The following is a 70,730-nucleotide window of genomic DNA, read 5'->3' on the forward strand; positions in this document are numbered from 1 at the left end:
ACAAGGCGCTAACGAGGCAATGCATGCTCAAGAAGAGCAACCGATAAAATTCCCCAAATACATATGAGGACAATCCCAGAATGTCTAAAATGCCAGTGAAGAGAATGACACGGCAATACAGGCCACTGCCATGCAGGGGAGCGGAAAAGGGCTCTTGGGCTGGCCATTATCGATAGAGTAAGCTAATTAACTTATAGTCACATTAGCATTGGAAGAAAATATGTAGGTCCCCACTGGAGACAGACTCGGGCCTGTATTGCGAGCCATCCCCCAAAGTAGAAGTACCACTCATAACAGCTTCCACTGATGGTTATAGCTCAAACAGCAACCTGGGGAAGAAAAAGAGAAGTAAAAAGCAAAAGGGAGAGAAAAAAGAGAAACAGGGTGGCGGGGGGAGGGGGGGGACGGGGGGAAGAAGAGGAAAAAAAAAAGGGGGCAGGCCACGGAAGAGAAGAGGGGCAAAAGAGGAAAAAACAGGGGAAGAGGGGCAAAAGAGGAAAAAACAGGGGAAGAGGGGCAAAAGAGGAAAAAACAGGGGAAGAGGGGCAAAAGAGGAAAAAAGGGGGGCAGAGCGAATAAGAGGAAAAAAGGGGGGCAGAGCGAATAAGAGGAAAAAAGGGGGGCAGAGCGAATAAGAGGAAAAAAAACAAGGGGGCTGGGCAGGAACAGAAGGAAAAAGAGGGGGCGGCGGGGGCAGAGAGGAGGGAAGACAATAGAAAGGGGGGCAGAGAGGAGGGAAGACAATAAAAAGGGGGGCAGGAGAGGGGAAGAGGAAAACAGTGGACGGGACGGGAAAGAGAAGAACAAAAAGGGAGGCTGGGGAGGAAGACAAGAAAAAAGGGGAATAGGGGGGAGGAGGAAAAAACAGAGGGGCAGAGAGGAGGGAAGACAAAAAGCGGGGCAGAAGGGGGGAAGAGGAAAAAAGTGGACTGTGTGGGAAGAAAAGAAGAAAAAAAGGGGGCGGTGGGGGGGAAGACAAGAAAAAAAGAGAGGGCGGCCGGGGGGAAGACAAGAAAAAAGAAGGGGGGCTGGACGGCGAAAAGAAAAAAAAAGGAGCAGGGGGGAAAGAAGGAAAAAAGGGGGCTGGGGGGAAAGAGAAGAAAAAAGGGGGGCAGAAGGGCAAAAGAGGAAAAAAGGGGGCAGACAGGCTGAACAGGAAAATAAAAGCAGGGCAGAGGGGGTATGAGAAGAAAAAAGGGGGTGGCAGTGGGAAGACAAGAAAAAAGGGGGTGGCAGTGGGAAGACAAGAAAAAAGGGGGGTGGCAGTGGGAAGACAAGAAAAAAGGGGGGTGGCAGTGGGAAGACAAGAAAAAAGGGGGTGGCTATAGGGAAGGGAAGAGAAAAAAAGGGGGCAGAGGGGCGGAGAGGATAAAAAAAGTGGGCAGCAGTGGGAAGACGAAAAAGGGGGGCTGGGGAGGAAGAGGAGGAAAAAAAAGACGGGTGGCTGTGGGGAAAGGAAGAGAAAAAAGTGGGTTGGGGAGGAAGAGGAGGAAAAAAAGACGGGCGGCTGTGGGAAGAGCAGAGAAAAAAAGACGGGCGGCTGTGGGAAGAGCAGAGAAAAAAAAATGGGCGGCTGTGGGAAGAGCAGAGAAAAAAGGGGCATCTGGGAAGGAAGAAGAAACACAAGGGGGACAGAAGGGCAGAAGAGGAAAAAATAGGGGTAGAGGGGGTAAGAGAAAAAAGGCAGCGGCTGAGAAGGAAGAAGAAAAAAAAAGGGGGACAGATGAGCAGAAGAAGAAAATAAAGTGGGGTAGAGGAGGTAAGAGAAAAAGAGAGGGGCAGTAATGAGAAGAGAAGAAAAAAGGGGGCTGAGAAGGAAGGGGAAAAAAAAGGGGGGGCCGTTCAGAAGAGAGGAAAAAAATAGGGGCGGCCGTTCGTAAGAGAAGAAGAAAAGGGGGCGGCGGGGTAAGAAAAGAAAAAAAAGGGGGCTGGACGGGAAGAAAAGAAAAAGGGCAGCAGGGGGGCAAAAAGAAGGAAAAAAGGGGGGTGGCAGGGGAAGAGAAAAAAGGGGGGGACAGAGGGCGGAGAGGAAAAAAGGGGGGGAAAGGGGCAGAAGAAGAAAAAAGGGGGGGAAGGGGCAGAAGAGGAAAAAAGGGGGCGGATGTGGGGAAAGGAAGAAAAAGGGGGGCAGAAAGGAAGAAAAAAGGGTCAGGGGGCCGGAAGAGGAAAAAAAGGGGGCAGCCTTAGGGAGAGAAGAAAAGGGGTGAAAAGGGGCGGAAGAGAAGGAAAAAAATAACAGGCGGCTGTGGGAAGAGAAGAAAAACGGGGGGGGGAGGGGCGGAAGAGGAAAAACGGGGGGGGGAGGGGCGGAAGAGGAAAAACGGGGGGGGAGGGGCGGAAGAGGAAAAACGGGTGCAGCAGTGGGAAGAGAAGAAAAAAGTGGGCTGGACAGGAAGAGGAAAAAAAACAATGGGCAGCTATTGGAAGAGTAGAAAAACCAGGGGGGGCTGTGGGAAGGGGAGAGAAAAACCGGGGGGGCTATGGGAAGGAGGAAGAAACAAAAGGGGGACAAAAGGGCGGAAGAGAAAATAAAGGGGGGTGGCCGTTTGGAAGACAAGTAAAAAGGGGCTGGGAAGAAAAAGGAAAAAAATAGGGGCGGCCATGAGGACGAGAAGAAGAAAAGGGGGCAGCCATGAGGACCAGAAGAAAAGTGGGTGGCTGGGGAAGAAAAGAAAGAAGAGAGTAAGGGAGTAAAAAGAAGCAGAGAAGGGGAGCAGCGGGGGAAGAGAATAAAAAAGGGGAGGGGGCAGAGAGGAAAAAAAGGGGGACAGAGGGTGGAGAGGACAAAAAAGAGTAGAAAAAAGGGGGCGGCTGTGGGGAGAGTAGAAAAAAGGGGGCGGCTGTGGGGAGAGTAGAAAAAAGGGGGCGGCTGTGGGAAGGAGGAAGAAACAAAAGGGGGACAGAAGGGCAGAAGAGGAAAAAAGGGGGGTAGAGGGCGTAAGAGAAAAAAAGGGCAGCAGCAGTGGGAAGAGAAGAAAGAGGGGGCTGTGAAGGAAGAGGAAAAAAACAGGGGCGGCTGTGAGGAACAGAAGAAAAAAGGGGGCGGCTGTGAGGAAGAGAAGAAGAAAAGGGGGCTGGATGGGAAGAAAAGTAAAAGGGGAGCAGGGGGCAAAAAGAAGGAAAAAAGGGGCAGCGGTGAGAAGAAAAAAGGTGGGGAAAAGGCACGGAAGAGGAAAAAAACAGCGGGGGAAAAGGGGTCAGCTGTGGGGAAGGAAAGAAGAAAAGGGGTCGGCTGTGGGGAAGGAAAGAAAAAAGAGGGGGCTGGACGGGAAGAAAAGAAAAAAACAGGAGCTGGACGGGAAGAAAGAAAAAAGGGGAGCAGGGAGGCAAAAACAAGGAAAAGAGGGGGGCAGTGGGGGAAGAGAAAAAAAAGGGGGACGGTGGGAAGAGGAAAAAAGGGGGACAGAGGGCGGAGAGGATAAAAAAGGGGGAAAAAGGGGCAGAAGAGGAAAAAAGGGGGCGGCTGTGGGGCGAGAATAAAAAAAGGGGGCGGCTGTGGGGCAGAAGAGGAACAAACAGGGCAGCTGTGGGGCGGCCTTGAGGAGAAAAGAAAAAGGCAGGGGGGAAAAGGGGCAGAAGAGTAGAAAAAAAGGGGGCAGCTGTGGGAAGAGTAGAAAAAAGGGGGCAGCTGTGGGAAGGAGGAAGAAACAACAGGGGGACAGAAGAGCAGAAGAGGAAAAAAAGGGGGGTAGAGGGGGTAAGAATAAAAAGGGGGCTGGGAAGGAAGAGGAAAAAAATAGGGGTGGCCGTTCCAAAGAGAAGAAGAAAAGGGGGCAGCGGGGTAAGAAAAGAAAAAAAAAGGGGGCTGGACGGGAAGAAAAGAAGAAACGGAGCAGGGGGGCAAAAAGAAGGAAAAAAGGGGGGTGGCAGGGGAAGAGAAAAAAGGAGGGGGGGAGAGGGGTGGAGAGGAAAAAAGGGGGGACAGAGGGCGGAGAGGACAAAAAAGGGGAGAAAAGGGGCAGAAGAGGAAAAAAGGGGGCAGGGTGGCAGAAGAGGGAAGAAAAAAGGGGGCAGGGTGGCAGAAGAGGGAAGAAAAAAGGGGGCAGGGTGGCAGAAGAGGGAAGAAAAAAGGGGGCAGGGTGGCAGAAGAGGGAAGAAAAAAGGGGGCAGCCATGGGGAGAGAAGAAAAAAGGGGGGGAAAAAGGGGCAGAAGAGGGGAAAAAGGGGTGGAAGGGATGGAATAAAGGAAGAAGGGGGGGCAGAGTGGCGGAAGTACAAAAAAGGGGGGGGCAGAGGGGCGGAATGACAAGAAAAAAAAAAGGGGGCAGGGCAGCAGGGAGCGAAAAAAGGGGTCAGCCTTGGGGAGAGAAGAACAAAGGGAGGGAAAAGGGGCGGAAGAGGAAAAACAGGGAGGGAAAAGGGGCGGAAGAGGAAAAACAGGGAGGGAAAAGGGGCGGAAGAGGAAAAAAAAGGGGCAGCTGTGGGAAGAGTAGAAAAAATGACAGGCAGCTGTGGGAAGAGTAGAAAAAAGAGGGGGACAGAAGGGCAGAAGAGGAAAATAAAGTGGGGTAAAGGGGGTAAGAGATAAAAAAGGAGGCTGGGAAGGAAGAGGAAAAAAATAGGGCCAGCTGTTTGAAAGAAAAGAAAAAAGGGGGCAGCTGTGAGGAATAGAAGAAGAAAAGGGGGCGGCAGGGGAAGGAAAGAAAAAAAGAGGGGGCTGGATGGGAAGAAAAGAAGGAAAAAGGGGGGGAAAGGGGCGGAAGAGGAATAAAAGGGGGCAGCACTGGGAAGAGAAGAAAAAAGGGGGCTGGGGAGGAAGAGGAGGAAAAAAACCATGGGTGGCTGTGGGGAAGGGAAGAAAAAAGGGGGCGGCTGTGGGGAAGGGAAGAAAAAAGGGGGCAGCTGTGGGGAAGGGAAGAAAAAAGGGGGCAGCTGTGGGGAAGGGAAGAAAAAAGGGGGGCACAGGGGTGGAAAGGGAAAAAAGAGGCAGAGGAGCAGAAGAGGTAAAAAAGGGGGTGGCCTTAGGGAGAGAAGAAAACAGGGGAAGAAAAGGGGCGGAAGAGGAAAAAAGGGGGGGAAGGGGTGGAAGAGGGGAAAAGGGGGGCAGCTGTGGGGAGAGAAGAAAAAAAAGGGGGGCAGAGGAGCGGAAGAGTAAAAACAAGGGGGGGAAGGGGCGGAAGAGGAAAAAAACGGGGGGGAAATGGGGCGGAAGAGGAAAAACAAGGGGGGGAAGGGGCGGAAGAGGAAAAAAACGGGGGGGAAATGGGGCGGAAGAGGAAAAAAACAGGGGGGAAATGGGGCGGAAGAGCAAAAAAAACAGGGGGGAAATGGGGCGGAAGAGGAAAAAAAACAGGGGGGAAATGGGGCAGAAGAGGAAAAAAAACAGGGGGGAAATGGGGCGGAAGAGGAAAAAAACAGGGGGGAAATGGGGCGGAAGAGCAAAAAAAACAGGGGGGAAATGGGGCGGAAGAGGAAAAAAACAGGGGGGAAATGGGGCAGAAGAGGAAAAAAAACAGGGGGGAAATGGGGCGGAAGAGGAAAAAAAACAGGGGGGAAATGGGGCGGAAGAGGAAAAAAGTGTTGGCTGGGGGGAAGGGAAGAAAAAAGGGGGTGGCTGTAGGGAGAGAAGGAAAAAAAGGGGGGCAGGGGGCAGAAAGAAAGAAAAAAGGGTCAGGGAGGCGGAAAGGAAGAAAAAGGGTCAGGGGGGCAGAAAGGAAGAAAAAGGGGGCGGCCTTGGGGAGAGAAGAAGAAGTGGGGGAAGGGACGGAAGAGAGAAAAAAGGGGGGAAGAGGGCGGAAGAGGGAAAAAAGGGGGCAGCAGTGGGAACAGAAGAAAAATGGGGGCTGGAGAGGAAGAGGAGGAAAAAAACGACAAGCAGCTCTGGGAAGAGTAGAAAAAAGGGGGCAGCTGTGGGGAGACAAGAAAAAAAGGGGGGAAGGGGGGCGAGAAGAAAAAAAAAGGGGGGCAGGGGGGCGGAAGAGGAAAAACGGGGGGCAGGGGGGCGGAAGAGGAAAAACGGGGGCAGCTGTGGGGTGAGAAGAAAAAAAGGGGGGCAGCTGTGGCATGAGAAGAAAAAAAACGGGGCAGCTGTGGGGAAATAAAGAAAAAGGGGGGCAGGGAAGCGGAAAGGGAAAAAAGGGGCAGTGGTGCAGAAGAGGAAAAAAAAGGGGGCAGAGGGGTGGAAGAGGTAAAAAAGGGGGCGGACTTGGGGAGAGAAGAAAAAAAAGGGGGGCAGAGGAGCGGAAGAGGAAAAAAGGGGCGGCTGTGGGGAGAGAAGAAAAAAAAAGAGGGGCAGAGGGGCTAAAGTAGAAAAAAGTGGGGGGAAGGGGCAGAAGACGGAAAAAAGGGATGGGAAAAGCGGCAGAATGGGAAAAAATGGGGGCAGCAGTGGGAAGAGTAGGAAAAAAAAGGGGGCAGAGGAGCGAAAGAGAAAAAAGGGGGGGAAGGGGCGGAATAGGAAAAAAGGGGGCGGCTGTGGGGAAGGGAAGAAAAAAAAAAGGGTTCAGCTGTAGGGAAAGGAAGAAAAAAGGGACGGCCTTGGGGAAAGAACATAAAATGAGAGGAAAAGGGGCAGAAGAGGAAAAAAGGGGGGCAGAGGGAGGGAAGAAAAATAAACCGGGGGGAAAAGGGGCGGAAGACAAAAAAAAGGCGGGGGGGGAAAAGGGGCGGAAGACGAAAAAAAGGCAGGGGGGAAAAAGGGGCGGAAGACGAAAAAAGGGGGGCAGAGGGGGGGAAGAAAAATAAACTGGGGGAAAAAGGGGCAGAAGAGGAAAAAAGGGGAAAAAGGGGCAGAAGAGGAAAAAAAGGGGGCAGCTTTTGGAAGGGAAGAAGAAAAAGGGGGCAGCTATGGGGAAAGGAAGACAAAGGGGGCAGGGGTGCGGAAAGGAAGAATAGGGGCAGGGGGGCGGAAGAGGTAAAAAAGGGGGCGGCCTCGGGGAGGGAAGTACAAAGTGGGGGCAAAGGGGCAAAAGAGGAAAAAAGGGTGGGGCAAAGGGGCGGAACAGGAGAAAAAGTGGCAGGTGTGGGAAAAGGAAGACAAAGAGGGCCACGGGGGCGGAAAGGGAAAAAACGGGGCAGGGGAGCAGAAGACATAAAAAGAGGGGGAAAAGGGGGTTGGGGAGGAAGAGAAGAAAAAAGGGGGTTGGGGAGGAAGAGAAGAAAAAAGGGGGTTGGGGAGGAAGAGAAGAAAAAAGACGGGCGGCTCTCAGAATAGTAGAAAAAAGACAGATGGCTGTAGGGAAGGGAAGAGAAAAAAAGGGGGTGCCTGTGGGTAAGGGAACAGAAAAAGAGTGGGTTGGGGAGGAAGAGGAGGAAAAAAGGATGGGTGGCTGTGGGAAGGGAAGAGAAAAAAAGGGGGCAGCTGGGAAGGAAGAAGAAACAAAAAGGGGACAGAAGGGCAGAAGAGGAAAAAAAACTGGGGTAAAGGTGGTAAGAGGAAAAAAGGGGGGTGGCTGTGGGAAAAGAAGAAAAAAGGGGGCTGGGAACGAAGAGGAAAAAAGGGGCGGCCGTTCAGAAGAGAAGAAGAAAAGGGGGTGGCTGTGAGGAAGAGAAGAAGAAAAGGGGGCAGTGGGGGAAGAAAAGAAGAAAAAGGGGGCTAGACAGGTAGAAAAGAAAAAATGGGAGCAGGGGGGGCGGTGGGGCAAGAGAAAAAAAAGGGGGCGGTGAGAAGAGAAGAAAAAAAGGGGGGAAAAGGATCAGAAGAAAAAAAGGGGGGAAAAGGATCAGAAGAAAAAAAGGGGGGAAAAGGATCAGAAGAAAAAAAGGGGGGAAAAGGATCAGAAGAAAAAAAGGGGGGAAAAGGGGGGGAAAGGGGTGGAAAAGGAAAAAAGGGGATAGCAGCGGGAAGAGAAGAAAAGAAAAGGCTGAGGATGAAGAGGAAGAAAAAAATGATGGGTGGCTGTGAGAAGAGTAGAAAAAGGGGGGGCTATGAGAAGAGTAGAAGAAACAAATGGGGGACAGAGGGGTGGAAGAGGAAAAAAGGGGGGAAGGGGCAGAAGAAGAAAAAGGGGGCAGCTGTGGGGAGAGAGGAAAAAAAGGGGGCGGCTGTGGGAAAAGAAATAAAGTGAGGGGCATGGGGGCAGAAAGGGAAAAAACGGGGCAGGGGGCGGAAGAGGAAAAAAGGGGGCAGGGGGGCGGAAGAGGAAAAAAAAGGGGGCAGCTGTGGGAAGACAAAAAAGGGGGGAAAAACGGGCGGAAGACGAAAGAAAAGGGGGGGAAGGGGCGGAAAACGAAAGAAAAGGGGGGGAAGGGGCGGAAAACGAAAGAAAAGGGAGGGGAAGAGGGGCGGAATGGAAAAAGAAGGGGGCAGCAGTGGGAAGAGTAGAAAAAAGGGACCGGCTTTGGGAAGAGTAGAAAAAAAACCGGGGTGGCTGTGGGAAGAGTAGAAAAAAAACAGGGGCAGAAGAGCGAAAGAGGAAAAAAGGGGTTGGCTGTGGGGAAGGGAAGAAAAAAAGGGGTCGGCTGTAGGGAAAGTAAGAAAAAAAGGGGGAAGAGGTGCGGAAGAGGTAAAAAAGGGGGCGGCCTTGAGGATAGAAGATAAAACAGGGGGAAAAGGGGCGGAAGAGGAAAAAAGGGGGGCAGCTGTGGGGAGAGAAGCAAAAAAAGGGGGGCAGCGGGGGGGAAGAAAAATAAACCGGGGGGAAAAAGGACCGGAAGAGGCAAAAAAAGGGGAGGGAAAAAGGGCCGGAAGAGGCAGAAAAAGGGGGGGAAAAAGGGCCGGAAGAGGCAGAAAAAGGGGGGGAAAAAGGGCCGGAAGAGGCAGAAAAAGGGGGGGAAAAGGGCCGGAAGAGGCAAAAAAAGGGGGGGAAGGGGTGGAAGAGGAAAAAAGGGGGGCAGCTGTTGGGAAGGGAAGAAGAAAAAGGAGGCAGCTATGGGGAAAGGAAGACAAAGGAGGCAGGGGTGCAGAAAGGAAAAATAGAGGCAGGGGGGGCGGAAGAGGTAAAAAAGGGGGCGGCCTTGGGGAGAGAAGTACAAAGTGGGGGCAAAGGGGCAAAACAGGAAAAAAGGGGCGGGTGTGGGAAAAGGAAGACAAAGAGGGCCACGGGGGTGGAGAGGGAAAGAACGGGCGGCGGCTGTGGGGCGGAAGAGGGGAAAAAAGGGGAGAAAAGGGGCGGAAGAGAAGAGAAAAGGGGGTTGGGGAGGAAGAGGAGGAAAAAAGACGGGCAGCTGTGGGAATAGTAGAAAAAAGACAGACGTCTGTGGGGAAGGGAAGAGAAAAAAAGGGGGTGGCTGTGGGTAAGGGAACAGAAAAAGAGTGGGTAGGGGAGGAAGAGGAGGAAAAAAGGACAGGTGGCTGTGGGAAGGGAAGAGAAAAAAAGGGGGCAGCTGGGAAGGAAGAAGAAACAAAAAGGGGACAGAAGGGCAGAAGAGGAAAAAAACTGGGGTAAAGGTGGTAAGAGAAAAAAAGGGGGGTGGCTGTGGGAAAAGAAGAAAAAGGGGGCTGGGAACGAAGAGGAAAAAAGGGGCGGCCATTCGGAAGACAAGAAAAAAGGGGGAAAGGGGCCGAAGAGGCCGAAAAACCAGGGGGGGAAAGGGGCCGAAGAGGCCGGAAAACCAGGGGGGGAAAGGGGCCGAAGAGGCCGGAAAACCAGGGGGGGAAAGGGGCCGAAGAGGCCGGAAAACCAGGGGGGGAAAGGGGCCGAAGAGGCCGGAAAAAAACAGGGGGGGAAAGGGGCCGAAGAGGCCGAAAAACCAGGGGGGGAAAGGGGCCGAAGAGGCCGGAAAACCAGGGGGGGAAAGGGGCCGAAGAGGCCGGAAAACCAGGGGGGGAAAGGGGGCCGAAGAGGCCGGAAAAAAACAGGGGGGGAAAGGGGAAAAAGGGCAGAAGAGGAAAAAAGGGAGGATAAAGGGGTGGAAGAGGAAAAAAGGGGGCGGCTGTTGGGAAGGGAAGAAGAAAAAGGAGACAGGGGTGCAGAAAGGAAGACAAAGGAGGCAGGGGTGCAGAAAGGAAGACAAAGGAGGCAGGGGTGCAGAAAGGAAAAATAGGGGCAGGGGGGCGGAAGAGGTAAAAAAGGGGGCAGCCTTGGGGAGAGAAGTACAAAGTGGGGGCAAAGGGGCAAAGGAGGAAAAAAAAGGGCGGGTGTGGGAAAAGGAAGACAAACAGGGCCACGGGGGTGGAGGGGGAAAAAACGGGGCAGGGGAGCAGAAGAGGGGGAAAAAAAAAGGTGGGCGGCTGTGGGGCAAAAGACAGAAAAAAAGGGCGGCAGAGGGGCAGAAGAGTAGAAAAAAGATGGGCAGCTGTGGGGAAGGGAACAGAAAGAGAGTGGGTTGGGGAGGAAGAGGAGGAAAAAAGGACGGGTGGCTGTGGGAAGGAAGAAGAAACAAAAAGGGGGCAGAAGGGCAGAAGAGGAAAAAAACTGGGGTAAAGGGAGTAAGAGAAAAAGAAAAAGGGGGCTGGACGAGCAGAAAAGAAAAAATGGGAGCAGGGGGGCGAAAAGAAGGGGAAAAAGGGGCGGAAGAGGAGAAAAAAAAATGACGGGCGGCTGTGGGGCGGAAGAGGAGAAAAAAAAATGACGGGCGGCTGTGGGGCGGAAGAAGAGAGAAAGAGGGGGCGGCTGTGGGGCGAGAAGGAAAAAGAGGGGGCGGCTGTGGGGCGGAAGAGGAAAAAGAGGGGACGGCTGTGGGGCGGAAGAGGAAAAAGAGGGGACGGCTGTGGGGCGGAAGAGGAAAAAGAGGGGACGGCTGTGGGGCGGAAGAGGAAAAAGAGGGGACGGCTGTGGGGCGGAAGAGGAAAAAGAGGGGACGGCTGTGGGGCTTAAGAGGCAAAAAAGGGGGCGGCTGTAGGGCTTAAGAGGCAAAAAAGGGGGCGGCTGTGGGAAAAGAAAGAAAATGAGGGGCAGGGGGGGCGGAAAGGGAAAAAACGGGGCAGGGGGGCAGAACAGGGAAAAAAGGGGGCAGGGGGGCGGAAGAGAAAAAAAATGGGGCGGCTGTGGGAAGACAAGAAAAAAGGGGGGAAAAATGGGTGGAAGAGGAAAGAAAGGGGGGGAAGGGGCGGAAAAGGGAAAAGAGGGAGGGGGAAAAGGGGCAGAATGGGGAAAAAAGGTGGCAGCAGTGGGAAGAGTAGAAAAAAGGACCTGCCTTGGGAAGAGTAGAAAAAAAAACAGGGCGGCTATGGGAAGAGTAGAAAAAAAACGGGGGCAGAAGAGCGAAAGAGGAAAAAAGGGGGGGAAGGGGCCGAAGAGGAAAAAAGGGGGTGGCTGTGGGGAAGGGAAGAAAAAAAGGGGTCGGCTGTAGGGAAAGGAAGAAAAAGGGGGGAAGAGGTGTGGAAGAGGTAAAAAATGGGGCAGCCTTGGGGATAGAAGATAAAACGGGGGGAAAGAGGCGGAAGAGGAAAAAAAGGGGGCGGCTGTGGGGAGAGAAGAAAAAAGGGGGGGCAGAGGAGCTGAACTGGAAAAAAAGGGGGCGGCTATGGGGAGGGAAAAAAACGGGGGGGGAAAAGGGGCCGAAGAGGAAAAAAACGACGGGGGGGGGGAAAAGGGGCCGAAGAGGAAAAAAACGACGGGGGGGGGGGGAAAAAGGGGCCGAAGAGGAAAAAAACGACGGGGGGGGGGGGGGGGAAAAGGGGCCGAAGAGGAAAAAAACGACGGGGGGGGGAGGGGAAAAGGGGCCGAAGAGGAAAAAAACGATGGGCGGGGGGGGGGAGGGGAAAAGGGGCCGAAGAGGAAAAAAACGATGGGCGGGGGGGGGGAGGGGAAAAGGGGCCGAAGAGGAAAAAAACGATGGGCGGGGGGGGGGAGGGGAAAAGGGGCCGAAGAGGAAAAAAACGATGGGCGGGGGGGGGGGAGGGGGAAAAGGGGCCGAAGAGGAAAAAAACGATGGGCGGGGGGGGGGGGAGGGGAAAAGGGGCCGAAGAGGAAAAAAACGATGGGCGGGGGGGGGGGAGGGGAAAAGGGGCCGAAGAGGAAAAAAACGATGGGCGGGGGGGGGGAGGGGAAAAGGGGCCGAAGAGGAAAAAAACGATGGGCGGGGGGGGGGGAGGGGAAAAGGGGCCGAAGAGGAAAAAAACGATGGGCGGGGGGGGGGAGGGGAAAAGGGGCCGAAGAGGAAAAAAACGATGGGCGGGGGGGGGGAGGGGAAAAGGGGCCGAAGAGGAAAAAAACGATGGGCGGGGGGGGGGAGGGGAAAAGGGGCCGAAGAGGAAAAAAACGATGGGCGGGGGGGGGGAGGGGAAAAGGGGCCGAAGAGGAAAAAAACGATGGGCGGGGGGGGGGGAGGGGAAAAGGGGCCGAAGAGGAAAAAAACGATGGGCGGGGGGGGGGAGGGGAAAAGGGGCCGAAGAGGAAAAAAAACGATGGGCGGGGGGGGGGAGGGGAAAAGGGGCCGAAGAGGAAAAAACGATGGGCGGGGGGGGGGAGGGGAAAAGGGGCCGAAGAGGGAAAAAAAACGATGGGCGGGGGGGGGGAGGGGAAAAGGGGCCGAAGAGGAAAAAAACGATGGGCGGGGGGGGGAGGGGAAAAGGGGCCGAAGAGGAAAAAACGATGGGCGGCTGTGGGAAGGGGAGAAGGGAAAACGATGGGCGGCTGTGGGAAGGGGAGAAGGGAAAACGATGGGCGGCTGTGGGAAGGGGAGGAAGGGAAAACGATGGGCGGCTGTGGGAAGGGAGAAGGAAAACGATGGGCGGCTGTGGGAAGGGGAGAAGGGAAAACGATGGGCGGCTGTGGGAAGGGGAGAAGGGAAAACGATGGGCGGCTGTGGAAGGGGAGAAGGGAAAACGATGGGCGGCTGTGGGAAGGGGAGAAGGGAAAACGATGGGCGGCTGTGGGAAGGGGAGAAGGGAAAACGATGGGCGGCTGTGGGAAGGGGAGAAGAAACAAAACGGGCACAGAAAGGCAGAAGAGGAAAAAAGGGGGACAGAGGGGTGGAAGAGGAACATAAAGTGGGGTAGAGGGGGGGAAGGGAAAAGAAAAAGGGGGCGGTGGGGGAAGAGAAAAGAAAAAGGGGGCGGCTGTGGGAAGAGAAAAGAAAAAGGGGGCGGCTGTGGGAAGAGAAAAGAAAAAGGGGGCGGCTGTGGGGGAAGAGAAAAGAAAAAGGGGGCGGCTGTGGGGCGAGAAGGAAAAAGAGGGGGCGGCTGTGGGGCGAGAAGGAAAAAGAGGGGGCGGCTGTGGGGCGAGAAGGAAAAAGAGGGGCAGGGGGGCAGAAGAGGAAAAAAAGGGGCAGGGGGCAGAAGAGGAAAAAAAGGGAACGGCTGTGGGGCGAGAAGGAAAAAGAGGGGCAGGGGGGCGGAAGAGGAAAAAAAAGGGGACGGCTGTGGGGCGAGAAGGAAAAAAAAGGGGACGGCTGTGGGGCGAGAGGAAAAAAAAGGGGACGGCTGTGGGGCGAGAGGAAAAAAAAGGGGACGGCTGTGGGGCGAGAGGAAAAAAAAGGGGACGGCTGTGGGGCGAGAGGAAAAAAAAGGGGACGGCTGTGGGGCGAGGAGGAAAAAAAAGGGGACGGCTGTGGGGAGAGAGGAAAAAAAAGGGGACGGCTGTGGGAAAAGAAAGAAAATGAGGGGCAGAGGGGCGGAAGAGGAAAAAAAAGGGGGCAGCTGTGGGGCGGGAAGAGGAAAAAAGGGGACGGCTGTGGGGCGGAAGAGGAAAAAAGGGGACGGCAGTGGGAAAAGAAAGAAAATGAGGGGCAGGGGGGCGGAAGAGGAAAAAAAAGGGGGCAGGGGGGCGGAAGAGGAAAAAAAAGGGGGCAGCTGTGGGAAGACAAGAAAAAAGGGGGGAAAAATGGGTGGAAGAGGAAAGAAAGGGGGGGAAGGGGCGGAAAAGGGAAAAGAGGGAGGGGAAAAGGGGCAGAATGGGGAAAAAAAGGTGGCAGCAGTGGGAAGAGTAGAAAAAAGGGACCGGCCTTGGGAAGAGTAGAAAAAAAAACAGGGCGGCTATGGGAAGAGTAGAAAAAAAAACGGGGGCAGAAGAGCGAAAGAGGAAAAAAGGGGGGAAAGGGGTGGAAGAGGAAAAAAAAGGGGGCAGCTGTGGGGTACGGAAGAAAAAGGGGCAGAGGGGCGGAAGAGAAGAAAAAACGGGGGGGAAAAAGGGGCGGAAGAGAAGAAAAAAGGGGGTGACCGTGGGGAGAGAGGAAAAAAAAAGGGGGGCAGCTGTAGGAAAAGGAAGAAAAAGAGGGGCAGGGGGGCGGAAGAGGGAAAAAAAGAGGGGGGGCAGGGGGGCGGAAGACGAAAAAAGAAGGGGGCGGCTGTGGGGGAAGAAAAAAGGGGGGGGGGTGGACAAGATCAAAAAAGGGGGGCGAGGGGGGGCGGACGAGGTCAAAAAAGGGGGTGGAAGGGGGGCGGACGAGGTCAAAAAAGGGGGTGGAAGGGGGGGCGGACGAGGTCAAAAAAGGGGGTGGAAGGGGGGGCGGACGAGGTCAAAAAAGGGGGGGAAGCGGGGTCGGACGAGGAAAAAAGGGGGGGAAGCGGGGTCGGACGAGGAAAAAAGGGGGGGAAGCGGGGGCGGACGAGGAAAAAAGGGGGCAGCTGTGGGGAGAGAAGCAAAAAAAGGGGGGCAGAGGGTTGGAAGAAAAATAAACTGGGGGGAAAAAGGGGCAGAAGAGGAAAAAAGGGGTGGCTGTTGGGGAAAGGAAAAATAGGGGCGGGGCGCCAAAGGGGCAAAAGAGGAAAAAAGGGGGGGGCGCCAAAGGGGCAAAAGAGGAAAAAAGGGGGGGCGCCAAAGGGGCAAAAGAGGAAAAAAGGGGGGGCGGCAAAGGGGCGGGTGTGGGAAAAGGAAGACAAAGAGGGCCATGGGGGTGGAAAGGGAAAAAACGGGGCAGGGGAGCAGAAGAGGAAAAAAAAAAGGGGGAAAAAACGGGGCAGGGGAGCAGAAGAGGGAAAAAAAAAGGGGGAAAAAACGGGGCAGGGGAGCAGAAGAGGAAAAAAAAAAAGGGGGAAAAAACGGGGCAGGGGAGCAGAAGAGGGAAAAAAAAAGGCAGAAAACGGGGCAGGGGAGCAGAAGAGGGAAAAAAAAAGGCAGAAAAGGCGGCAGGGGAGCAGAAGAGGAAAAAAAGGGGAGAAAAGGGGCAGAAGACGGAACAAAGGGGAGAAAAGGGGCGGAAGACGGAACAAAGGGGAGAAAAGGGGCGGAAGACGGAACAAAGGGGAGAAAAGGGGCGGAAGACGAGGAAAAAGACAAGCGGCTGTGGGGAAGGGAACAGAAAGAGAGTGGGTTGGGGAGGAAGAGGAGGAAAAAAAGACGGGCAGCTGTGGGGAAGGGAAGAGGGGAAAAAAGGGGGCAGGTGGGAAGGAAGAATATACAAAAGGGGGACAGAAGGGCGGAAAAGGAAAAGAGGCGGGGAAAGGGGGGGAAGAGGAAAAAGGGGGAAGAGGAAAAAGGGGAGGACTATGGGGAAGGGAAGAAAAAGGGGGGCAGAAAGGAAAAAAAGGGGTGGCCTTGGAGAGAGAAGGAAAAAAGGGGGCTGGGGAGGAAGAGGAGGAAAAAAACGACAGGGGGCTGTGGGAAGAGTAGAAGAAACAAAAGGGGGACAGAGGGATGGAAGAGGAAAAAAATTGGGGCGGCAGGGGAAGGAAGAGGAAAAAAATTGGGGCGGAAGAAGAAAAAAAGGGGGGCAAAGGGGCGGAAGAAGAAAAAAAGGGGGGCAAAGGGGCGGAAGAAGAAAAAAAGGGGGGCAAAGGGGCGGCTGTGGGGAGAGAAGGAGAAAAGGGGGGGCAGAAGGGCGGAAGAGGAGAAAAAGGGGACAGCAGTGGGAAGAGAAGAAAAAAGGGGGCTGGGGAGAAAAAGGAGGAAAAAACAACGGGCAGCTGTGGTAATAGTAGAAAGGGGGGGCTGTGCGAAGGAAGAAGAAACAAAAGGGGGACAGAGGGGTGGAGGAGGAACATGAAGTGGGGTAGAGGGGGTAAGAGCAGAAAAAGGGGGCTTGGAAGGAAGAGGAAAAAAATAGGGGCAGCCCTTTAGAAGAGAATGAAAAAAGGGGGTGGTTGTGGGGAAGGGAAGAGGAGGACAAAAAGACGGGCGGCTGTGGCGAAGGGAAGAGAAAAAAAGGGGGCAGCTGGGAAGGAAGAAGAAACAAAGCGGGGACAGAAGGGTGGAAGAGGAAAAAAAAGGGGGGCGGCTGTGGGAAAAGAAGAAAAAGGGGGGCTGGGAAGGAAGAGGAAAAAAGGGGCAGCCGTTCGGAAGAGAAGAAAAAAGGGGGTGGTGGGGAAGAAAAAAAAAAATGGGAGCAGGGGGGCGAAAAGAAGGAAGAAAGGGGGGTGGTGGGGCAAGAGGAAAAAATGGGGGGGAGAGGGGCGGAAAGGAAAAAAGGGGCGGCCTTGGGGAGAGAAGAAAAAAGGCGGGGAAAAGGGAAGGGAAGAAAAGCAGGGGGGAAAGGGGCGGAAGAGACAAAAAAAGACGGGCGGCTGTGGGGAAGGAAAGAGAAAAAAAAGGGGGCAGTTGGGAAGGAAGAATATACAAAAAGGGGCAGGGAGGCGGGAAAGGGAAAAAAGGGGCAGGGAGGCGGGAAAGGGAAAAAAGGGGGCCTGCCTTTGGGAGAGAAGGAAAAAAAGGCGGGCAGAGGGGCGGAAGACGAAAAAAAGGCGGGCAGAGGGGCGGAAGAGGAGGAAAAAAGACAGGCAGCTGTGGGGAAGGGAAGACAAAAAAAGGGGGTGGCCGTGGGGAGAGAAGAAAAAAAGGGGTGCAGGGGGGCGGAAAGGAAGAAAAAGGGGGCGGTCTTGGGGAGAAAATAAAAGGGGGGGAAAGGGGTGGAAGAGGGAAAAAGGGGGGGGAAAAACGGGCAGAAGAGGGAATAAAGGGGGGCAGCAGTGGGAAGAGAAGGAAGAGGCGGCTGGGGCGGAAGAGGAGGAAAAAAATGACGAGCAGCTGTAGGACGAGTAGAAAAAAGGGGAGGAAGAGGAGGACAAAAAGACAGGCAGCTGTGGGGAAGGGAAGAGAAAAAAGGGGGCAGCTGGGAAGGAAGAAGAAACAAAGGGGGGCAGAAGGGCGGAAGAGGAAAAAAAATGGGGTAAAGGGAGTAAGAGAAAAAAAGGGGGGCGGCTGTGGGAAAAGAAAAGGGGGCTGGGAAGGAAGAGGAAAAAAGGGGCGGCCGTTCGGAAGAGAAGAAAAAAGGGGGTGGCGGGGGAAGAAAAGCAGAAAAAGGGGGATGGTAGGGTAGAAAAGAAAAAACATGGGAGCAGGGGGGCGAAAAGAAGGAAAAAAGGGGGGCGGTGGGGCAAGAGAAAAAGAAGGGGGGCAGGGGAAGAAAAAAAGGGGGCAGGAGGGCGGAAAGGGAAAAAAAGGGGCGGCCTTGGGGAGAGAAGAAAAAAGGCGGGGAAAGGGGAAGGGAAGAAAAGAGGGGTCAGCTGCGGGGAAAGGAAGAAAAGGGGGGGGAAGGGGTGGAAGAGGAGGAAAAAAAGACAGGCGGCTGTGGGGAAGGGTAGACAAAAAAAGGGGGCGGCTGGGAAGGAAGAATATACAAAAGGGGGACAGAAGGGTGGAAGAGCAAAAAACCGGGGCGGCTGGGAAGGAAGAATATACAAAAGGGGGACAGAAGGGTGGAAGAGCAAAAAACCGGGGCGGCTGGGAAGGAAGAATATACAAAAGGGGGACAGAAGGGTGGAAGAGCAAAAAACCGGGGCGGCTGGGAAGGAAGAGCAAAAAACCGGGGCGGCTGGGAAGGAAGAGCAAAAAACCGGGGCGGCTGGGAAGGAAGAGCAAAAAACCGGGGCGGCTGGGAAGGAAGAGCAAAAAACCGGGGCGGCTGGGAAGGAAGAGCAAAAAACCGGGGCGGCTGGGAAGGAAGAGCAAAAAACCGGGGCGGCTGGGAAGGAAGAGCAAAAAACCGGGGCGGCTGGGGAGCGAAAAGAAGGAAAAGCGGGGCTGGGAAGGAAGAGCAAAAAACGGGGTGGCGGGGGAGCGAAAAGAAGGAAAAAAAGGGGGGCAAAGGGGCAGAAGAGGAAAAAAAGGGGGGCAAAGGGGCAGAAGAGGTAAAAAAGGGGGTGGCTGTGGGGAGAGAAAAAAGGGGTCGGCTGTAGGGCAAGGAAGAAAGAGGGGGGAAGGGGGGGAAAGGGAAAAAAGGGGCAGGGAGGCGGAAGAGGTAAAAAAGGGCAGCGGCCTTTGGGAGAGAAGAAAAAAAGGGGGGGGAAGGGGCAGAAGAGGGAAAAAAGGGGGAAGCTGTGGGGAAGAGAAGAAAAAAAAGGCGGGCAGAGGGGCGGAAGAGGAGAAAAAAAAAAGACAGGCAGCTGTGAGGAAGAGAAGACAAAAAAGGGGGTGGCCGTGGGGAGAGAAGAAAAAAAGGGGTGCAGGGGGTGGAAAAGAAGAAAAAGGGGGCGGCCTTGGGGAGAAAAGAAAAAGGAGGGGGGGGGAAAACGGGCGGAAGAGGGAATAAAGGGGGCGGCTGTGGGGAGGAGGGGGAGACAAAAGAGACAGGCGGCTGTAGGGAAGGGAAGAGGAAAAAAGGGGGCAGCTGGGAAGGAAGATGAAACAAAGGGGGGACAGAAGGGCAGAAGAGGAACAAAATGGGGGTAAAGGGGGTAAGAGGAAAAAAGGGGGGCGGCAGTAGGAAAAGAAGAAAAAGGGGGCTGGGAAGGAAGAGGACAAAAAGGGGCGGCCGTTCGGAAGAGAAGAAAAAAGGGGGTGTTGGGGGAAGAAAAGCAGAAAAAGGGGGCTGGATGGGTAGAAAAGAAAAAACATGGGAGCAGGGGGGCGAAAAGAAGGAAAAAAGGGGGGCAGTGGGGCAAGAGAAAAAAGAAGGGGGCAGAGGAGGAAAAAATGGGGGGGAGAGGGGCGGAAGTGGAAAAAAAGGGTGTGGCTGTGGGGAGACCAGAAAAAAAGGGGCGGGCAGGGGGGCGGAAAGGGGAAAAAAAGGGCAGCCTTGGGGAGAGAAGAAAAAAGGGGAGGAGAAAAGGGGCGGAAGAGGAGGAAAAAAAACGACGAGCAGTTGTGGGACGAGTAAAAAAAAAGGGGGGGCGGCGGGGGGAAGAAAAGAAGAAAAAAGGGGGGGCGGCGGGGCAAGAGAAAAAAGGGGGGCAGAGAGGCGGAAGAGGAAAAAAGCAGGCGGCAGAGAGGAGAAAAAAAAGGGGGGCAGGGTGGCGGAAAGGGAAAAAAGGGGCAGGGGGCGGAAGAGGAAAAAAGGGGGCGGCCTTGGGGAGAGAAGAAAAAAGGCGGGGAAAGGGGCAGAAGAGAGGGGGCGGCTGTGGGGAAAGGAAGAAAAAGGGGGGTAAAGGGGCAGAAGAGGAAAATACATTGGGGTAAAGGGGTAAGAAAAAAAAAGGGGGGCAGCAGTGGGAAGAGAAGAAAAAAGGGGGCAGCTGTGAGGAAGAGAAAAAGAAAAGGGGGCTGGACGGGAAGAAAAAAAAAAGGGGAGCAGGGTGGCATAAAGAAGGAAAAAAGGGGGGCGGCTTTGGGGAAGGGAAGAGAAAAAAGGGAGGCAGAAGGGCGGAAGAGAAAAAGAGGGAGGCAGCAATGAGAAGAGGAAAAAAAAAAAGGGGGCGGCTGTGGGGAGAGAAGAGGAAAAAAAAAAAGGGGGCGGCTGTGGGGAGAGAAGAGAAAAAAAAAAAGGGGGCGGCTGTGGGGAGAGAAGAGGAAAAAAAAAAGGGGGCGGCTGTGGGGAGAGAAGAGGAAAAAAAAAAAGGGGGCGGCTGTGGGGAGAGAAGAGGAAAAAAAAAAAGGGGGCGGCTGTGGGGAGAGAAGAGGAAAAAAAAAAGGGGGCGGCTGTGGGGAGAGAAGAGGAAAAAAAAAAAGGGGGCGGCTGTGGGGAGAGAAGAGGAAAAAAAAGGGGGCGGCTGTGGGGCGAGAAGGAAAAAAAAGGGGGCGGCTGTGGGGCGAGAAGGAAAAAGAGGGGGCGGCTGTGGGGCGAGAAGGAAAAAGAGGGGGCGGCTGTGGGGCGAGAAGGAAAAAGAGGGGGCGGCTGTGGGGCGAGAAGGAAAAAGAGGGGGCGGCTGTGGGGCGAGAAGGAAAAAGAGGGGGCGGCTGTGGGGCGGAAGAGGAAAAAAAGGGAACGGCTGTGGGGCGAGAAGGAAAAAGAGGGGCAGCGGGGCAGAAGAGGAAAAAAGGGAACGGCTATGGGGTGAGAAGGAAAAAGAGGGGGCGGCTGTGGGGAGAGAAGGAAAAAGAGGGGCTGGGGGGCGGAAGAGGAAAAAAAAGGGGACGGCTGTGGGGAGAGAGAAAAAAAAAGGGGACGGCTGTGGGGAGAGAGAAAAAAAAGGGGACGGCTGTGGGGAGAGAGAAAAAAAAGGGGACGGCTGTGGGGAGAGAGAAAAAAAAGGGGACGGCTGTGGGGAGAGAGAAAAAAAAGGGGACGGCTGTGGGGAGAGAGAAAAAAAAGGGGACAGCTGTGGGGAGAGAGGAAAAAAAAGGGGACGGCTGTGGGAAAAGAAAGAAAATGAGGGGCAGGGGGGCGGAAGAGGAAAAAAAAGGGGGCAGCTGTGGGGCGGAAGAGGAAAAAAGGGGACGGCTGTGGGGCAGAAGAGGAAAAAAGGGGACGGCGGTGGGAAAAGAAAGAAAATGAGGGGCAGGGGGGCGGAAGAGGAAAAAAAAGGGGGCAGGGGGGCGGAAGAGGAAAAAAAAGGGGGCAGGGGGGCGGAAGAGGAAAAAAAAGGGGGCAGCTGTGGGAAGACAAGAAAAAAGGGGGGAAAAATGGGTGGAAGAGGAAAGAAAGGGGGGGGAAGGGGCGGAAAAGGGAAAAGAGGGAGGGGAAAAGGGGCAGAATGGGGAAAAAAAGGTGGCAGCAGTGGGAAGAGTAGAAAAAAGGGACCGGCCTTGGGAAGAGTAGAAAAAAAAACAGGGCGGCTATGGGAAGAGTAGAAAAAAAACGGGGGCAGAAGAGCGAAAGAGGAAAAAAGGGGGGGAAGGGGCAGAAGAGGAAAAAAAGGGGGTGGCTGTGGGGAAGGGAAGAAAAAAAGGGGTCGGCTGTAGGGAAAGGAAGAAAAAGGGGGGAAGAGGTGCGGAAGAGGTAAAAAATGGGGCGGCCTTGGGGATAGAAGATAAAACGGGGGGAAAGAGGCGGAAGAGAAAAAAACTATGGGCGGCTGTGGGAAGGGGAGAAGGGAAAACGATGGGCGGCTGTGGGAAGGGGAGAAGAAACAAAACGGGCACAGAAAGGCAGAAGAGGAAAAAAGGGGGACAGAGGGGTGGAAGAGGAACATAAAGTGGGGTAGAGGGGGGAAGAGAAAAGAAAAAGAGGGGGCGGCTGTGGGGAGAGAAGAAAAAGAGGGGGCGGCTGTGGGGAGAGAAGAAAAAGAGGGGGCGGCTGTGGGGAGAGAAGAAAAAGAGGGGCATGGGGTCGGAAAGGGAAAAAACGGGGCAGGGAGGCTGAAGAGGGAAAAAGGGGGCAGCTGTGGGAAGACAAGAAAAAAGGGGGGAAAAGGGGTGGAAGAGGAAAGAAAGGGGGGGGAAGGGGCGGAAAAGGGAAAAGAGGGGGAAAAGGGGCAGAATGGGGAAAAAAAGGGGGCAGCAGTGGGAAGAGTAGAAAAAAGGGACTGGCCTTGGGAAGAGTAGAAAAAAACAGGGCGGCTATAGGAGGAGTAGAAAAAAACAGGGCGGCTATGGGAGGAGTAGAAAAAAACAGGGGCAGAAGAGTGAAAGAGGAAAAAAAGGGGGGGAAGGGGCCAAAGAGGAAAAAAGGGGGCGGCTGTGGGGAAGGGAAGAAAAAAAGGGGTCGGCTGTAGGGAAAGGAAGAAAAAGGGGGGAAGAGGTGCGGAAGAGGTAAAAAAGGGGGCGGCCTTGGGGATAGAAGATAAAACGGGGGGAAAGGGGTGGAAGAGGAAAAAAAGGGGGCAGCTGTGGGGTACGGAAGAAAAAGGGGCAGAGGGGCGGAAGAGAAGAAAAAACGGGGGGGAAAAAGGGGCGGAAGAGAAGAAAAAAGGGGGTGACCGTGGGGAGAGAGGAAAAAAAAAAGGGGGCAGCTGTAGGAAAAGGAAGAAAAGGGGGGGCAGGGGGGCGGAAGAGGGGGAAAAAAAGAGGGGGGGCAGGGGGGCGGAAGACAAAAAAAGAAGGGGGCGGCTGTTGGGGAAAGGAAAAATAGGGGCGGGGCGCCAAAGGGGCAAAAGAGGAAAAAAGGGGGGGCGGCAAAGGGGCAAAAGAGGAAAAAAGGGGGGGCGGCAAAGGGGCAAAAGAGGAAAAAAGGGGGGGCGGCAAAGGGGCAAAAGAGGAAAAAAGGGGGGGCGGCAAAGGGGCGGGTGTGGGAAAAGGAAGACAAAGAGGGCCATGGGGGTGGAAAGGGAAAAAACGGGGCAGGGGAGCAGAAGAGGAAAAAAAAAAGGGGGAAAAAACGGGGCAGGGGAGCAGAAGAGGGGAAAAAAAAAAGGGGGAAAAAACGGGGCAGGGGAGCAGAAGAGGGGAAAAAAAAAAGGGGGAAAAAACGGGGCAGGGGAGCAGAAGAGGGGAAAAAAAAAAGGGGGAAAAAACGGGGCAGGGGAGCAGAAGAGGGAAAAAAAAAAGGGGGAGAAAAGGCGGCAGGGGAGCAGAAGAGGGAAAAAAAAAAGGGGGAGAAAAGGCGGCAGGGGAGCAGAAGAGGGAAAAAAAAAGGGGGAGAAAAGGCGGCAGGGGAGCGGAAGAGGGAAAAAAAAAAGGGGGAGAAAAGGCGGCAGGGGAGCGGAAGAGGGAAAAAAAAAAGGGGGAGAAAAGGGGCGGAAGACGGAACAAAGGGGAGAAAAGGGGCGGAAGACGGAACAAAGGGGAGAAAAGGGGCGGAAGACGGAACAAAGGGGAGAAAAGGGGCGGAAGACGGAACAAAGGGGAGAAAAGGGGCGGAAGACGGAACAAAGGGGAGAAAAGGGGCGGAAGACGAGGAAAAAGACAAGCGGCTGTGGGGAAGGGAACAGAAAAAGAGTGGGTTGGGGAGGAAGAGGAGGAAAAAAAGACGAGCGGCTGTGGGGAAGGGAAGAGGGGAAAAAAGGGGGCAGGTGGGAAGGAAGAATATACAAAAGGGCGACAGAAGGGCGGAAAAGGAAAAGAGGCGGGGAAAGGGGGGAAGAGGAAAAAGGGGGAAGAGGAAAAAGGGGAGGGCTATGGGGAAGGGAAGAAAAAGGGGGGCAGAAAGGAAAAAAGGGGTGGCCTTGGAGAGAGAAGGAAAAAAGGGGGCTGGGGAGGAAGAGGAGGAAAAAAACGACAGGGGGCTGTGGGAAGAGTAGAAGAAACAAAAGGGGGACAGAGGGATGGAAGAGGAAAAAAATTGGGGCGGCAGGGGAAGGAAGAGGAAAAAAATTGGGGCGGAAGAAGAAAAAAAGGGGGGCAAAGGGGCGGCTGTGGGGAGAGAAGGAGAAAAGGGGGGGCAGAAGGGCGGAAGAGGAGAAAAGGGGACAGCAGTGGGAAGAGAAGAAAAAAGGGGGCTGGGGAGAAAAAGGAGGAAAAAACAACGGGCAGCTGTGGTAATAGTAGAAAGGGGGGGCTGTGCGAAGGAAGAAGAAACAAAAGGGGGACAGAGGGGTGGAGGAGGAACATGAAGTGGGGTAGAGGGGGTAAGAGCAGAAAAAGGGGGCTTGGAAGGAAGAGGAAAAAAATAGGGGCAGCCCTTTGGAAGAGAATGAAAAAAGGGGGCGGCTGTGGCGAAGGGAAGAGAAAAAAGGGGGCAGCTGGGAAGGAAGAAGAAACAAAGGGGGGACAGAAGGGTGGAAGAGGAAAAAAATGGGGTAAAGGGGGTAAGAGGAAAAAAATGGGGTAAAGGGGGTAAGAGGAAAAAAATGGGGTAAAGGGGGTAAGAGGAAAAAAATGGGGTAAAGGGGGTAAGAGGAAAAAAATGGGGTAAAGGGGGTAAGAGGAAAAAAATGGGGTAAAGGGGGTAAGAGAAGAAAAAAGGGGCAGCCGTTGGGAAGAGAAGAAAAAAGGGGCAGCCGTTGGGAAGAGAAGAAAAAAGGGGCAGCCGTTGGGAAGAGAAGAAAAAAGGGGCAGCCGTTGGGAAGAGAAGAAAAAAGGGGCAGCCGTTGGGAAGAGAAGAAAAAAGGGGCAGCCGTTGGGAAGAGAAGAAAAAAGGGGCAGCCGTTGGGAAGAGAAGAAAAAAGGGGCAGCCGTTGGGAAGAGAAGAAAAAAGGGGCAGCCGTTGGGAAGAGAAGAAAAAAGGGGCAGCCGTTGGGAAGAGAAGAAAAAAGGGGGTGGTGGGGAAGAAAAAAAAAAATGGGAGCACGGGGGCGAAAAGAAGGAAGAAAGGGGGGGTGGTGGGGCAAGAGGAAAAAATGGGGGGGAGAGGGGCGGAAAGGAAAAAAGGGGCGGCCTTGGGGAGAGAAGAAAAAAGGCGGGGAAAGGGGAGGAAGAGACAAAAAAAGACGGGCGGCTGTGGCGAAGGGAAGAGGGGAAAAAAGGGGCAGGGAGGCGGGAAAGGGAAAAAAGGGGCAGGGAGGCGGGAAAGGGAAAAAAGGGGCAGGGAGGCGGGAAAGGGAAAAAAGGGGGCCTGCCTTTGGGAGAGAAGGAAAAAAAGGCGGGCAGAGGGGCGGAAGACGAAAAAAAGGCGGGCAGAGGGGCGGAAGAGGAGGAAAAAAGACAGGCAGCTGTGGGGAAGGGAAGACAAAAAAAGGGGGTGGCCGTGGGGAGAGAAGAAAAAAAGGGGTGCAGGGGGGCGGAAAGGAAGAAAAAGGGGGCGGTCTTGGGGAGAAAATAAAAGGGGGGGAAAGGGGCGGAAGAGGGAAAAAGGGGGGGGAAAAACGGGCAGAAGAGGGAATAAAGGGGGCAGCAGTGGGAAGAGAAGGAAGAGGCGGCTGGGGCGGAAGAGGAGGAAAAAAATGACGAGCAGCTGTAGGACGAGTAGAAAAAAGGGGAGGAAGAGGAGGACAAAAAGACAGGCAGCTGTGGGGAAGGGAAGAGAAAAAAGGGGGCAGCTGGGAAGGAAGAAGAAACAAAGGGGGGACAGAAGGGCGGAAGAGGAAAAAAAATGGGGTAAAGGGAGTAAGAGAAAAAAAGGGGGGCGGCTGTGGGAAAAGAAAAGGGGGCTGGGAAGGAAGAGGAAAAAAGGGGCGGCCGTTCAGAAGAGAAGAAAAAAGGGGGTGGCGGGGGAAGAAAAGCAGAAAAAGGGGGGCGGTAGGGTAGAAAAGAAAAAACATGGGAGCAGGGGGGCGAAAAGAAGGAAAAAAGGGGGGCGGTAGGGTAGAAAAGAAAAAACATGGGAGCAGGGGGGCGAAAAGAAGGAAAAAAGGGGGGCGGTAGGGTAGAAAAGAAAAAACATGGGAGCAGGGGGGCGAAAAGAAGGAAAAAAGGGGGGCGGTAGGGTAGAAAAGAAAAAACATGGGAGCAGGGGGGCGAAAAGAAGGAAAAAAGGGGGGCGGTAGGGTAGAAAAGAAAAAACATGGGAGCAGGGGGGCGAAAAGAAGGAAAAAAGGGGGGCGGTAGGGTAGAAAAGAAAAAACATGGGAGCAGGGGGGCGAAAAGAAGGAAAAAAGGGGGGCGGTAGGGTAGAAAAGAAAAAACATGGGAGCAGGGGGGCGAAAAGAAGGAAAAAAGGGGGGCGGTAGGGTAGAAAAGAAAAAACATGGGAGCAGGGGGGCGAAAAGAAGGAAAAAAGGGGGGCGGTAGGGTAGAAAAGAAAAAACATGGGAGCAGGGGGGCGAAAAGAAGGAAAAAAGGGGGGCGGTGGGGTAGAAAAGAAAAAACATGGGAGCAGGGGGGCGAAAAGAAGGAAAAAAGGGGGGCGGTGGGGTAGAAAAGAAAAAACATGGGAGCAGGGGGGCGAAAAGAAGGAAAAAAGGGGGGCGGTGGGGCAAGAGAAAAAGAAGGGGGGCAGAGGAAGAAAAAAAGGGGGCAGGGGGGCGGAAAGGGAAAAAAAGGGGCGGCCTTGGGGAGAGAAGAAAAAAGGCGGGGAAAGGGGAAGGGAAGAAAAGAGGGGTCAGCTGCAGGGAAAGGAAGAAAAGAGGGGTCAGCTGCAGGGAAAGGAAGAAAAGGCGGGGGAAGGGGAAGGGAAGAAAAGAGGGGTCAGCTGCAGGGAAAGGAAGAAAAGGGGGGGGAAGGGGTGGAAGAGGAGGAAAAAAAGACAGGCGGCTGTGGGGAAGGGTAGACAAAAAAACGGGGGGCGGCGGGGCAGAAGAGGGGAAAAAACGGGGGGCGGCGGGGCAGAAGAGGGGAAAAAACGGGGGGCGGCGGGGCAGAAGAGGGGAAAAAACGGGGGGCGGCGGGGCAGAAGAGGGGAAAAAACGGGGGGCGGCGGGGCAGAAGAGGGGAAAAAACGGGGGGCGGCGGGGCAGAAGAGGGGAAAAAACGGGGGGCGGCGGGGCAGAAGAGGGGAAAAAACGGGGGGCGGCGGGGCAGAAGAGGGGAAAAAACGGGGGGCGGCGGGGCAGAAGAGGGGAAAAAACGGGGGGCGGCGGGGCAGAAGAGGGGAAAAAACGGGGGGCGGCGGGGCAGAAGAGGGGAAAAGGGGGTGGCTGTGGGGAGAGAAAAAAGGGGTCAGCTGTAGGGCAAGGAAGAAAGAGGGGGGAAGGGGGGGAAAGGGAAAAAAGGGGCAGGGAGGCGGAAGAGGTAAAAAAGGGCAGCGGCCTTTGGGAGAGAAGAAAAAAAGGGGGGGGAAGGGGCAGAAGGGGCGGAAGAGGGAAAAAAGGGGGAAGCTGTGGGGAAGAGAAGAAAAGAAAGGCGGGCAGAGGGGCGGAAGAGGAGAAAAAAAAAGAGACAGGCAGCTGTGAGGAAGAGAAGACAAAAAAGGGGGTGGCCGTGGGGAGAGAAGAAAAAAGGGGTGCAGGGGGCGGAAAAGAAGAAAAAGGGGGCGGCCTTGGGGAGAAAAGAAAAAGGAGGGGGGGGAAAACGGGCGGAAGAGGGAATAAAGGGGGCGGCTGTGGGGAGGAGGGGGAGACAAAAGAGACAGGCGGCTGTAGGGAAGGGAAGAGGAAAAAAGGGGGCAGCTGGGAAGGAAGACGAAACAAAGGGGGGACAGAAGGGCAGAAGAGGAAAAAAAATGGGGTAAAGGGGGTAAGAGAAAAAAAGGGGGGCGGCAGTAGGAAAAGAAGAAAAAGGGGGCTGGGAAGGAAGAGGACAAAAAGGGGCGGCCGTTCGGAAGAGAAGAAAAAAGGGGGTGTTGGGGGAAGAAAAGCAGAAAAAGGGGGCTGGATGGGTAGAAAAGAAAAAACATGGGAGCAGGGGGGCGAAAAGAAGGAAAAAAGGGGGGCAGTGGGGCAAGAGAAAAAAGAAGGGGGCAGAGGAGGAAAAAATGGGGGGGAGAGGGGCGGAAGTGGAAAAAAAGGGTGTGGCTGTGGGGAGACCAGAAAAAAGGGGCGGGCAGGGGGGCGGAAAGGGGAAAAAAAGGGCAGCCTTGGGGAGAGAAGAAAAAAGGGGAGGAGAAAAGGGGCGGAAGAGGAGGAAAAAAACGACGAGCAGTTGTGGGACGAGTAAAAAAAAAAGGGGGGGCGGCGGGGGAAGAAAAGAAGAAAAAAGGGGGGGCGGCGGGGGAAGAAAAGAAGAAAAAAGGGGGGGCGGCGGGGGAAGAAAAGAAGAAAAAAGGGGGGGCGGCGGGGGAAGAAAAGAAGAAAAAAGGGGGGGCGGCGGGGGAAGAAAAGAAGAAAAAAGGGGGGGCGGCGGGGGAAGAAAAGAAGAAAAAAGGGGGGGCGGCGGGGGAAGAAAAGAAGAAAAAAGGGGGGGCGGCGGGGGAAGAAAAGAAGAAAAAAGGGGGGGCGGCGGGGGAAGAAAAGAAGAAAAAAGGGGGGGCGGCGGGGGAAGAAAAGAAGAAAAAAGGGGGGGCGGCGGGGGAAGAAAAGAAGAAAAAAGGGGGGGCGGCGGGGGAAGAAAAGAAGAAAAAAGGGGGGCAGAGAGGCGGAAGAGGAAAAAAGCAGGCGGCAGAGAGGAGAAAAAAAAGGGGGGCAGGGTGGCGGAAAGGGAAAAAAGGGGCAGGGGGCGGAAGAGGAAAAAAGGGGGCGGCCTTGGGGAGAGAAGAAAAAAGGCGGGGAAAGGGGCAGAAGAGAGGGGGCGGCTGTGGGGAAAGGAAGAAAAAGGGGGGTAAAGGGGCAGAAGAGGAAAATACATTGGGGTAAAGGGGTAAGAAAAAAAAAGGGGGCAGCTGTGAGGAAGAGAAGAAGAAAAGGGGAGCAGGGTGGCATAAAGAAGGAAAAAAGGGGGGCGGCTTTGGGGAAGGGAAGAGAAAAAGAGGGAGGCAGAAGGGCGGAAGAGAAAAAGAGGGAGGCAGCAATGAGAAGAGGGAAAAAAACAGGGGGCGGCTGTGGGGAGAGAAGAGGAAAAAAACAGGGGGCGGCTGTGGGGAGAGAAGAGGAAAAAAACAGGGGGCGGCTGTGGGGAGAGAAGAGGAAAAAAAACGGGGCAGCTGTGGGGAGAGAAGAGGAAAAAAAACAGGGGGCGGCTGTGGGGAGAGAAGAGGAAAAAAAACAGGGGGCGGCTGTGGGGAGAGAAGAGGAAAAAAAACAGGGGGCGGCTGTGGGGAGAGAAGAGGAAAAAAAACAGGGGGCAGCTGTGGGGAGAGAAGAGGAAAAAAACAGGGGGCAGCTGTGGGGAGAGAAGAGGAAAAAAACAGGGGGCAGCTGTGGGGAGAGAAGAGGAAAAAAACAGGGGGCAGCTGTGGGGAGAGAAGAGGAAAAAAACAGGGGGCAGCTGTGGGGAGAGAAGAGGAAAAAAACAGGGGGCGGCTGTGGAGGAAGAGGAGAAAAACAGGGGGCAGCTGTGGAGGAAGAGGAGAAAAACAGGGGGCAGCTGTGGAGGAAGAGGAGAAAAACAGGGGGCAGCTGTGGAGGAAGAGGAGAAAAACAGGGGGACAGAGGGACAGAAAAGGAAAATAAAAAGGGGGCAGAGAGGGTAAGAGAAGAAAAAAGGGGGCTGGGGAGGAAGAGGAGGAAAAAAAAGACGGGTGGCAGCGGGAAGACAAAAAAGGGGACGGCTATGGGGAAGGGAAGAAAAAAGAGGGGGGCAGAGAGGCAGAAGAGGAAAATAAGGGGGCAGCGGGAGGGAGGGAGGAGAGGAAAAAAAGGGGGCAGCGGGAGGGAGGGAGGAGAGGAAAAAAAAGGGGGTGGCTGGGAAGGAAGAAGAAAAAAAAGGGGGCTGTTGAGAGAAAAAAAAAGGGAGGGATCACACCACCACAGCGCTCCAATTTAGAAAAAAAAATTAAGAAACTCACAATTCAATACAATACAATCCCAGACACTCTAAAGTAAATCAGGACAACGACAGCGCAATACAGTGCAAGAAATAACATTATACAGAGAGGTGCACGGCACTACACACTCAAATAAAGAACAGCCAATGGAAAAATTGAAAATACATTGCCATTAAATGTTAGAAAACATCAGATGTCATTCAAGACAATGACAGAGTGACACAACGGAAGGCGTAACACAATACTGGGCAGTACAAGGCAATATACAGCTAAACAAAGAACAACTGATGAAAAAATTCACAACAGAGTGCAGTCTTATGACAATCTCCAAAGCGACCGTTACGACAATGACAGGGCGATACAATGCCACACGTTACGGTATACAGGGCAGTACAACCCAATACGCAGACAAGTAAGCGACAGCCAATTACAAGACCCACAATACAGTACACTACAATGCCAGACAGTCTCAGATGTCGGTCAAGACAGTGACAGGGCAATACAGTGCAAGACATAACATTATGCGGGTCAGTACAAGGCAATACACAGTCAAATAAAGAACAGGAAATTACAATACCCAAGACACACTACAGTACAATGGCAAATCCCACGTGTCAGTCAAGAAAATGTCAACGCAAAAATGGAACACCACGCAGGGCAGTCCAAGGCAATACACAGTCAAATAAAGAACAGCCAGTCAGAAAACCCAAACTACGCTGCCGTACAATCTCAAAAAGTCTCAGATGGCAGTCAAGACAATTACAGGGCAATACAGCGCAAGATGTGACACAATACAGTCCAGCGCAAGGCAATACGTAGCCAAATAAAGAACAGAGAGTTAAAAAATTCACAATGCAGTGCACTACTATGACACAATGGATCAGATGGCAATCAAGATGATGACGGGGCAATACAAGGCAAGACGCGACACCATACGGGCACAGACAAGGCAATATGCGGTTGTTGCGGGCAGAGCGATTAACTTCACTCCTGAGAGAGAAGTCGAGAAACATTTAGAAACACACACAGTGATTCTCCAAAGGTAGCAGTGCACGTGACAGCGTTTTACCAGATTCCATGGCCACGTACCCCGGATTATTTACTGCCTAGGGGCCAGGGTCATACAAGCTGACAGGGAGGCCCTCCCATTGAGTCACGAGGCTCGGAAAGGACCCCCTTGCTTTCTAAGCTCCTTCTCAGAGAGGAGCCTAGGTGCGGCTGGATCCAACTCCTAGCCCCAGACTTGGGAAACGGTTTACCTCTAAAGGATTGTATCTGCACCATCGACCCTTTATACCACTGAGCTAAGACTACAAGGTTTAGCGTGCTATTAGTCACTTACCGAGACTCTGTTGCAGCAAGGCACCTCTCAACCTCGAGGACTAGAACCTTAAGTGAGCTTCCCCGCTCAAGGGGAGATGCTGGCGAACAGGCTGCTGTTGTGTGGGAAAGCGCAAAAGGCTCTTTGGCCGTCCACGATTTATAGAGGCAGCTAATTGATTTTTAGCCATAACAGCCCAGGAAAAAATATCTAGGTCCCCACTCCAGACTGCATCTTGACTCTGTTGCCAGCCATCCCCCAAAGTATGTGTCGCTCGTAAGAACTCCCACTGATGGTTATGGCTTGAGCCGCAGCCCAGGGGAAAAGAAGGCCGGGGGGGGAGCAGGGGCGGGAAACAGGAGATGACAACACCACAGCAGTCAAATAAAGGACAGCCCATCACAGGACTGCACTGCATTTTGTATTTTTAACACAGTATCTTAAACGACAGTCAAGGCAATGAGAGAGCAATGCAGCACAGGACATAACAGTATATGGAGCGGTACAAGGTAATTCACAGTCAAATAAACAGCCCATTACAGGACTACACTGTATGGTGATTTTTTTAACGCAATCTCTAAAATGACAATCAAGACAGTGACAGCGCAATGCAATGCAAGACATTACAGTCTACAGGCCAATACAATCCATAGTGCAGTCAAACAACAGCCAGTTACGGTACCCAGAATACGGTGCATTAAAAAGCCAGACAGTCTCAGATGTCGATCGAGACGACAGAGCAAGACAAAGCACTACATTACATTATACACACCAGTACACGGCAATTCAAAGTCAAATTAATAACAGGCAGTTAAAAAATTTCACAATATGGTGCGCTACGACACAATGGATCGAATGGCAATCAAAACAGTGACAAGGCAATACAACGCAAAACATGACACAATAGAGGGACGGACGAGGAAATACGCAGTTCTGGCTGGCAGAGCGACTAACTTCACTCCTAAGAGAGAAGTAGTGTAACATATAGTAACATAATCACAGTGATTCAACAAAGGTAGCAGTGCACGTGGCAGCATTTTACCAGATTCCATGGCCACGCACCCCGGATTATTTACTGCATAGGGGCCAGGGTCAGACAAGCTGTCTGGGAGACCCTCCCATTGAGCCACGAGGCTCGGAAAGGACCCCCATGCTTTCTAAACTCCTTCTCGGAGAGGAGTCTAGGTACGGCTGGATCCGATCCTTGCCTTCGACTTGGTCAATGGTTTACCTCTAAAGGATTACATCTGCACCGTCAACCCATTATACCACTCAACTAAGATTGCGAAGTTTGGCATGTTATTAGTCACTTACCGAGAATCTGTTGCGGCAAGGCATCTCTCAGCCTTAAGGAACAGAACCTTACATGAGCATCCCCGCTCAATGGGAGGTGCTGGCGAACGGACCGCTGCCTTGCAAGAGAGCTCCAAGGGCTCTTGTCCTGTTGACTATTTGTAGAGGCAGCTAATTGACTTTTAGTCATATCAGCCTGGGAAAAAAATATCTAGGTCCCCACTCCAGACGGCATGTTGACTCTGTCGCCTGTGGGGAGGGGACAAAGGGGGGAGGGGTGGAGGGGACCACACCGCTACAACGGTCAAACAAAGAACAACCAATTCGATAATTCACAATACAGTGCAGTACAATCCCAGACAGTCTAAAACAACAGTCGAAACAATGACAGACCAATACAATGCAAGACATAACACAACACACGGCAGTGCAAGGCAATACACAGCCAAATTAAGAACAACCGATCAAAACACCCACAATACAGTGCAGTCCTACGACAGAATGTTTAAAGTGACCATCAAAACAATGATAGGGCAATGCAATGCATAACGCAGTACAGGACAGTACGATGGAACACACAACCAAAGAACTAATTCACAAACTCACGATAGAGTGCAGTACAATCCCAGACAATCTAAAATAACAAGCAAGACAACATCGTCAGGGCAATACAATGCAAGACAAAGTTATCTAGGGCAGTACAGCACCATACACAATCAAATAAAAAACCAACAATGAAAGAATTCATGGCACAGTGCCATACAATGGCAGACTATCTATCAGATGTCAGTCGAGACAACAACAGAGCAATACAACGCAAGGCATAACACGATATAAGGCACTACAAGACACTGCAAGGTCAAAGAAACAACCACCTATTAAAGAAGTCACAATACAGTGCAGTCCTGTGACAGAACATATAAAATGACTGTTGAAACAATGACAGGGCAATACAATGCAAGACGAAACACGATATGGGGCAGTACAAGGAAAAAACACAGGCACGTAAACAACCACCCCTTAAAAAAAAAACCCCACAGTACAGTGCAGTACCATGCCAGAATATATCACTCAGGACTATTATATGGCAATACAATGCCAAACGTAACACAACACGGGGCAGTACAATGCAAAACAGAATTAAAGAAAGAACAACCTGTCAAACCCCCAACATACAGGGCAGTACTATCCCACGGAGCATCAGGTGGCGGTCGAGACAGTTACAGGACAACAGAATCCGAGACGTAACGTTAGACAGCGCAGTACAGTGCAATAGTCAGTCAAATATACAACCGACGAAGGGACCCACAATACTGTGCGTTACAACGCCAATGGATATGAGACAGCAGGCAAGATAACAACAGAGCAATACAATGCACAACGTAAGACAATAGAGGACAGTATAATGCTAAGATGCATCAGATGGCAGTCAAAACAATGACGCGGCAACACGATTCGAGACCCAACACAATGGCGGTAACACGGCCATACATGGTCAAAGAAAGAACACCTGGTAAAACCCCCACGATACAGATGGCTACTGTCCAAGAGCGTCTACAATGACAGTGAAGAGAACGACAGGGCAACGCAATGCAAGATGCAGCATGATACAGGGCGCTACAAGGCAATACGCAGCCAAATCAAGAACAAACTTTTAAAAAAACGGAATATGGAGCAGTACATACCGGAACGGATCAGATAGTCAGGGCGATTACAGGGCAATACAATTCAAGACAACACACGATACTGGGCAGGACGACACAAGATGTAGTCAAATAATGAACCGCTGATCGAAAACCCACTGACGAGTGCGCTGCAATCCCGGTCGCAGATGGCAGTTGATAAAACTGAGCGATAGAATCCAAGACTTAACATTATAGGGGGCAGTATAATGCAATAGGCAGTCACATAGAGAACAACCAATTATGAAACTGACAGTACAGTTCATTACGATGACAGAATATTTCAGATATCAATCAAGACGGTTCCAGAGCAATACAATGCGAGACCTAACAATATACCAGGCGCTACAATCTGATACACAGTGAAATAAAAGCAACTGATCGTAGGACTGCATGGTACTGAGAATTTTTTTAACACAATCTCTAAACTGACAATAAATACAGTGACAGGGCTATACAATGCGAGACATAGCACCACACCGGACAGTACAATCCAATACGCGGTCATATAAACAACAACCAATTATAGGACTGCACCGCATTATGAATCTTTTAACACAATCTGTAAAATGACAATCCAGACTACAACATGTCAATAGAATGCAAGACATAACAGTACAATGGGCAAAACCAGGCAATATGCAGTCAAAGACCAGCAAATTATAGCACGGCACTGTATTGTGAATTTTTTAACGCAACATCTAAAATCAAACGAAACAATGACAGGGCAATACAACGCAAGACATAACATTGTACGCATCAGTACAACCCAATACCTGGTCAAATAAACAGCAAACTGTTATAGGACTGCACGGGGTTGCGAACTTTTTGACGAATACACAGTCAAATAAAAAACAGCCACTTGTAGGACTGCAGTGGACTGAAATTTTTAATGCAACGTCTAAAATCAAACACAACAGTGACAGGACAATACAATGCGAGACGTAACAGCGTACATGGCAGTACAATGCAATACACCATCAAATAAAAACAGCTGATGAAGGAAGTGACAATATGGTGGTGTACAATGGCAGAATACATCAGATGACAATCAAGACAACAACAGAGCGATACAATGGAAGACATTAACACCACACGGGGCAGTATGAGGCAACACACAGCCACATAAGAACCCATGAAAGACGTCACAATACAGTCCAGTCCTAGGACAGATTCTCTAACATGACCGTCAAGACGACAGGGCAATACACTGCAAGACGTAACACAGGCAATATGCAGTTGTGGCGGGTGCAGTGATAAAATTCACTCCTAAGAGAGAGGTAGAGAAACATTTATAAACATAACAGCAGTGATTCAACAAAGGTAGCAGCGCATGTGATGGCACTTTACCAGATTCCATCGCCACATACCCCAGATTATTTCCTGCCTAGGGGCCAGGGTCAGACAAGCTGTCAGGGAGACCCTCCCTGTTGAGTCACGAGGCTCCGAAAGGACCCCCTTGCTTTCTAAACTCCTTCTCAGAGAGGAGTCTAGGTGCGGCTGGATCCGATCTTTGCCCCGGACTTGGGCAACGGTTTACCTCTTAAAGAATCATATCTGCGTGATCAAATCCTTTATATCGCTCAGCTAAGATTGCGAAGTCTGGCATGCTAGTCACTTACCCAGAATCTGTTGCAGCAAGGCATCTCTCAGCCTCGAAGAGCGGAACCTTAAGTGAGTGTCCCCGGGAAATGATGGCGAACAGGCCACTGCCTTGCAAGAAAGCTCAAAGAGCTCTTGGTCTGTCCGCTAGTTATACAGTAAGCTAACTGACTTAGTGTTTTGACTCTGTTGCCAGCTATCCCCAAAAGTTCAAGTGCCACTCATAGCGACTCCTGCTGGTCATTTTAGCTTAAGCAGCAGCCTGGGCGAAAAAGGGGGATGACATCACAACAGCGGTCAAATACAAAACAACCGGTTAAAAATTGCACAATACAGTGCCAGACGGTCTAAAATAACTGGCAAGACAATGACAGGGCAATACAATGCAAGATCGAACCTTACACAGGGCGGTACAAGGCAACATACAATCAAATGCAGAACAGACAATGAAAGAATTGACGGTACAGTGCCATACAATGGTAGAATATAGCAGATGTCAGTCACCACAATGACAGAGCAATACAAGGCAAGACGTGACGCGATACGGGGCCCTACCAGGCGATACAGTCAAAGAAACAACAACCCGTGAAAGAATTCACAATACAGCGTGGTCTTAGGACAGAACGTGTAAAATGACTGTCGAGACAATGACAGGGCGATACGATGCAAGATGCAGCACCATACCAGGTGGTAACAAGGCACTATGCAGCCAAATGAAGAACAACTGATTAAAAAACCCAGCATACATTCAACTGTAATACCAGAAAAGATCAGAAGGTAGTCAAGACAATGACAGCACTATAATGCGAGAAGTAACACAATACAGGGCAGTACAAGGCATGACACAGTCAAATTAAGAAGAACCGATTAAAAAAAAACACACAATACAGTGTGGTGCGATGCCAGAGTAGATCAGAATGCAGTCGAGACTAAAATGGGGCAATATAATGCGAGATGTTACACAACACAGGGCGGTACGAGGCATTAGAAAGCCAAATGAAGGACAACCAATTAAAAAACCCACAATACAGTGTGGTACGAGGCCCAAACAGATCAGAAGGCAGTCAAGGCTATGATGGGGTAATATAATGCAAGACATAACACAATAGAGGGCGGTACAAGGCATTACACAGTCAAAGAACAACTGATTAAAAAAAACACGCAATGCAGTGTGGTACAATGCCAGAATAGATCACATAGCAGTCAAGAGCGTGACGGGGCAACACGATGCAAAACCGATACTGAGCCAGGCGGAGCAATACTATTTCAAATATACAAGAATATAACATGGAACCGAATTCTTAAGCATACGACACAAGACTATCTCAAATGGCAGCCGAGGAAATTACTGAGCAACGTAATGCAAAAACAACACGCTGCCCAGCAATGCAATATGTGGTCAGATACAAAACAAACCATTCCAGAAACAACATATCGAAGAGTACAACTCCACGGTCTCAGATGGCAGTCAAGATATATGCAGAGCAATACCATGCAAGACGTAACACAATACAGGGCAATACAATAAAATACATAGGGTAACTTAAGAACGATGAATCAGAAAACCTGCAATACAGCAATTACAATGGCAGACGGCCTGAGATGGCAGTCGAGACGATTACAGGGCAATACAACACAAGACGAAACGCGATACGGGGCGGTACCCTGCAAAACCATCCCAGACGGCCATCGGGGAAATTACAGAGCGATATAATGCAAAAAACAATGCCCTGCCCAACAACGCAATATATGGTCACATACAAAACAATCCGTTAAAGAAACAACATACGGAACAATACCGTGCGAGATGGTTTCAAATGGCGATTAAGGAAAATACAGTGATGCGATGCAAAACTGAAATAGCACCAAACAATGCAATACAATTTCAAATACACAGCCTTCAAATACACAACAAAATACTTAAGGATACAATGCCAGAGTGTCTCACGTGACAGTCAAAACAGTGACAGACCAAAACGATTTGAGACGTACCGTGATACAGGGCAGAACAATGCAATACGTGGTCAAAGGAAGAACAACCGAATAAAAAAAAATCCTTAGTACCATGCAGAATGACAACAGAATATAATCGGACAGCTGTCAAGACAATGACAAAGCCATATGCTGCAAAACCAAAACACGGCCAGGCGACACAATAGAGGTTCAAATACACAACCATGCGATTCAAAACAAAATATGGAAGGCTACCATGCCTGATCATCTCAGATGGCAGTCAAGACAATGACTAAGTGATACGACACAAAACCGAGATACAGGCAGCCAAAGTGATACAATTTAAAGTACAGACTGATGGAAAGCCACACAAAATACAGAACTATACAATGCGACGCAGTCTGATGTGCCGGTCAAGACAATTACGGGGCGCTACAATGCAAGACCGATACAGAGCCAGGCAATGCAATACTCTTTCAAATACACAATACAACGCAAAACAAACAATACATAAGCATACAATGCAAGACAGTCTCAGACAGCAGTCAAGACAGTTACAGAGCAACGCAACTCAAAACCAACACAGAGCCCCGCAACACAATACAGTCAGATGCAGAACAGTCCATCAAAGTAACAACATGGCTGTCAAGACGATGACCGAGCAATACAGCGCAAGACATAACGGAATACAGGCGTTACCATGCTAGACCGTCTGAGACTGCAGACGAGAACACTACAGAGCAATACAATTCCAGGCTAAACACAATACAAGGCAGTGCAATGCAAGATAGTGTCACATACGGTCAGGACAATTACGGCTCTGCTTACGTGCCCAAAGGGCACCGCTCCTCGAAAGCCTGGGGCACTATGTTAACTTTTAAATGCCTTGCTGCTATTTCCAACCCTGTCCCGTCCCCTCCCCAAGGAAGCTCCGCTGCCAGTACCTCAACTTCGCTGAGGGCCGGGACTCTGGAGCCCTGCTGAACAAAAAAAAAAAGTTACCATATATCAAATCGATTCATCCTGGAGTCACTGGGTTTCCTCTTCATCATCTGCAAAAACAAACAATGGAACCCCGATTTGCACAAAATGGTGCCATCAGGCACCATCGCATCCATCAACACTAAGTTGTACTGCAATATCCCCCGCATCATATGCGCCATACCCTTCTGCTCACCTGCTCCTCATGGATTCCGGATTCGGACTTTGTGGCACTCTGGTTCTGGCACCTAAAACACACAATATTGCTGTTGAGCTTACGGGAAACACCACCCCCATGCACTACCTCTCTACTACCCAGCTCACCTCCAACGCTCGTCCGGCTCCGGATGCCTGTGGCGCCTGCAAAACCAAAGACAAACACTCCACTGAGCTGCAATGTAGTACTGGGCTAGTAGACACCAACATGTCCACAACTGCCTCACTTGCTGGGACTACTCAGTGGGCGTGCAGCATCGCCCCTCTGACCCTGCGTGTCACACCAACCGAAGAAACACATGCTGAGATACCGCTCAAAACCCTACAAATTCCCATCTCCCGGTCCCTCACCTTGCCTGCCCATCCTCCCAAGGCGTGCAACCTGACAGCTTGCAAACCACCTGTAAAACCCAACCAACATGGGTTGCTTAAAACTTGAAAGTTACTCCCTCTGAGGAAGATGTGATACTTCAGCCCATCCACCGCTGCTGACCTTGACTGAGTCATCCCCATCCCCACATCCCATGTCATTCATTGCTTCAAAACTTCAAATTGAAAAGACCCAATACATACAGTACTCAAAGCCACGTCTTCTCTCTAATACCACGTGCTGGCGCACCTTCTTACATTGCTCTCCTCTTCTACGCTGCCAAGCTTGTCCTGTTGCATCTGCAAGAATGACATTAGAGAAATCACCCTGAGGCAGAGCAATAGAGTCATAAGAACAAAAAGTCTTGCACCTTTTTACAAATACCATTTAAGGTCCAAATACAACCGTACACAAAGAAAATTACAAAAAAAAATCTGCACCAAAACCAGCCATACCCTCTTCCACATGAACTGTATTGCCTACTGCTATAGTGATACTGCTAGTATCACTACTGCTGTATTGCCTTTCCAACATGCCTCTGCTCTTTCCAAACAAAACAGAAGAGGTATCTACACAGCCTCCCGATGGCTACCCTGAGATGACTAACACCTTTACCCTGATCTACATAGATTCATGTACTACATATAGACTCTCCACATGACTCTGCCCACCCTGGACACTACACACTCGGGCAGGGGAGCCCTGAGCCAAACACTCAGTTACAGACAGACACTACACAGAACACTACGAATGACGCGCCTCAAAGATGAGAGAAAACTCTCAGCAAGAAAGATGACACGGGGACCAAAGTCACCGTCGTGCAAGAAAATCTGTGGGATTGTGATGATGTCAACATGAAGACGCTCTACGGAACCCCCTGAAACAAACTGTAGAACGTGATGGTACGTAATAAGAATGGACTGTTGATACCACTAAGATGGACGTGCAGGAAGCTTGCCTTCAAGACCTAAGAACGTAACGACGCAGGGAAGAAATCCCAGTCGTGGAAGTGGGCCGTCTGGAAACTTCCGAGACAAGACCAATGCACACTTTAAGATGCTAACGCAAGAAGAGCAGCAGCCGAATGGTGCTACGCCCACGGGCCCGAGCATTCGAGACCCTAAGGATGATGCCTGGGGCCCCACATCATGCTCCTGGAGCTCAAAGATGACCTCGAGACCCAAGAAAGGGCTAAGATACACAACACAGACCACACGAATGACATGACAACATGCACAGGCTAGAACTGCCCTGCCCGGGATGTGCTAGCGTCACGCTGACCAGTAAGCCACATCCTTTACCTTCCCAAATATGACTGTGCCCCGGGACAGCACTCCCCACTACGCTAACGTCAAAGACCCCATTTTGCAATTGTCCACCTCGGCCCCTCTCCGGTGCCTGACTGTCAACTTAGCTTTTGGAGGGCCAGGCATCTGAATCCTACTTCGATGCGGTCTGCAAAAACCAGCCACCCGATACATTTCCACAGTCACCAGGATCCTCCTCTTCCTCTGCAAAAGGAAAAGAAAAAATAATCCCAGAGGCAGCCACAGCACCAGCAATAAGCATCCTGAGAGGAGATGCCAACCTCTTCCACGACACACTCAGCCTCACGAACGCTGTGGCATTCTACTTGCCCGCTCCGCGCCTATTCTGGAGTCCAAGGCTGCGGTAATAGTTATTCACAGCACCTAAGAGACAAGAAACACAACATTACCACTTCACTTCTGCCAAACCGCCACACCATCAACTCCTATCTTCTGTCTTCCCATGGACTCTGGGCTCTGCTGCAGACCCACAGAGTCAGCAAAGCCCTGACCCGACCTACACCAGGGGCCTGCTGCAAGCCGCAAAGGCTCCAGGGACACGGCAGTACCCTGCGTACTGTGGGGGAAAGTGAACAGGCGCCCCACAGCCTGAAAGAGGTTATACCTTACGGCCCTGCCGCTTTCCTGTGAAATGTGAAAACTCCATCTAAGGCTGCAGACAAGATGCTCACCTGGTCCCTGCGTAGTAATCTCATCTGCGCAATTTAGACAAATTCTATTTGTGTCTTACCTGGGATACAGCAAAGCCAGTGGAAAAAAAACCTGCCCAAGAAAGGTCCACCTTCAACACACTCAGGGATTCCAGGAAAATACACCATGCCTGGAAAAGAGAAAACTATACCCTTAAACCATCTCACTGCCCCTGAAACACTCACTACAACAGGACTGACCTGAAAAAACACAAGGAAGAGAAGCAGCATACAACACCCCTCTCTATTATACATGCTACCAAATCTCACCTGGTCCTTAAGTTAGTACCACCTCCAACTTCTTACCTGCGATTCTCTAAATGGGATAACATCTCCACCCCAGTAGCTGAGCCGCCTCCAAAGATGGGAACAACGTAAGGACCGGCAGAGCTGTGACCCTGGAGAAGCCTGGCAGCAGAATAAGCTGCACCAGCAGAAGCTGTGGGATATATACCCCGGACTCCGCCCAGCACCCTTCCCACCAGCACCTGGGAAAGTGGCCTGGCTGACCTCCACAAGGCATAGAGCCTGCCAGAGGAGCAGCTACGCCTTTTCTCACAGGCCTGAAAAGTACAGCATGCAAAACACCAAAACAGAGAAAGCGACCCTTAAAGGAAGTGAAAACACATGCTCTTTTATTACCACTATGTCACTTGTGTCAGCAACAGAGCCCAGTAGGTACGTAAACTTAAACTTTTTCAGGACATAGAAAGAAAGAGAAAGACAGCAGCCTAACCTCCGTAGGCAAGTAGATCATTAAGCCCGATAAACATGTTTTTAAAAGAAAACACCATGTCTTCCGGTTCCTTGTAAAAGAAAACCCACAATGTTGTGGGGTCACACGTCACTTCTAGCGAGACTCCGCATATTACCCGACTTCTGCCAGAACTACGTTCTGGATAGGACTGACGGACAGAGTGCAAGCAGAGGCTTGTGCGCCGCCTGTAATATAGCAGGTGAGGAAGAACCAATGCTCTAGGCTGCCGCTCTCCTTGGCCGAGTCCGCTCCGGTGCCCTAACCATCGTTGCTGTCGCAGCTCAGGCTGGGCATTAAACCAAGTGACAGATGCTCTTTTTTAACTTCTCTCCTGAGGAAGGAAAGAACGCGAGGGAGCCTTAGGAACTGAAAGAGAAACTGAACTCTTTCGTAATGAAATATAAACAGAAAAGTTATACCGAGGAGAGACAACAATAACAGGAAAAAAATAAAATAGATAAAATATACACACAAGCCGGTATCAGGCTCCCAGGATGACCCTTGCTTCACCAGCAGGCATGGGCAAAGTCCGAGACTGGACTCGGCAATGGGTTGGAACCGGATTCTGGATCTGGTTGCATAAATGCACGGATCGGGATCAAACCCTGTCAGACAGAGGAGTCCTCAGACGCCAGCCCCTGAAGGAAAGGTACAAACCCCTTTGATCCCTCTGCTTTTCTAATGAGCGTGATAACGATGGGATGCAATACCCCATCAGCCAGATTCGGGTCACCGGTCCCATCTACTCTTCACCTTGGGTGCGACCCCTCTATGCTTTTCCGCTTCCGACCCTCCAACAGGGCATATATAAAAGTGAGCTGAGCTGCACTGTTACAGCAATAAGTATAAGCAAGAGCCTCTCCGCACAGCATCCCTTCGCATTAAGTGTAAATACAAGGTCTTGGCTCTCTGAAGGCAGGTACTACCTGAAAAATACGTCATTGTCTTCAGACAGTTCAGTTCGTTGGAAGAGACTAACCTGAAAAGTAAAGTGACTGAAAACAACACTGGTTCCGTTATACCTCAGACTGACACATGGCTACGTAACCTCACATTCACATTAAAAAAGAAGAAGTGGCCAAAAGTATTTATGCAGCCACCGGTCACATCTTCCCTTTATTACCTCGTGCCAAGCCACCTTTGTACCACACTCCTGTCGGCTCCCCTGCATCGCCCTGTCCATCTCATCTCTCTGCATCTGAAAAAAAAAAAAAAAAAGACACCAACATCAAACATTACCCTCATGCGGAGCAGTACCTTAATTCCAAAGGTCTTGTTTCTACTTAGGAACCCTGTTCACCTAAGTCCAACTAAGTTCACCTAAGTCCAACTGCCATCCAAAAAAAAAAAAGTAAGCCCGGAAAATTAAACCCCACAGAAAGCAGCCTTACCATCTTTGAGATACTGTCTCCTTCACTAACTGTGAACACTCTCTCTAAATTAGCTTTGCTTATGCCAGCGCCCACTAATGAAACACCCGTCCACACAGCCTCCTGAGAGCTAATCGATTCGAAACGACTGAGCAACCTTTGCCTGGGTCTAGACAGATTCTCATATTCACTACAGACTCTCATAGTGATTCTGACTACCCTGGACACTACGCACCTGGGCAGGGCAGCCCCAAGCCAAACACACACAGTCATAGACCAACACTATGACGAACACCATGAAAGACATGCCTGAAAAGACGAGAGAAATCTCCCAGCAAGAAGAATGACACCAGGACCAAAGTCACCATCGGGCAAGAAGACCTGCCGGACTGCGGTGGCGATGATGTGAAGAGGCTCTTCAGAACCCCCTGAAACAGAGTGTAGGACTCCACAGTCCCTGATGAGAAGGGATTGTCGAGCCCGACAAGATGTATGCGCAGGAAGCCTGGCTTCAAGATGTAAGAACGTAACGATGCAGGGAAGAAGTCCCAGTCACGGAAGTGGGTCGTCCAGAAACTTCCAAGACACAAGACCGATGCATGCTTTAAGATGCTAACACAAGAGGAGGAGCAGCCAAATTGTGCTATGCCCACAGATCCGAGCATTTAAGACCCTAAGGACGATGCTCAAGTCCTCACGCCACGGTCGTTGAGCTTAAAGATGACCTCAAGACCTGAAAAAGGGCTAAGATGCAGAACACGGACCACACAAACGACATGACAACACACACAGGCTGGAACTGCCCTGCCCAGGACGCGCTAGCATCACACTGAACAGTAAGCCACATCCTTTACCTTCCCAAATATGACTGTGCCCCAGGACAGCCCTCCCCACTACGCTAACGCCAAACACCCCATTTTGCAATTGTCCACCTCGGGCCCTCTCCGGCGCCTGACTCTCAACTTAACCTTTAGAGGCCCAGGCAGCATCCAAATCCATCCTTAAGGCAGTCCACAAAAACCAGCCATCCGATACATTCCTGCGGTCACCAGCTTCCTCCTCTTCCTCTCCAAAAGGAGAAGAAAAAAATAATCCCTCAAAAGCAGCCACAGCACAAGCAATAGGCATCCTGAGAGGAGACGCCTCCTCTACAACACTGTCAGCCTCCTGAATGCCGTACCCTGCATGCTGTGGGGGAAGGCGACAAGCCGTCCCACACCCTGAAAGACATTATACCTTACATCCCTCTTCCTTTCCTGAGAAATCCAAAAACTCCATCTACGGCTGCAGACAAGATGCTCACCCAGGCCCTGCAAAGTAGTCTCATCGTCTGCCCAACTGAGACAAATTCTATTGGCATCTTACCTGGGATACAGCAAAAACAGTGGAAAAAACAAACCAAATAAAGTTCCATCTTCAAAACAGTCAGGGATTCCAGGAAAACACACAGCACCTAGAATAAAGAAGTCATACTGTTAAACCATCTCACCACCTCTGAACGCTCATTACAACATGACTCACCTGAAAAACCACAAGGAAGAGAAACAGCATACAAGACCGCTCTCTACTATACACGCTGCCAAACCTCCCCTGGTCCTGAAGGTCCTACCACCTCCAACTTCTTACCTCCAATTCTCTAAATGGGATAACATCTCCGTCCCAGTAGCTGAGCCGCCTCCAAAGCTGCGAGCGACAGAACGACCGGCAGAGCTCTGACCCTGGAGAAGCCCGGCGGCAGAATGACCCTCCCAAGCAGAGGCCGTGGTTCGTGTACCCCAGGCCCCACCCACCCCACTTCCCACCATCACCAGGGAAAGGGGCCCGGCCGACCTCCACAGGGCGTAAAGTCTGCCAGAGGAGCGGCTGCTCCTTTTCTCACATGCTTGAACATTACAGCATGCAAAACACCAAAATGGAGAAAGCAGCCCTTACAGGAAGTGATATGTGCTCTTTTACTACAGCTACATCACTTGTGTCAGCAACGGGACCGGGCAGAGAAGTAAACTTAATTAAACTTTTGCAGGGCATAGATAGAAAGAGATACATGTCATGCTAACCTACATAGGAAAGTAGATCATTAAGCGCAATAACAGTATTTTTATCAAGACTCAACATGCTTTAGCTTCCTTGTAAAAGAAACCCCACAATGGGTCATACAGCACATCTAGCGTGACCATGCATATTACCCAACTTCTGCCAGAACTGTGTTCTGGATAGGACCGACAGTCAGAGCACAAGCAGAGGCTTGTACGCTGCCTGTAATACAGCGGCTGAGAAAGAACTGACACTTTGGGCTGCCGGTCACCTCGCCCGAGTCTGCTCAGATGCCCTACCTGTCATTGCTGTCGCAGTTTAGGCGGGGCATTAAAACAAGCGACAGATGCTCCCTTTTAGCTTCTCTCCCAAGGGAGAAAAGAATGAGAGGGATTTATGGATTGAAAAAGAAACTGAACCATAATGAAATATTAACAGAAAAATAATACCAAGAAAAGAGAACAGTAACAAGACTACAAGGAAATATATACAATATATACACAACGCGGTATCAAGCTCCCAGGATGACCATCGCTTCACTGGCAGGCATAGGGAAAGTCCGAGACTGGAGTCAGCAACGGATGGAAACTGGAGTCCGGATCTGGTTACACAAACGCATGAATCGGGATGAAAGGATGACAAACAGACAGAGGAGTCCTTGGATGCTGGCCATTGAAGTAAAGGTACCGACCCCTTCGATCCCTCTAGCTTTTATACTGAGCACGATGAGGATGGGATGGAATACGCTGTCAGTAGGATCCGGGTCACCGGTCCTGTCCGCTCATCACCATGGGTGCGACCCCTCTACGCTCTTCCGCTTCCGACCCTCCAACGTGGCACACACAGTTACCTGACACAGCTTGTTACAGCAATAAGTATAAGCAAGAGCCTCTCCGCATAGCATCCCTTGGCATTAAGTGTCAATATACGGTCTTAGCACTTTGGAAGCTGATACTACCTGAAAAATACATTATCTTCAGAGAGTTCAGTTAGTTAGAAGAGACTTACCTGAAAAGTAAAATTACTAAAAGGAATTCTGTTGTACCTCAGACCAGCACACTCACACATGGCTACACAACCTCACATTCACATGAAAAAAAAAAAGTACCCAATTGTATTCATAGAGGCACCAGTCACATCTTCCCTCTAATACTACATGCCGAGCCATCTCTGTACAGTGCTCCTCTCGGCTCCCCTGCATCACCTTGCAAATCTCATCTCTCTGCATCTAAAAAGAGAAAAAAAAATAAAAACATTACCCTGATGCAGAGCGATACCTTAATTTTCAAGGTCTTGTTTCTACTTCGGAACACTGTTCCATTACATCCAACTACAGCCCGCCATCAAACAAAAAAAAAAAGCCCACAAACATTACACCCCACAAAAAGCAGCCTGAACATCTTTGAGATAGTATTTCCTTCGCTATCCATACACAGCCTCTCCGAATTGGCTCTGCTTATGCCAACACCCACTAATGAAACACCCATGCACCCAACCTACTGAGACCTAATCGATTCCAGATGACTACCCAGCCTTTGCCTCAGTCTCAACAGATCCACATATTAACTATAGACTCTTGTCACTATTCTGCCTGCCCTGAGCTCTGCACACCTGGGCAGGGGGGTTCCGAGCCAGACACACACACAATCACAGACCAAGACTACGCAGAACGCTAAAAACAACGCGCCTCAAGGATGAGAGAAAACTCCCAGCAAGAAGGATGACACCTGGATCGAAGTCACCATCAGGCAAGAAGACCTGAAGACCGTGGTGGCAATGTGAAGAGGCTCTATGGAAGGCCCTGAAACAAAGTGTAGAACGTCATCGTCTGTGATAAGAAGGGACTGTCAAGGCCGATAAGATGTATGTGCAGGAAGCCTGGCTTCAAAACCTAAGAACAAAATGACGTAGGGAAGAAGTCGCAGTTGTAGAAGTGGGCCATCCGGAAACTTCCAGGACGCAAGACCAATGCAAGCTTTAAGATTCTAACACAAGACGACCAGCAGCCGAATGGTGCTATGCCCATGGGTGCAGGTGTTTGAGGCCTTAGGGATGGCACCTGAGGTGCCATGCCATGCTCCTGGAGCTTAAAGACAACCTCGAGACCCGAGAAAGGTCTAAGAGAACACAGACCACACAAAAGACACTGCACCACACACAGGCTGGAACGGCCCTGCCCGGGAATGCCGAACAGTAAGCTGCATCCTTTAGATGTCTAAAGGAGACTGCGCTCCAGGACAAACCTCTGCCCTATGCCAACTTCAAAGACACCTTTTTGCAATTCTCAACCTTGTCGCCTCTTGGGTGCCAGTCTCTCAACTTAGCTTGTGGAGGGCCAGGGGTCTGAATCCATCCTTGAGGCACTCCACAGAAAATAGCCATCCAATACGTTCCTGTGGTCACCAGGTTCCTCCTCTTCCTCTGCAAAAGGAAAAGAAAAAAAAAATTTATCCCAAAAGCAGCCACCACACCAGCAATATTCATCCTGAGAGGAGAAACCAACCTCTTCCACAACACCCTAAGCCTCATGAATGCTGAGGCATTCTGCTTGCCCGCTCAGCACCAATTCCAGAGTCTGATGCAGCAGCAACAGTGATTCATGGCACCTAAGATACCAAGAAACACAACATTACCACTGCGCTTCTGCCAAACCACCAGTCCCATGCTCCTCCTCGATACTATCTGGCTCGCCTCAAATGTGAGAGCCTAGAACACACCAGGCTCCAATGACACACAAACCCAACTGCAAAACCTGTCCGAGAAAGACTCATGAACCCGGCTCCATTTCCTAGGCCTCCCCCAGTGCCAAAACTTTAGAAACCCCTTCTCTTCTCCCTGAGTTGCCAGGGAAGGAGCCCCACTTCTTCCCCACAGCTCCCACCCTTTATTTGCCGGCCCGAACACCCAGTGTTGGATGCTTCTCAAGAGCCACTCTTCTCAGCCTCTCCCTGCGTTCCCCAACAACTCCTATCTTCTGTCTTCCCACGGACTCCAGGCTCTGCTACAGACCCACAGAGTCAGCGAAGCCCTGACCCGACCTACACCAGGGGCCTGCCACAAACCGCAAAGGCTCCAGGGACACAGCGGTACCCTGCGCAATGTGGGGGAAGGCAAACGGGCGCCCCACATCCTGAAAGACATTATACCTTATGTCCCTGATGCTTTCCTGAGAAATGTGAAAACTCCATCTACAGCTGCAGACAAGATGCTCACCCAGTCCCTGCAGAGTAATCTCATCATCTGCCTGATTGAGACAAATTCTATTGGCAGCTTACCTGGGATACAGCAAAGCTAGTGGGGAAAAAAGAAAAAACCCAAGAAAGTTCCATCTTCAATACAGCCAGGGATTCCAGGAAAATGCACCACACCTGGAAAAGAGAAAACCATACCCTTAAACCATCTCACCACCCCCAAATGCTCATTACAATGTGACTCACCTGAAAAACCACAAGGAAGAGAACCAGCACACAAGGCCGCTCTCTACTATATGTGCTGCCAAACCTCACCTGGTCCCCAAGGTCTTGCCACCTCCAGCTTCCTACCTGCTATTCTCTAAATGGGATAACATCTCCAGCCCAGTAGCTGAGCCACCTCCAAAGCTGCAATCGACTGAAGGACAGGCAGAGCTCTGACCCTGGAGACACCTGGCAGCAGAATGAGCTGCCCCAGCAGAGGCTGTGGGTTATGTACCCCAGGCCCCACCCAGCACCCTTCCCACCAGCACCTGGGAAAGGGGCCAGGCTGACCTCCACAAGGCATAGAGCCTGCCAGAGGAGCAGCTGCTCCTTTCCTCACAGGCCTGAGAAGTACAGCATGCAAAACACCAAAACAGAGTAAGTGACCCTTAGAGGAAATGACAATACGTGCTCTTTTATTACAACTACATCAATTGTGTCAGCAACGGGCCCCAGTAGGTATGTAACCTTAATTAGGCTTTTGCAGGGCGTAGACAGAAAGACATGATCCTGACCTAAATAGGCATGAAGATCATTAAGCACAATAACAATATTTTTATCAAGACTCAGTGTGCTTTAGTTTCCTTGTAAAAGAAACCCCACAGTGAGTCATGCAGCATTTCTAGCAAGACGACGCATATAACCTGACTTCTGCCAGAACTGTGTTCTGGATCGGACCGACAGACACAGCGCGAGCAGAAGCTTGTACGCTGCCTGTAATGCAGCAGCTGAGAAAGAACCGAGGCTTGGGGCCGCAGCTCTCCTCAGCCGAGACTGCTCCAGTGCCCTGTCCTTTGTTGCTGTTGTGCCTTAGGCCATGCAGTAAAACAAGTGACACGTGCTCCCTTTTAACTTCTCTCCTGAGGCAGAAATGAACGAGAGAGAGAGAGACTTAGGGACTGAAAGATAAACTGAACTGTAATGAAATCTTAACAGCAAAATAATACCGAGAAAAGACAACAGTAACAAGAAAACAATTAAATATATACAGGACATACACAACCTGATACAGAGCTCCCAGGATGACAACTGCTTCACTGGCAGGCACGGGGAAAGGCACAGGGAAAGTCCAGGACCAGACTCGGTGACAGACTGGAACAAGATTCCAGACCTGGTTGCATAAATGCACGGATCGGGGTCAAAGGACAATGAACAGACAGAGGAGTCCTCAGAGGCCAGACGACAGGTACCGACCCCTTCGATCCCTCCGCTTTTATACTGAGCGTGATGAGGATGGAATGCAATACCCCATCAGTCAGATTCGGGTCACCGGTCCTGTCTTCTCTTCACCATGGGTGCAACCCCTCTATGCTTTTCTGCTGCCGACGAGGCATATATAAAAGTTAGCTGCGCTGTGCTGTTACAGCAATAAGTATAAGCAAGGGCCTCTCTGCATGGCATCCCTTGGCATTAAGTGTAAATATAAGGTCTCGGCGCTCTGAAGGCAGATACTACCTGAAAAATACGTCATTATCTTCAGAGAGTTCAGTTCATTGGAAGAGACTTACCTGCAAAGTAAAGTGACTGAAAACAACACTGGTTCTGTTGTACATCAGACCAGCACTTCCACACATGGCTACGTAACCTCACATTCACATGAAAAAAAGAAGTGGCCAAATGTATTCATGGAGCCGCCGGTCACATCTTCCCTTTAATACCTTGGGCTCAGCCACCTTTGTCCTGCGCTCCCATCAGCTCCCCTGCGTACCCCTGGCCACCTCATCTCTCTGCATCTGAAATAAAAAGCAACACACCGATATCAAACATTACCCTAATGCGAAGCAGTAGCTTTATTCCAAAGGTCTTCTTTCTACTTAGGAACCCTGTTCACATAAGTCCAACTACAGCCTGTCATCCAAAAAAGAGAAGCCTGCAAACATTACACCCCACCCAAAGCAGCCTGAACATCTTTGAGATACTGTCCCCTTCACTAGCTGTGAACACCCTCTCTAAATTAGCTCCGCTTATGCCAGTGCCCACTAATGAAACACCCATCCATGCAGCCTCTCGAGAGCTAATCGATTAGAGATAACTACACAACCTTTGCCTGGGTCTAGACAGATCCTCATATTCACTACAGACTGCCGTCGTGATTCTGCCTACCCTGGACACTACACACCCGGGCAGGACAGCCCCGAGCCAAACACACACAGACTGACACTACACAGAACACTACAAACGACACGCCTCAAGGATGAGAGAAAACTCTCAGCAAGAAGGATGACACCGGGACCAAAGTCACCATCGGGCAAGACAGCCTGCGGCACTGTGCTGGTGACGATGTGAAGAGGCTCCACAGAACCCCCTGAAACAAAGTGAAGAACTTCACAGTTCCTGAGAAGGGACTGTTGAGCCTGACAAGATGGACATGCAGGAAGCCTAGCTTCAAGACCTAAGAACATAACGACACAGGGAAGAAGCCCCAGTCGCTGAAGCGGGCCATCCGGAAAGTTCCAAGATGCAAGACCGATGCACGCTTTAAGATGCTAATGCAAGAAGAGAGGCAGACAGTTGGTGCTACGCCCATGGCTGCAGGCGTTTGACACCATAAGGATGGCGCTCGATGCACATTCCGTGCTCCTGAAGCTTAAAGATGATCTTGAGACCCAAAGAAAGGTCCAGGATGCAAGACACAGACAACACAAATGACATGACAACACACACAGGCTGGAACTGCCCTGCCCAGGATGCGCTAACATCACACTAGACAGGTAGCTACTTCATTTACCCGCCCAAAGGAGACTGTGCCCCAGAACAGCCCTCCCCACTACGCTAACTTCAAAGACCCCATTACACAATTGTCAGCCTCCGCCCCTCTCTGGTGCTGGTCTCTCAACTTAGCTTTTGGAGGGCTAGCATCTGATTCCATCCTTGACTTAGTCCACAAAATACAACCATCCGATACGTTCCTGCAGTCACCGGCTTACTCCTCTTCCTCTGGAAAAGGAAAAGTAATCACAAAAGCAGCCACAACACCAGCAATAAGCATCCTGAGAGGAGATGACGACCTCCTCCACAAAACCCCTCAGCCTCCTGAACACTGACGCAGTCCGATTGCCTGCTCCGCACGGATTCTAGAGTCGGATGCTGCAGCAACATTTATTCACAGCACCGAAGATACCAAGAAGCACAACATTAGCATTGCACTTCTGCCAAACCACCAGTCCTATGCTATACCTTGATACTATCTGTCTTGCCTCAAATGCGAGAGCCAAGAGCAGACTAGATACCATCGACGACCAAACCCAATTACAAAACTGGTCTGAGAAAAATGCATGAACCCACCTCCCTTTCCTAGCCATCACCTAATGCCAAAACTTTAGAGACTCCCTCCCTTCTCCTGAACTGCCAGGGAAGGAGGCCCACTACTTCCCCACAACTCCTGCCCCCCATTTTCCAACTGCTCCTCGGGACCTGCTCTTCTGAGCCCTGCCCTGTGTTTGGCAGGCACCTCCTGTCTTCTGTCTTCACAGAGACTCCAGGCTCTGCTACAGACCCAGAAAGCCAGGAAAACTGTTACAGAACCTACTGGTAGCCTCCCGCAAGTTGCAAAAGGTTCAGGGCCACTGTGATACCCTGTGTGCTCTGGGGGGAAATGATGAGCCATCCCTACTGTTATATCCCTGCTGCTTTCTCAAAACAAATAAACTCAATATATAGATACATATAAGACACTCACCCTAAATCCCGCTCCCATATCTTGTAACACACCCGATTAAGACTAATAGAAACACCAACTAACATAGTGTACATCAAAATTTAAAAAAAATACAAAATTTTATCTTCAATAATGTCAGAAATTATAGTAAAACACACATCACCTGCCATAAGCAAAAAAACCCAACACATACTATTAAACCATTTACACAAACTAAATGCTCCCTACAAAACTAGAAATATGAAAAAAAAAAAAAGAGACAACATATAACTACACTTTCTATAGCAACCACCATTACATTGAAAAGTCTTACCTCTGATGTCTTACCTATACCAGTTTAAACACTAAAACAAGCCTTCCTGAAAAGCTGAACCAGCTGCAAAACAACACTTCAGAAGCTTCAGATCTCTAACCCTGGAAAAGACCACCAGCGGACTGAGCTCCTGCCCTGAAGCTGTGGTTCATATACCCCGGGCCCCGCCTGTGGCCCTCAGGCCCCGCCCACCACCTTTCCCACAGTCCCCTGGGTAAAGGGTGGGGCCAAACCCCAGAGGCATAAAAGCAGCTGAAGGTGCAGTAGGTGGTGTTATTTGCTTTAAGTTTGTCATCTACAAGGTAGTGGAGAGTGACCCTTACTAAAAAAAGTATTATCTGCTCCCCCTTTGCAGCTACATCTATTGCATCAACAATGCGTCCAGGTAAGCAATTAAATTATTTTTTTATGGAATGTAGATAGAAAAAAAAACATCAGACTTATCTCTATAGCAAAGTAGCTTATTCAATGCAATGATAACATTATTATTAAAACTTATGCACTTGAGTGTCCTTCAAAAAAAAAAATACAAACCCAAACACAATATATTACTATGGGGTCATTCCTTATTTCTAGCGAGATCATGTGTACTACTGAACTTCTGCCAGAACCCCTTTTTGGATGGGAGCAAATAACAAAACAGAATCAGATTCTATAAGAAAACCTTCTCAAAAACATTTTCTTCTGTGAAGTAAGTTATTTACTGTAAACTGCTGGCAATTTAAAGTCATACTGATAATCTCATTTTGACTTTTTACTCAACAGCACTACTTGAGTCCCAAAATACAGAAAGCAACAAAAAAACATGGAAATACAAGTCATGTCATATTTCCTGAACCTGCATAAAGCACCATAATTAACATCTAAGTAGCTAGAACAAAAACAAACTGTAAAAGGCAGCAAAAATCATCATAGCAGACATATTGATAGATGTAGATGAAGACAAAGAGGAGATCTGAGACTACGGTAGACATCTTTAGGAAACCCAATACAAAGTAGAAAAACATTATAACACAGAAACCAAACACAAGGCTCAAGAGCACATAGATGACTTTGGAAAAGGTTCTTGCAGAAAAAGAGGCGTTATTGCATAGATTAGAGAGGTCCTGAAGGAGCGAGAGAAAGTAAGTCTATCTTGGTATGCGATGAGATCAACAGGGAATTGAGCAAAGTATGATTGTCCTCAAGGGACTGACTTTAGGTGCACCAAAAGGAAGAAAGAACAGAAAGACTGATGGGGTTAACAGTTGCAAACTCGGGAAAGGTTCTGAAGGGAAAAAAGGGGTGCAAAGTGTGCTCCAGAGCTAAAATGAGATTTTGGTGCGTAGGGGATTGTCGTGGTTTTGGCTGGATTGGCCAATCAGAACAACAGATGGCCCTTCCCCCCTCTTCCTCAGAGAGAGGAAGAGATAAGGAGATTTACGAGTTTAGAAAAAGAACTAAACTACTTCAATGAAAATAATAATAAATAAGAGAATAGTAAATAATAATAGAATAATAAAAATTAAAGAAAAAAGTATACAATATATATAAAACCATATCCAGCTCCCAGGATGACGATCGCATCACCAGCAGACACAGGGAAAGTCCCAGACTTCGACACACAGTGACAGACAGGAGCTGAATTCCAGAACTAGAGTCAGGAGTGCTTGGATCGGGATCAAAGGCAGACGAACAGACAGGGTCCTCCTCAGACGTTGGCCACTGAAGAAAAAGTGGGCCAGAGCAGCATTGCCCCTTTGATCCCTCAGCTTTTATACTGACTGTGATGCAGATGGGATGGAATACCCTGTTGGTCAGTTTTGGGTCACTTGTCCCCTGTGCTCGTCCCTGCAGGTGTGACCCCTCTATGCTTCTCCGCTTCCAACCCTTTAACGGGCCAAGCAGCGAAGTTAGCTGACCGTGGTTGTTTAGCAATAAGTATAAGCAAGAGCCTCTGTGCACACCATTCCTTGGTATAATCAGGTCTTATCACTCTGAGAGCGACCAGTGTCTGAACAATATGCTGTTATTTTCAGACTTTAGTCAGTTAGAAGAGGCCCAGCTAAAAAGTAAAATTATAAATCGGAAAACTGGTTCTGTTTTACCTCAAGCCAGGACAGGGATGTCTCGTGAGAGCTCGGCGATGGTAGCGGACGAGTCCCCGCCTGAGAGACCGAATAAGCCTCACAGATAACAAGACAGAACTCTGAAGGGAATTTTGACAAAGTACAGATGATGTCAGGGGACAGAATAAAGGTATCCTAAACATCAAAGAAGTAGTTAAGGGCGCTCTGAAGGGCACAAAAAGAACAAAATCAAAAGGGAGCTGAAGTGCGGTGGAGTATAAGAAAGGACTTGGAAGATAAGGCTTTAAAAAGCGGAGGTGTTCTGAGGGGGTAGGGTAGGAAAAAAGGCTCGGACACGCAGCAAGGGTTTAGGAGCCTCAGGAGTGGGTATAGACAAACTACAGAGGAATGAGTGCGAGCGGAACTCAATGGAGACGCCCTCGATGGTAGAGAGAAAGATGAAGGGGTGCCACGGAACAAAGAAACACAGGAGGCTCTGATGGAACAAAAGAGATAGAAAGGGAAATAAAAAGCTATGAGGAGCTGTAGAGTTTGAGAAAGGACTCGGGAGGCTTGGTGAGGGTGAAAAAAAGGGGCGCCGAGGGGTGCTGATAGACAAAAGAAGGCTGGGGGGAGGACTAGGAGGAACTCGGATGATCATCTGAGGGGAGTACGGATGTTCCCAGGTGGCTGGAGATGAAATACGGGAATCCTAGGTAGCATAGAGAAACAAATGAGTGCGCTACATCTCAAAGATGGACCCTCCTAAAATGCTATGAGATGCATGCCGGTCACTGGGAAACTCCCGAGGGGCATCGTGACTGGGAGAAGAAAAGTCCCAATGGAGCCGGAGAGACTGAAAAATGACAGGGAATGTGACGATTAAATCTGGAGGGGATCTAGACTGAGTAAATGTTGCCTTGGAGGCCAGGGAACTAATAGCTGCATGGCTATAAGGAGGGAGAGGACAGAAGAACAGGGTTGGGTGTTGAAGAACAGCCCAGAAGACCCTCCTGCCTACCAGTGACATTCAGACTGGAACCCCTTGCATCCTAAACTCCGTCTCAGGGAGGAGTCTAGGTGCGGCTGGATCCAGTCTCGGCCTCTGACTGTAAAGAACGGTTCTGCAACAAGTTCTGTCACAGACTTGGTTTAATATGGCTCGAGCCGAGGGACCGCCTCGATACTTTTCCTGTGCTTTGTGAAGCCTCACAATCTATGACATAAGTTATTCGTGCCCGTGTTCATGTGACAAGTGCGTGTCTCTTCTCCAATTGAATTGTTCATCCCTTACATGTCCTCTTCGATGACTGGAGTTTTGATGCAAGTGCTTTTACCCTCTTACTTGATTTTCTGATCTCTTTGTCCCATCTCGCACCTGTGTCTCATCCTTCTGCTGACTCAGGATAGAAAGGTCCCTTTCTTAGTTTCCAAGAATTAGAGTTCCCTTTCCTTTGATCATAACGGTCACTCAAATTTGTAATGTTAAGCATACGCTCTTCATTAATGTAACTTACACAATTTCATTGTGTTAGTTAAGTTCCAATATATCAAATTCAAACACAACCACTATCCACCCTTCTTGGACTAACGAGGAGTTCAGCCAAAGTTTGCTATGCTGCTGGGTTACATATTGCAGCCCAAGGCTCTGCAGGTCTAAACAAAACTTCGATGTGTGACACTGTGTGTGACACTTGACATGTTGTTTACAAGTACCTAAAGGGTGGGTTTAAGGAGGACGGAGCCAGGCTCTTTTCAATGGTTCCCAGCGACAGGACAAGGGGCAATGGGCACAAGCTAGAACATAGGAAGTTCCGTTCAAATACACGGAAAAACTTCTTTACAGTGAGGGTGACAGAGCACTGGAACAGGCTGCCCAGGGAGGTTGTGGAGTCCCCTTCTCTGGAGATTTTCAAGGCCCGCCTGGATGCAGCCCTGTGGGATGTGCTTTAGGCAATCCTGCTCTAGCAGGGGAGTTGGACTAGATGATCTCTAGAGGTCCCTTCCAACTCTGAAGATTCCGTGATTCCGTGATATACGGACTTGGGAAGTCTTCTGAGGGAAGGAGAGGGGTGTGCAAAGTCCATCACAAAGCTGAATATGTGCTTATGGTAACCTCGGAGGCATCTGTAGCTGCTGTGACATGATGAGAAGGGTCCTGAATGGGCCATAGGGGCAGAAGAAGGTACAGGGACACGAGGAGGAAAGTGGAGGGAGGGCAGTGGAATGGAGTGCAGATGTTCTCGGGAGGCTGGGGACCAAACAGAAGCATCCTAGATGGCGCAGAGGGTGATAACATGGCTCTGAGGCACAAACACAGTTGGGGATGGGTTTCTGAGAGAAAGAGCTCAGACATAAAACTTTATAAGTCACAGGAATTAAGAAAATAAGAAAAAAACTAGAGAATAGAAGTGGTGAACTCGAAACACTTAGAAAGAAAATAAAAAAGACAGAGGGCACTAAGGAAAGACAAGAAACAATTAAAAATAAAGACAGCAAAGGAGATAAGTGTAAACAGAAAATCTTAAAAGCGTCCGTGATTAAAGGAGCAAGGAAACAAATTGCAAAATAACAATGGCAAACTAAATCAGAGACGTAGAAAAAAAAAATTAAAAAGCAACAGCGTTAAGGAAAAACAATAAATAATTTTAAAATGACAGCAAAGATAACAAAAGTATACATAGCAAGAATACTGAAAAAGCAGTAGGCAGTAGAGTAAATAAAGAGAAATATTACAAAATAGGGACGGTGAACAAAGACAGATGTAGAAAGACAACTTTAAATGCAACAGCAGAAAGGAAAGACAAGCAATGATTCAATGAAAAGATAAGCCATAAAGACAACAAACAAGACAAAAAACCAAAATTTAAGAAGTGATGGGGACTGGGGAAACAAAACAAAATAATTAGGAAACACAGCAAACTGCAACGGAGATGTAGAAAGAAAATTTTAAAAAGCCTCTGCATCAAAGAAATAAGAAAAAATTTTAAAATATACCCAGTGCACCAGATAAAAATGGACAAAAAGAACCTTCTAAAAGCAAGACTGATGACAGAAAGAAAGGAAAAAAATTAAAAACATAGCAAGAGCAGCGAAATAAATAAAAAAGTGTAAATGCAAAGGAGTACAAGACCGATAGAGAACAAGCAAAAATTGGTACTGGCAGCTTCATAAAAGTAGACACAGAATTTTTAAAGCGAGGGGGTAAGAGAAAGACAGGAAAAATGAAAATGGCAAACTGGATAAAAGTTGATAGAAAGAAAATTTAAAAAACAAACAGATTAAGAAAACAGGGAGCAAAAAAATAGGGTCAACAAACTGAATAAATAAAGACAATGGAAGAAAATTGGAAAAGTAACAGAGGACAAGCAAGAAGAATTAAAAAAGACGGTTAGGGATCTGGGTAAATGGAAACTCTACAGAAAGAAGATTTGGAAAGCAATGGGGTGCTGGCCATACAGGTAGGTAGCAATTTAAATAGCAGGAGGTAGAGTTGGACTGACAGCCACAGAGAAAGGACACTGGAAGAGGGATGCGGGGTGGAGCAGAGGGAGTCACTGGAAATAGAGACAGGTTGCTGGGTAGAGGGAGACCTACAAATGCAATTTGCACAAGCAACAGCGAAGGCGGCAGTGGGGGAAGAATGAAATAATAACGCATGGGGAGCTGGAAATGCAGAGGCACAGAAAGGAAATGGAGAAGGGGAGAAAGAACATGCTGGCATTAAGCAGAAGAGCAAAAAGCTTTGGGGAGCCAGAAGCCGGGACAAGCAAGGCAGCAGGCAGAGATCAGAAGAGGCATGGCAGGGAAAGGCCTGGACATGCACAAGAGGGCACATGACTCACCACAGCTCCTGGCACGTGTGGGAGGCCTTCGCTGCTCACAGGCTTCTCTCTCTGCCCCATTCGTCCTCTGTGGTGCTGGCGGCCTGACCCTTGCCCACCTAGGAGTGGGCAGGGGGTGCCTCGATGCTCTTGTCCCATGAGGCTCACGAGGGCAGCGAGCTCCTGGTGCTCTGTGCTGGTGGTGCCCTCGGTCAGGGATGGCTGGGAGGGATCCTTCCTCGCTGCGGGGACCGTCTGTTCCTGGCCGGAGGCACCTGCCTGTCGGAACCCCCTTCATTTGACTCCTCAGCCAGCGCTGGCAGGCAGCTGTGCCCAGGCAGCCCACTTGGAAGCTAGAGGCCCTTGGCAAAGCAGACCCATCCCCAGTGCAGCCTTTCTTTTTAAGCCCTTGGCCCAGCCCATGCTCACCTCATGGGTCTCACCTGGGCTGCCTCAGCCCCAGCTGGAGCCTGCTGGGAAGAGGGGCCATCGCCAAAGCCCCACAGCACATTACCCCCTCCCCTGAGCCTCTCCCCAACCACCAGCTCTGCATCCCAGGGGCAGCAAACGCATCCAGGGGCACAGAGGAGACAGGAAGTTTTTCTTCCTTCATGTGCCTAAGAAATCCTGGCAGAGAGTTGGCTATGAGGCTCAGTGCCCAAAGGTGGCGGGACAGCGGGAGAAAGGGGAAGGAAAAAAAGGGACACAGTGAAGGAGTGTGGGACAGGAAGCCAGGAAAGGGTATGCCGCCAACAAGAGCAGAGAGAGGAGAGACTGTGCAAAAAAACCCAGGGACAGAGAGATGGAAGGATAAATAAGAGAGACAGGGAGCAGGAGAGAGAGGCGGAAGGGACCAGCAGGACAAGATGACAGAGACAAGACAAGGGGCAGGGAAAAATTCCACAGTAACTGGAGAAAAAACAGCAAAGGCGAGAAATTGCAAATAGAATCAGGAAGCAGGACAGAGGGAGACGTGGAAAAGAATTTCAAAAAGCCACAAGTTACAAGAAACGTAGGTGAGAACTAACAAATAGGGACAAGGCTATGTCAAAAGAAAGTGTTAAAAGTGAGAGGGGGCAGGAGAGAGAGAGGGAAGAACTGGGGAGTTCTCGAGAGAGAGATGGCTAGAGGAAGAAATGGGAAGTGTGGGATGGGGGGGAAGAATGGGAGGAAAAAGAAGGGATGAACAAGGGACGGGGGAAAGATTGCAGAAAGAAGTAGAGGAGGAAGAGGCGACAAGGGGAAAGAATGGGTAAAGAGGTGAACAAAAAAAACAGAGGACAGGGTTTAAGAATGGGGAAATAAGGAAAGGAAGAAGAGGGAATGGAGGGAAAAAGAAAGTAGGAAGAGGAGATGGGGGAATAAATGTGCAAAGAAGGAAAGAAGGAACAGGCAACAGGTGGAAAGAATGGAGAAAGAAGGAAAGGAGGAACATGGGACGTGAGGAAAAGAATGCAGAAAGAAGGAAAGGAGGACCAGGGGACAGGTGGTATAAATGGGTTAAGAGGGGACAAGGGAAAATATGACAAAAGAAGGGGAAAAAGAAACAGGGAACAGGGAAAGAATGAACTGAAGAAGAGTGGGTGAAGAACAGGGAAAGAAGGAGAAGAGGGAACATCAGGGGAGAAAGAATGGGGAAAGAAGAAAAGGAGAAACGGGGCAAGGGGAAAAATTGAATAAGAAGAAAGGAGGAGCAGGGGCTGGGCGAAGAATGAAGAAAGAAGGAAAGGAGGAAGAGGGCAAAAGAGGAAAATAACTGGGGAAAAAAGCTAGAGTAAGAAAGGAAAAGGAGACATAAATGGGGTAAGAAAGAAAAGAAGGACCAGGGACAGAGGGGAAAGAAGGAAAGGAGGAAGAGGGGACAGTGGGGGAAGAAAGGGAACATGTTGGGTGGGGGGAGAATGGGGAAGGGAGAAATGGCAGAAGAGAGAACCAGGAGGGGAAGAGAGGGGAAAGTAGGAAAGGAGGAATGGGGGACAGGCGGAAGAATCTGGAAAGGAGGAAAGGGGAAATAGACGACAGAGGGTGAAGAGAGAAGGAAATGGGGAAAAGGAGACTGAAGAGAAAAATGGGTTAAAAAGGAAAGGAAGAACAAGGGATGGGGGAAGAATGATGAAAGACGAGAAAGAGGGAAAGTGCAGGAAGTGTGGGATGGAGTGGGAGAAATGTGTAAAGAAGGACAGGAGAAACAGGGCCTGAGGGGAGAAGAATGGGGAAAGAAGGAAAGGAAGAATGAGGGATGGGTGGGAAAGAATGGGGAAAGAAAGAACAGAGGACAGGGGAAAGAAGGAAAAGAAGAAACTCAAGACTGGGATAGAAAAAATGGGAGAGGGGAAGAATGAGGAAAGAAGGAAAGGAAGAGCAGTGGATGGGGGAAGAATAAAGGAGGAACAGGAAACAGTGGGGGAAGTATGGGGAAAGAAGGGACAAGGGGAGGAAAGAAAACAGGAGAAGGAGAGGGCTAGAAGAACGGGGATCAAAAGAAAGAAAGAAGAGGTGACGGGGAAAGAAGGAAAGGAAGAACAGGGAATGGGGGGAAAGAATGGTGAAAGAAGGGAAAGGAGGAAGAAGGGACAGAGAGAAGAGAATGAGAAAAGAGAGAAGGGGAGAGAGAGAGAGAGAAGGAGAGACAAAAAAGAGGAATGGGGGACAGAGGAAAAAGAATGGGGAAAGAAGGAAAGAAAGAACAGGCACAAGGAGGAAAAAAGAATGGTGATTGATATAAAGATGCAACAGAGAAGCGGATGGGAAGTATGGGGACAGAAGGGGAAAAAGAAACAAGGGAGAAGGGGCAAAGAATGGGGAAAGAAGGAATGGAATAGCAGGAAATGGGAAGGGAGGAAGAAGGGGACATGGGGAAAGAAAGCAGAAAGAAGGAAAGGAGGAACAGAGGACAGGGTGGAAAGAATAGGTAAAGGAAGAAAGGGGGAACGGGGTACAGGGGGGAAGGATGGGAAAAGAAGGAAAGGGGGAACAGGTGATGGGGAAAAGAATGGGGAAAGAAAAAAGGAACAGGGGACGAGGGGTAAATAACAGGGAAAGAAGGAAAGGAGGAGCAGTGCATGAGGGGGAAAGAAGGGGGAAAGAATGGGGAAAGAAGGAAAGGAGGAACGGGGCTCAACAGGGGAAGAATGGGGGAAGAGGGACAGGAGGAAGAGAGGACTGGCAGAGAAGAAAGGGGAAAGGGCAGACAGGGGAAAAGAATAAGGGGCACGGGAGGAAAAGAAAGGGGGAAAGCAAGGGGCCAAAGAAAGAAGGGGGACAGGACGTGAAGGAAGGGGGAAGGGGGGACAGCTGGTGAAGAAAGGGGGGAAGGAAGGACAGAGAATGGGGGGGATAGAATGGGAAAAGGGGATGGAGGGGAAAGAAAGTGGAAAGGCGGGATAGGGGGGAAAAGAGGGTAGAGGGGAAGAAAGGGGGGAAATTTGGAATGGGGAGGAAAGAAAGGAAGAAACGTGGGACAGGGAACAGGGTGGAAAAAGAAAAAGGTGGATAGGGGACGGGTGCGAGAAAAGGGAAACCGGGGGAAATAAGGGGGAAAGGGTAGACACGGGAGGAGTCTGAAGGGAAAAGCCAGGGAGGACAAAAACAGGGACAAAAGAGGAGAAAGACGGGGGGAAAGGGGGGCAGCAAGAAAGAGGGGGCAGGGGTAAGAAATGGGGAGAGGGAACAGGGAAAAAAAGACAGAAAGCTGGGACAGGAAGAATGGGGGGAAAGGGTATGGGGGGAAGAAAAGGAGAAAGGGGGGAAGGGACATGTGGGGAAAGAAACAGAAAGGATGGATAGGGGACGTGGGGGACAAAGGGGAAAGCAGGGACAAGGGAGGGGGCAAGAGAGAATGTGGGGTGGGAAAGAGGCAGAAAAGATGGAATGGGGACCTGGGGGAGAAAGGGGAAAGGTGGGACAAGGGGAGAACAAAGGGAAAAGCGGGGATGTGGGAGGGGGGAAGAAAGGGAAAGGGAGAAAAGGGGGACAGGGGACAGGCCAGAGGGAAAGAAAGTGGAAAGAGGGACAGGGGAGAAAGAAAAGGGAAATGGGAACAAGTATGGGGGTGGGGAAGGGGGGGAAGAAAGCAGAAAGAAGAAAAAGGGAGGAGAGAGGATAAAGGGGGAAGGGGGGAACAGAGGACAATGTGGGGGGAGGAGTGGAAATAAAAGTGGAAAAGGGGAACGGGGGAAGAATGGGGAAAGAAGGAGAGAGGGGACGAAGGACAGGGGTGGGGGGGAGAAAGGGAAAGGGGACAGGCGGAAGAAAAGGAAAATGGGGAATGGGGAAACTCGGGGGGAAGAAAGGGGAAATGAGGGGATAGGGGTGATGGAAAAAGAAACGGGAAAGGGGGACAGGGGAGACTGCAAGAAAAAATGGGGGGAAAGTGAGACATAGAACAGAGGAAAGAAAGGGCAAAGGAAGTAGAATAGGGGGACACGGGAGTAGGAGGAACAAAGACAGGGGAAAGGGCTGACAGGGAACTTGAGGGGAAAGAGGAAAAGAAGGGAAAGGGAGATGGAGAATGGGAAAGTAGGGCAGTAGGTGAAACAGGGAAAGGGGGGACAGGGGACAAAGAAGGCTGAAAGAGGAAAAGGGGAAAGGGGAGACTTGGAATGGGGGGAATAAAAGGTAAAGGAAGTGGAAAGGTGGGACGTGGAGGAGCAAAGAGAGAGGAAAGGGGTGACATGAAACAAGGGGGAGAATGGGGAAAGAGTGGAAAGGTGCACAGAGGACGGGGAGGAAAGGGGGGGCAGGGGAGAAGAAAAGGGGAAATGGAGAAAGAGGTGACAGCAAGCAAGGAGGTTTGGAATGGGGAAATGCGGGATGGTGGGAAAGTAAGGGGGAAAGGGGGGACTCAAGATGCTCACCCTACCCCCTGCTAAATAATCTCACCATCATCACCCATATAAAGAAAAACGCTATCAGCAACTTACACAGTATATAGCAAACCTGTTGAAAAAAAACAAAGTTCCTTCTTCAGTAAAGTTGTGAATGCCTCAAAATGCAGTATACCTGGAATAAAAAACAAAGCCTCCTATTCAACTCCTCCCCCACTATGCTTCCCAGAGGCACGGTGGCTCACACATGCAGACGATGGAGGCAGCAAGCTCCTGGCACTCTGTGCTGGTGGTGCGTTCTGTTGGGGATGGCTGAGAGGGATCCTTCCTCACCGTGGGGACTGTCTGTTCCTTGCTGGAGGCACACACCTGTGGAACCCCCTTTGTGTCACTCTTCAGCCAGCTCCAGCAGGCAGGCATGCCCAGGCAGGCACAGCAGAGCCAGCTCCATCCTCAGCCTCACTGACTGAACCTGAGCCTGGCCCAGCCCATCCTCACCTCATGGGTCTCACCTGGGCTGCCTCAGCCCCAGATGGAGCCCATTGGGAACAGGAGCCATTGCCAAAGCCCCACAGCACATCACCCCCTCCCCTGAGCCTGTCCCCAGCAATGAGCTCTGCACCCGGGGGGCAGCAAGTGGATCCAGGGGCACAGAGGAGGCAGGAAGTGTTTATTCCTTAACGTGCCTAAGAAATCCCGGCAGTGAGTTGGCTACGAGGCTCAGTGCCCAAAGGCGGCAGGACAGAGGGACAAAAGGGAAGAAAAAAGCAGGAGAAAGGACAGAAGGACATAGAGAAGAGATGTGGGACAGGAAGCCAGAAAACAGGATGCTGCAAACAAGAGGTGGTGGGGGGGCGAAGCAGGATAGCCATGAGAAAAAAGGCAAGACTGTGCAAAAAACCCAAGAGATATAGGAATAAGTGAGACAGATGGGGACCAGGAGAGACAGGTGGAAGTAACAAGCAGGCTAAGATGAGACAACACACAGGAGTGGGGTAAAAGAAACATGATCAAGAAATAAAAAATAGAAACAGGGACCCAGGCAGAAGTACACATTGAAAGAAAATTTTGAAATGCGACAGGGTAAAGAAACCTAAGCAAAAAATAACAGGCAGATGTAGAAAAAAATGAAAAAAAAAGTGACAGTGTGCAGAAAAGAGAGGGAAGAATTGGGAATTATAGGCAGGGAGATGGCTAGGAGGAGATATAGACACAAAATTTTGAGAGGCACAGGATATGAGAATCATACCCAATACTTAAAAGATAGGTACACAGAACTGCATAGAAAGAGATTGAGGAAGACAAGTATGAAAAGCGACAGGGTACAAGAACATGGGAAAGAAATTAAAATTAATTTGGGGAGACAGAGAGAGGGAAAAGTAGCAAGAAAATTTTAAAACGAACTGGGTTCAACAAACCTAAGCAAGAATTTAAAAGAAAGGGATGGAAAGGGAGAAATAAAGTTTCAAAAGAGATTGGGTAAAAAAAACATAGTCAAGCATTAAAAGACAAGGACACAAAGCTTAATAGAAGTAATCTGTGGTGGATTGACCTTGGCTGGCCCCTGGGTACCCACCCACCCTCTCTATCGCTGCCCTTCCTCAACGAGACAAGGGGAGAAGTTAAAATGAAAAAGCTTGTAGGTTGAGACAAGGACCAAGAGATCGCTCATAGTCACAAGAACAACAGACTCGACCTGGGGAAATTCATTTAATTTATTGTCAATCAAATAACAAGAAATAAGAATTTAAAAAATACCTTCCCACCACCCCTCTCTTTTTCTGGGATCATCTTCACTCACAACTTCTCTACATCGTACCCCCAGACAATGCAGGGTGACATGGAGTCGGGGTTGTGGTCAGTTCATCTTGCATTGTCTCTGCTGCTCCTTCCTCCTCGCACTCTTTCTCTGCTCCAACAGCAGGGCCGCCACGTGTTGCAGGGACTCTCTGCTCCACCCCTGGCCAGTGTTGCTGATGGGCTCGGCATTGACCTGCGGCAGGTCCCTCTCTGATCTGGCTGTGCCCAACATGGGGGGAGCTTCTGGTGTCTTCTCACAGGACCCACCCCAGCAGCCCCTGCCCCCACAACTCAGCCAACAAAACCTTGTCACTTAAACTCAATACAACAGCAATCTACTACAGGGCAGAGAAGGGGGGGGGGGGGGGGGGGGGGCACGAAAAAACAGGGAAAGGGAGCCACAGGGGAAAGAAAACAGCTATGGGCTACAGATCAGACAGGAGGAAGCAACAGGGAGCGAGACAGAGAGAAAACCATGAAGGCAAAAATTGCCTATGGGACAGATCTTTTAATATGATAACATCCTTTATATAATATAGTAGATATAGGGTTTTATTTTTAGCTCCTTTTTATATACATACACTCATATTTTTCAATAAGTATAAAAATGAGAAATTGTTCTTTATTTCAATGCTTGATACCCATATATACAGGTTTTATTATTTTTTCTAAACACACATTCCCCACATGAATTTTCATCCATTTTTGGGCTGTGAACTGCCTCTTTTAGGGGGAACCCCATGTGACACACACACCCTCAAAAAGGTCTTGTTTTGCCTTAGAAATACCGTCTGGAGTACAATTACAGCCTGACATTAAAAAAAAAAAACATACAAACATTATACCCCATACAAAGCAGCCTTAACATCTTCAAGCTGCAGCCTGCTTCACTACTGCTGAACAGCCCCTCCCACATAGCTCTGCGCATCCGAAAACAACCCCATTAATTAAAAAGCTGCCCACAGAACCTGCTGACGCTACTTGATGGGAGTTGACTGTACCACCTTTGCCTCAACAGTCTAGGTAGATCAACAAACTAACCATAGACTCCTATTGATGTTCCACCTACCCCTGACTCTACTTGACTGGGTAGAGCAGCTCCAAGCCAAACATACACAAGCACAGACCAACATTACAAAGAACATGACAAACAATGCACCTCACAGATGAGGGAAAACTCTCAGCGAGAAGGATGACACCAACATAAGTGACTGTTGGGCAAGAAGACCTGCAAGACCACAATGGTGACATGAGAAGGCTCTAGGGAAACCCCAGGAAATGAGTACAATGTAATGTTCTGGGACAACAAGTGACTCTAAAACTGAGATGTACATGCAGGAAGCCCGAGTTCAAGACCTAAGAACTTAAGGATGCAGGGAAGAAGTCCCAGTCACTGAAAATGGATGGCTAGAGAACAGAGCTGCTCACACAGCTAGTAACAATGCTGCAAATGAGGACCATCCAGAAACTTCCAAGATGCAAGACCGATCCACTGTTTAAGCTTACAATGCAAGAAAAGCGGGGCCTGACTGGGGCAATGCTAATGAGTACTGGCATTCAAGACTCTTGGGATGGTGCCTGAAGTACAGGCTGTGCTCCTCAAGTGTAAAGAGGACATCAAGACCCAAGGAAGTTTTAAAACCCAGAAGACAGACCACACAAACAACACAACAGATGCAGGCTGGAGCTGCCCTGCCCGGCTCATGCTAGCATTGTGCTGAAGACTAACCTGCTCCCTTTACCTGCCCAAAGGGGATGGCTCCAGGACAGCCCTCTGCCCTTCTCTAACTTTAAGACGCCTCCCTGCAAATCACAAACTTCTCCCCTCCCAGCCCCCCCTCCCCAGCCCTGTCCACTCAACTTAACTTTCAGAGGGATGGAGGTCTTAAATCCCATGTCGACAAAAAAAAAAAAAAACACAGCACATTAACTATCTGGGATATTCCTGTAGTCACCAGGTTCCTCCTCATCATCTACAATTAAAGAAAACCAAACAGTGACAGCAAGAAGTTTCAGAGAGGCCACCGCCAACCTCTTCCACAATTTCCCCTTCCTCAAAAGCACAATGAGATTCCACTCACCTGCTCCTTCCAGAGTCAGACACTGCGGCCATCACTGCTTGAGATACCAAGAAACAAGATTACTGTTGCACATGTGAGAAGTCACCAGCCACAAGCTCCTCCTCACTACTGCCTCAGCTCACCTCTGATGCTCATCCGCTTCCAAAGATGGCTCACAGGGCACCTGCAAAACAAGAAGATAAATACTTAACCAAGTTGCCATATAATACTTCACTATTAAGACACCAATACGGCCCACAACCGCCTCACCTTCTCAGCCCGCTCATCAGCATGTGGCTTAGAGCCTCTGAGCCTGTGTCCTGCACCTGAAAAAAAAAAAGCCAACCAAAAGGCATATGCTGAGATACTGGCCAAAACCTCAGCCTTCCTACAGCCATTCCTGTCTCCTACTCCTTTACCCTGGTCTCTCGCCCACCTGCCCTCCATGGTTTTGGGCTGCCGCTTTGAGGCTCACAGACCACCTCTAAAACAGACCCAAAGGACACTAAAAACTTCACCCACAATATAACATCTGAGAATTGCTGCTTCAGCCCACTAGTCATTGACCACCTTGCCCGAGTCATGGCCAGTGCCAATATCCCGCTTTACTCATCACTTTGCACCTTCAAAATTAAAAAAAAAAAAAAACACCACCCCACCACCAAGCCATAATATAATCACATAGCCACCAGTCACATCTTCCCTCCAGCACCATGCACTGACCCACCTTCTTACAGGGTCCCGCTTACCTTCTCCATGACTCTTTGGTGCACATCTTGTCCCTCTGCATCTGAAAAAATTAGTAAACAAGTCACCCAGATGCTGATCAGTACTTGAACAATTCCAGGGGTCTTGTTTCCATTTAGGAATATCATATAGGCTCCAACTACAGCCTGCCATTAAAAAAAAATTGGACCCAATGTTAATCCCCACACATACAAGCCTTAACACCTCCAATCTGCTTCACTACTGCCAAACAGGCCCTCCCAGAAGGCTCCAATCATCTCCATAAAACACTATGGAAATGATTGACCCTACCAATGGCTGCTTGATCCCAGATGACCGTACAACCTTTGGCTAAACAGTCTTGGCAGATCAACATATTACCCATAGACTCCTATTGCTGTTCCACCTACCCCTGACTCTACACCCCCAGGCAGGGCAGCTCCACACCAAACACACCCACGTGCAGCCCAACACCACACAGCACTATAGACAACAATGTGACTCCAAGACAAGAGAAAACTCCACAAGAACGACTTTCAGATAAGAGACATTGTCGGGCAAGAAGACCAATGGCCACAGCACAGACGTGAGGAGGCTCTATGGCAAAGTCATAAAAATCATGAGTCAAATGGAACGGCCCATTCCAAGAAGCTCCTGTCAAAACGGAGATGACATATGTGCAGGAAGCCTGACTTCAAGACCTGAGAACGTAAGGATGCAGGGAAGAAATCCCAGTTCATAAAAGCAGATGGCTAGAGCTGTTATAGCTCAGAGAACAGAGCTGCTCATGCAGCCGGGAACGATGCTGCAGAAGAGGACCATCCAGAAACTTCTGAGAGGCAAGTCCAATCTGCACTTTAAAATTGCTATGCAAGAAAAGAAGTGCCCATTGGGTGCTATGCCAATTAGCACAGGCATTTGAGACCCTACAGGGGCTGCCCAAGGCACATGCTGTGCCCCTTGAGTGCAAAGAGAAACAAGGACATCAAAACCTAAGAAAAGTCCAAGACACAGAAGACAGAGCACACAAACTACAGAACAGCACACACAGACCAGAACTGCCCTGCCCAGCACACACTAGCTTTGTGCTGAAGAGTAACCCACTCCCTTTTCCTACTCAGACTAGACTCCTCCTCAATAGCCCTCTGCTGTACCCTGACTTGAAAACTCCTCCCTGAAACTGTCAACCTTGGTCCCCCTCCAGTGCCTGTGCCTCTACTTAGCTTTCAGACAGCCAGGGGTCTGAATTCATCCTTGACAAAAAACCCACAACAAACTGCTAACTGATGTGTTCCCGCAGTCACCAGGTTCCTCTTCATCTGTAAAACAAAAAGAAACCACAGCTCCAGCAGTGACCACCATGACAATAGAAACCAACCTCTTCCACAGCACCCTCATCCTCAGGGGTGCCATGGCAATCCGCTCACCTGCTTCACGCTGATTCCAGAGTCAGAGGCTGCAGCAACAATTATTTATGACACTTAAGATACCAACAAACACAAAATTACCATTGCATCTCTGTGAAATCACCAGTCCCATGCTCCTCCTCAATACTATCCAGCTCACCTCAAATGCAAGGGACTAGAACAGACCAGACCCTCTTGACACCCAAATCCAAATGCAAAACCGACATGACAAAGACTGATGAACCTGCCTCCATTTCCTAGTCAACCCCCAGCGCCAAAACTTTAGAAACCCCTTCTCTTCTCCTCAACTGTCAGGGAAGGACCCCCGCTTCTTCCTGACAGCTCCCATTCCATATTTGCAACCCTGAAACCCCTGTGTCAGCCACTCCTCAGGAGCTGCTATTCTGAGCCATGCCCTGTCTTCAGCAGGCACCTCCTATATTCGGTCTTCCCACAGACTCCGGGCTCTGCTATAGCCCCACAAAATAAGTAATGCCCTGACACAATCTACAACGGGCCTGCTGCAAGCTGCAAAAACTCTAGGGACACCATGGCACTCTTTGGGCAATGGGGAAAGGTGATGAGCCATGCTGTACCCTGAATGACACTACGCCTTACATCCCCGCTGCTTTCTTGAGAAGTGCTAAAGTACAATATGCAGATGCATACAAAATGCTCACCCTAACCCCTACAATATAATCTCATCATCAACCCAATTAAAAGAAACAGTATCAGCAACTCACACAGCATACAGCAAAACTGGGGGAAAAAACCACAGGTCCATCTTCAATAAAGTCAGGAATTCTAGGAAAATGCAGCACTCCTAGAATAAAGAAAAGCACACTATTAAACCATCTGGGCATCCCCTAAACACTCATCACAAAGTTACTGACCTGAAAAAAAGGGAAACAAAAACACAGCATACAAGTCAGTTTTCTACTACAAAGGTGGCAGGATGTGTACTGGTCCTGAAGGTCTTAGCTCAGCCTTCTTACCTCTGCCTCCCTAAATGCCAAAACACACCTGCCCAAACAGCTGAGCCTGCCCCAAAGCTGCAACCAAGTGAAGGACCAGCAGAGCACTGACCCCAGAGGAGCCCAGCAGCCAAACAAGCTCCTGAGCTGAGCCTGTGGCTCATATATCCCGGGCCCCGCCCACTACCCTTGGGCCCCGCCCACCGCCCTTCCCACAGTCCCCTGGGAAAGAGCGGGGCCAAACCCCCAGAAGACATAAAGGTGGCCACAGAAACCACAGCTCCTTTCCTTCTGCCTTAAGTTCCCAGCAGGCAAAGCAACAGCTATTTTTATTTCCATTGGGCACTTGCGTGTGGTGATTCTCTTACCACTTTTGTTTGAGTGCCATCTGCTGCTTGCTGTAGAGAAGAGTGTCCTGCAGGTGTTGCTTTATTTTTGCGATCTTCAGATATTTTTGTGGTTAATTGTTAATCGTGTTTTATGTTTTTGGAAGAGTGCTGGAAACAGGTGATTTCAGAAGACTGATGAGCAGTTCCTGGATCCTGGAGAACTAAAGTGCCATAGAGACGAGCTTCGGAGGACTGAGGGAGATCCTGGAGGACCAAAGTGCCATAGAGAGGCGCGTCGGCTGACTGCGCGGCGCCCGGGAGGACTAAAGTGCCATAGAGAGGCGCGTCGGCTGACTGCGCGGCGTCCTGGAGGACTAAAGTGCCATAGAGAGGCGCGTCGGCTGACTGCGCGGCGCCCTGGAGGACCAAAGTGCCATAGAGAGGCGCGTCGGCTGACTGCGCGGCGTCCTGGAGGACTAAAGTGCCATAGAGAGGCGCGTCGGCTGACTGCGCGGCGTCGTGGAGGACTAAAGTGCCATAGAGAGGCGCGTCGGCTGACTGAGCGGCCTCTTGGAGGACTAAAGTGCCATAGAGAGGCGCGTCGGCTGACTGCGCGGCGTCGTGGAGGACTAAAGTGCCATAGAGAGGCGCGTCGGCTGACTGCGCGGCGTCCTGGAGGACTAAAGTGCCATAGAGAGGCGCGTCGGCTGACTGCGCGGCGTCCTGGAGGACTAAAGTGCCATAGAGAGGCGCGTCGGCTGACTGCGCGGCGTCCTGGAGGACTAAAGTGCCATAGAGAGGCGCGTCGGCTGACTGCGCGGCGTCCTGGAGGACTAAAGTGCCATAGAGAGGCGCGTCGGCTGACTG

Source organism: Rissa tridactyla, chromosome 14, assembly GCF_028500815.1.
Source record: "Rissa tridactyla isolate bRisTri1 chromosome 14, bRisTri1.patW.cur.20221130, whole genome shotgun sequence".
NCBI lineage: Eukaryota > Metazoa > Chordata > Aves > Charadriiformes > Laridae > Rissa > Rissa tridactyla.